This window comes from Mus caroli, unplaced genomic scaffold (assembly GCF_978045245.1).
Source record: "Mus caroli unplaced genomic scaffold, Mus_caroli_1 scaffold_2, whole genome shotgun sequence".
In the NCBI taxonomy this organism is placed as follows: Eukaryota; Metazoa; Chordata; class Mammalia; order Rodentia; family Muridae; genus Mus; species Mus caroli.
Genome location: NW_028227257.1, coordinates 91,335,749 through 91,407,837, shown reverse-complemented (window position 1 = coordinate 91,407,837; position 72,089 = coordinate 91,335,749). Strand labels below are relative to the sequence as shown.

Sequence of the window (72,089 nt, the reverse complement as noted above, 5' to 3'; positions counted from 1 at the left end):
GGGTCTTCAATTCTATTCCATTGGTCTATTTTTCTGTCACTATACCAGTACCACGCAGTTTTTATCACAATTGCTCTGTAGCAAAGCTTTAGGTCTGGCATGGTGATTCCACCAGAGGTTCTTTTATCCTTGAGAAGAGTTTTTGCTATCCTAGGTTTTTTGTTATTCCAGATGAATTTGCAGATTGCACTTTCTAATTCGTTGAAGAATTGAGTTGGAATTTTGATGGGGATTGCATTGAATCTGTAGATTGCTTTTGGCAAGATAGCCATTTTTAAAATGTTGATCCTGCCAATCCATGAGCATGGGAGATCTTTCCATCTTCTGAGATCTTATATAATTTCTTTCTTCAGAGACTTGAAGTTTTTATTATACAGATCTTTCACTTCCATAGTTAGAGTCACGCCAAGATATTTTATATTATTTGTGCCTATTGATAAGGGTATTGTTTCCCTAATTTCTTTCTCAGCCTGTTCATTCTTTGTGTAGAGAAAGGCCATTGATTTCTTTGAGTTAATTTTATATCCAGCTACTTCACAAAAGCTGTTTAATCAGGTTTAGGAGTTCTCTGGTGGAATTTTTAGGGTCACTTATATATACTATCATATCATCTACAAAAAGTGATATTTTGACTTCATCTTTTCCAATTTGTATCCCTTTGATCTCCTTTTGTTGTCGAATTGCTCTGGCTAGGACTTCAAGTACTTTGTTGAATAGGTATGGAGAAAGTGTACAGCCTTGTCTAGTCCCTGATTTTAGAGGGATTGCTTCAAGCTTCTCACCATTTACTTTGATGTTGGCTACTGGTTTGCTGTAGATTACTTTTATCATGTTTAGGTATGGGCCTTGAATTCCTAATCTTTCTAAGACTTTTATCATGAATGGGTGTTGGATCTTGTCAAATGATTTTTCCCCATCTAACGAGATGACCATGTGGTTTTTGTCTTTGAGTTTGTTTATATACTGGATTACGTTGATGGATTTCCGTATATTGAACCATCCCTGCATCCATGGGATGAAACCTACTTGGTCAGGATGGATGATTGTTTTGATGTGTTCTTGGATTCCGTTAGCAAAAACTTTATTGAGGATTTTTGCATCAATATTCATAAGGGATATTGGTCTGAAGTTTTCTATCTTTGTTGGGTCTTTTTGTGGTTTAGGTATCAGAGTAATTGTGGCTTCATAGAATGAGTTGGTTAGAGTACCTTCTGTTTCTATTTTGTGGAATAGTTTGTGAAGAACTGGGATTAGATCTTCTTTGAAGGTCTGATAGAACTCTGCACTAAACCCATATGGTCCTGGGCTTTTTTTTTTTTTTTTTTTTCGGTTGGGAAACTATTAATGACTGCTTCTATGTCTTTAGGGGATATAGGGCTGTTTAGATCATTACCCTGATCTTGATTCAACTTTGTTACCTGGTATCTGTTAGAAACTTCTCCATTTCATCCAGGTTCCCCAGTTTTGTTGAGTATAGCCTTTTGTAGAAGGATCTGATGGTGTTTTGGATTTCTTCAGGATCTGTTGTTATGTCTCCTTTTTCATTTCTGATTTTGTTAATTAGAATGCTTTCCCTGTGCCCTCTAGTGAGTCTGGCTAAGGGTTTATCTATCTTGTTGATTTTCTCAAAAAACCAGCTCCTTGATTGGTTGATTCTTTGAATAGTTCTTCTTGTTTCCGCTTGGTTGATTTGGCCCCTGAGTTTGATTATTTCCTGCTGTCTATTCCTCTTGGGTGAATTTGCTTCCTTTTGTTCTAGAGCTTTTAGGTGTGTTGTCAAGCTGCTAATGTGTGCTCTCTCAAGTTTCTTTTTGGAGGCACTCAGAGCTATGAGTTTTCCGCTTAGAAATGCTTCCATTGCGTCCCATAAGTTTGGGTATGTTGTGGCTTCATTTTCATAGAACTCTAAAAAGTCCTTAATTTCTTTCTTTGTTCCTTCCTTGACCAAGGTATCATTGAGAAGCGTGTTGTTCAGTTTCCACGTGAATGTTGGCTTTCTATTATTTATTTTATTATTGAAGATCAGCCTTAGTCCATGGTGATCTGATAGGATACATGGGACAATTTTAATATTTTTGTATCTGTTGAGTCCTGTTTTCTGACCAATTATGTGTTCAATTTTGGAGAAGGTACCATGAGGTGCTGAGAAGAAGGTATATCATTTTGTTTTAGGATAGAATGTTCTGTAGATATCTGCAAGATCCATTTGATTCATAACTTCTGTTAGTTTCACTGTGTCCCTGTTTAGTTTCTGTTTCCATGATCTGTCCATTGGTGAAAGTGGTGTGTTGAAGTCTCCCACTATTATTGTGTGAGGTGCAATGTGTGCTTTGAGCTTTACTAAAGTTTCTTTAATGAATGTGGCTGCCTTTGTATTTGGAGCATAGATATTCAGAAATGATAGTTCCACTTGGAGGATTTTACCTTTGATGAGTATGAAGTGCCCTTCCCTGTCTTTTTTGATGACTTTGGGTTGGAATTCAATCTTATCAGATATTAGAATGGCTACTCCAGCTTGTTTCTTCATACCATTTGCTTGGAAAATTGTTTTCCAGCCTTTCATTCTGAGGTAGTGTCTATCTTTTTCTCTGAGATGAGTTTCCTGTAAGCAGCAAAATGTTGGCTCTTATTTGTGTAGCCGGTTTGTTAGTCAATGTCTTTTTATTGAGGAGTTGAGTCCATTGATATTAAGAGATATTAAGGAAAAGTAATTGTTCCTTCCTGTTATTTTTGTTGTTAAAGTTGGCATTCTGTTCTTGTGGCTGTCTTCTTTTAGGTTTGTTGAGGGATTACCTTCTTGTTTTTTCTAGGGCGTGGTTCTCGTCCTTGTATTGTTTTTTTTTTTTTTCTGTTATTATCCTTTGAAGGGCTGGATTCATGGAGAGATAATGGGTGAATTTGGTTTTGTCGTGGAATACTTTGGTTTCTCCATCTATGTTAATTGAGATTTTGGCTGGGTATAGTAGCCTGGGCTGGAATTTGTGTTCTTTTAGTGTCTGTATAACATCTGTCCAGGATCTTCTGGCTTTCATAGTCTCTGGTGAAACATCTGGTGTAATTCTGATAGGCTTGCCTTTATATGTTACTTGGCCTTTTTCTCTTACTGCTTTTAGTATTCTGTCTTTATTTAGTGCATTTGTTGTTCTGATTATTATGTGTCGGGAGGTATTTCTTTTCTGGTCCAGCCTATTTGGAGTTCTGTAGGCTTCTTGTATGTTCATGGGCATCTCTTTCTTTAGATTTGGGATGTTTTCTTCTATAATTTTGTTGAAGATGTTTGCTGGTCCTTTGAGTTGAAAATCTTCATTCTCATCCACTCCTATTATCCGTAGGTTTGGTCTTCTCATTGTGTCCTGTATTTTCTGGATGTTTTGAGTTAGGATCTTTTTGCATTTTCCATTTTCTTTGATTGTTGTGCAGATGTTCTCTATGGAATCTTCTGCACCTGAGATTCTCTCTTCCATCTCTTGTATTCTGTTGCTGATGCTCGCATCTATGGTTCCAGATTTCTTTCCTAGGGTTTCTATCTCCAGTGTTGCCTCATTTTGGGTTTTCTTTATTGTGTCTACTTCCATTTTTAGATCTTGTATGGTTTTGTTCATTTCCATCACCTGTTTGAATGTGTTTTCCTGTTTTTCTTTAAGGACTTCTACCTGTTTGATTGTGTTATCCTGTTTTTCTTTAAGGACTTCTACCTGTTTGGTTGTCTTTTCCTGTTTTTCTTTAAGGACTTCTACCTGTTTGATTGTGTTATCCTGTTTTTCTTTAAGGACTTGTAACTCTTTAGCAATGTTTTCCTGTAATTCTTTAAGTGAGTTATTAACGTCCTTCTTGATGTCCTCTACCATCATCATGAGATATGCTTTTAAATCCAGGTCTAGCTTTTCAGGTGTGTTGGGGTGCCCTGGACTGGGCGAAGTGGGAGTGCTGGGTTCTGATGATGGTGAGTGGTCTTGGTTTCTGTTAGTAAGATTCTTACGTTTACCTTTCACCATCTGGTAATCTCCGGAATTGTTATAGTTGTCTCTGTTTAGAGATGGTTCTTCTGGTGATTCTGATTACTGTCTATCAGCAGACCTGGGAGACAGGCTCTCTCCTCTGTTTTTCAGTGGTTAGAGCACTCTCTGCTGGCAAACTCTCCTCTTACAGGGAAGGTGCACAGATATCTGGTGTTTGGACCTCCTCCTGGCTGAAGAAGAAGGCCCAAAACAGAACCTTTCCCAGGTGCTGTGTTGCTTTGGCAGGTCACAGAAGCTCTCAGCTTCAGTGGTACACACTCTCACCTGTGCAGACTAAGTTCCTAAGTTCAGAGGAGTCCTGGAACCAAGATGGCACTCCCTGCTCCTGAGGCAGAGGGCTCCCGTGCAGGGCGGACTTGTGTCCTCCCCAGCTGGGAGGGTGGCCGGATGTCTGGGGCCTGAAAAGGGTGCTGCCTCAGTGGCTCTGTGGCTCCCGCCTGTCCCAGAAGCTGTTTGCTTCTGTGGTGCACACTCTCACCTGTGCAGACTAAGTTCCTAAGTTCGGTGGAGTCCCGGAACCAAGATCAAGATTTTTTTTTTTAAATATAAGAATTGTGTAAATATTTTTATGGGAATTGCACTAATTCCCATAAAATAAATAAATAAGAGTTATAAAAAGTAAATAGATAAGAGTTACCAAAAACAAAGCCAAACAAACACTAAACATCCTGAGAGTAGTAATGCAGCCCAGAAAAGACAAATATGTTATGTAGGTATGTATTCTCTTAGAAGTTATCTTTAAAGCTTTCAATAAGCATTAAAATCTGTTCAAATATAGAATTTATATAGAGAGTTATATAGCAAGAGATAAGTTGGGAGGTAAGGGTAAATGATAGAATGTATAGAATGAATTTTGGGGGGCCAAGAGGGACAGGAATGGGAGGATTAAATGGACAACGTAAGGGAAGAAGGGAGTTAAGGAAAGTATATGGAGAGGAACAGCTAATACTGGGAACCATTTGAAGGGGTCATATAAATCCTATTATGGTAAAAGATTCTTTAAATATGTACATTTGGAAAAATGTAAATGGAATCTTCAAATAATGAGAGATTTAAAAGCAACCCTGTCATAATCAAGTGAAGCATCTAGTGCCAGAAATGGGCTATATATAATGAAGTGGTTGGACAAAGGGGCCCAGTGAAAACCCCCTAAACAGGGTATTTCCAAGACTATTGGTTGCTCTTTACAAAATAATGATAAAGCCCCATTCCTGGAGACCATACTTACACATCTCATTGAACACGGACAAAATGAATTGATTCCTATCAAGAGCCTTTACTCCTACTGCCTAATGTTCATGGTAGTGGAAGGGAGTCTGTACACTACCAGAGGAGAAAGTTAAGTGCTAAACTTGCTACAAATCCTTAGACTACAATTGTGACACATCTGCAATAATCACTAGCTCAACTCCTGCCTGCTTAGATTTAAGACCCTCTCTCCATGAGATGAAGCCTATACCTGATATTTCTTGATTGGCTAAGATCCTGAAATTCTATAAGACAGGAATGGGAAGAAAACTGAATACTATAAAAGAACTATAGAAATAAAATTCTGATATATACATACATAAGTGTTTCACTTAGCTATTATCAGAAAAGCATCTCCTTCAGGTGATAGTAACTAATGCAGAGACCCACAACCAGGCAATAAGTAGATGGGGAGAGACATTTGAACATTCAGACCTAAATGGGGTATCTTCATCAATCTATTCTTTCAGACCTAAGGATCTATGCACAGGAGGCAGAAAAATTATAATAGTCAGTGGCCATGGAAGACAACAGGGAAACATGGCCTTACAAACACTAATGACCGACACAGCCATTGGGTAAAAAAGTCTGTTTCTGCATATATGGGGCCTGCAGAGGTTTAAGAAAGATTATTTCTCAGTACAGGGAAGTGGAATAGACATGAGTGTCCATCTCTAATCAAGAAGATATCAACAAATAACAACTGCTAACAAATAAATAGTTTATTCCAGTGGAGTATCAAGGGATGTACAAATCACACTTAAAGACAGGCCACATACCCAGCTGTAATGGCCAAAACAAAAATGAACTAAATGATATTTTTGGAGACTTTTTAGTCTTACAAAGTTTTGTTTTATCATTTTTAACTTACTTGTCTTTTGCATACATGTTATGATTTCTGAATTTGTGTTTTCATGGTTGTTTCTCTCTCTCTCTCTGTGTGTGTGTGTGTGTGTACATACACTTTCAGAGATTTACTTTGCTTTTATTTTTGTTATTTTTTGTTTTATTGTGTTATTTTACTATTTGTTTTCTCAGGAGAGAGAGAGGAGAGGGAGAGGGAGAGGGAGAATCTGAGGGAGAGGTAGGAAACAGATTTCCCAATTTCAAGCACACATTTATTTTGCCAACCAGTTTTAGTTAAACTCTGAAAATGAAAGTATCCCAACAGCTAAACCTTTTCAAATAATTAATTGATTAAATGAGAGAATAAAATTAAACTGCCTTTATTTTTTAAGGCATTTTAATTAGATATTTTCTTTATTTACACTTCAAATGCTGTCCCCAAAGTCCCCTATGCTCCTGCCCCCGCCCTGCTCCCCAACCCACCCACTCCTGCTTCCTGGCCCTGGAATTCCCCTGTTTTGGGGCATAGGATCTTCATAATACCAAGGGCCTCTCCTCCCATTGATGGCCATCTAGGCCATCCTCTGCTATATATGCAACTAGAGACATACTGGATACTGGTTAGTTCATATTGTTGTTCCTCAAAGTTTGGTGCTGAGACAGAAGGAAAGACCATCCAGAGACTGCTCCACCCGGGGATACATCCCATATACAACCACTAAACCCAGACACTATTGCTTATGCCAGCAAGATTTTGCTGACAGGACCCTGGCAAATCTACTTTTTTAAAATATATATATCAAAGTTCAGTAGACTTCTCAGAGTGAATGTGTGAATGCAGAAACATAAATTCTCATGCCCATTATTGATGCCTTCTGTATTGAAAGATGTCATTATTGTGTAAAGAGTTATGAGTATATTTGCCCAATAAATTATTGACTGTTTTTATTCTCTTCATTGAGTTGTCAGGTGTTTTTTTGTTTTTGTTTTTTGTTGTTGTTGTTTTTGTGATTTGTTTGTTTGTTTGTTGGAGTGATTGGTTGATGGGTTGATTGATTGATTAATTGATTGATTGTGTTGTTGTGGGAGGTAAGGTAGGATGTGTGTCTGTTGGTATATGTGCCTGTTATAAAACATGTGAGTACATGTGAAAGATAAGTGATATTTCTGCCTGTTAACACTCATGCAGAACCAAACAAAGTCACACTTCTATAACTATCTATTATGTTCAACCTTATTTTCTTAGAATAAATCTCCACTGAACCTTGAACTCATTGTTCTTAAGCTGAATCCACAATGAAGTAAAACTCTCAAATTGGCAGATTCTCCTGTGTACTAGCATTGCATTAAGAATGTGTTTTTGTGCTCAGTTGCAGCATTAAAAGTAATGAAAATAAATCTCAAATCATTCTGTTTGCATAACAAGTGTCCCTTTCCCACAGAAGTAAAATATTTTAAAATTTATCAGAAACTATTAATCTCTTCCACATTTTCCTGATAGCATTCTTCATTTCCTTATTCCTAAAAGTGTAAACCATAGGATTTAGCAATGGTGTAAGGACATTGATAAATATAAGCATGTTTTTCTCAAAAGAGAATGCAGAAGTAGGTCTTGCATATATTAATAGGCATGGGACAAAGCACAAAAGCACAACAGTTATATGGGACCCACAGGTGGAGAGAGCTTTATGTCGACCATCAGAACTGTGGGCTCTCAGAGAGAACAAGATGACACCATAGGAGACAAGCAATAAGGAGAAGATTATAATGCATATAGCACCACTGTTAGCAAATATCAAAAGGACATAAATGTGTGTGTCTGTGCAGGCAAGCTTCAGTAATGGGAACAAGTCACACATGTAATGATCAATGACATTGGGTCCACAGAAGGGCAGCTGCAAAGTGAAGATGATTTGTATGATAGAATGCAAGAAGCCTCCTGCCCAGGACACCACTACCAAAATTCCACAGAGCCTCCGAGTCATGATAGAAGAATAGTGAAGTGGTTTGCAAATGGCCACATAGCGGTCATAGGCCATGGATGCCAGGACAATCACTTCTGCCCCAGTGAAGAAGTGGACTGTAAACAGTTGTGTCATACAACATTCAAAGGAGATGGTCTTCCTCTCACAGAAGCAATCTACAATTATCTTGGGGGTGACAGTAGATGAAGTGAATGCATCCAGTAAGGACAGGAATATCAAGAAGAAGTACATGGGGGAGCCCAGCAGTGCAGGGCTGTAGATGATGGTCACCACAATAATCATGTTGCCCCCAATAGTTGCAAGGTAGATCAGCAAAAATAAGACAAATAGTATTTTCTCCACATACAGGTTCTGTGAAAGTCCCAGGAGTATGAACTCAGTGACAAAGCTCTGGTTTTGCATGATTCATAAAAAGACTGTCAAAGTAAATTTTGTTAACATAAAATCTTCAAGTATGAGAAAAATTGCTGCTTATAAATTCACAATATCAACATCAACAAGATTACATACACCTATTAAAATTCCTTTGATTGAGTCTATTGCAATTGAAAATAAAATGTAAAAGGATTTTTGAAGGTAATAGTTGTGTAACCTGAAGAACTGATATAAACAAGAATGATTAAATACTTGAAAACAGACAGATTCAGAGGCAGGTGGATTTCTGAGTTCGAGGCCAGCCTGGTCTACAGAGTGAGTCCCAGGACAGCCAGGGCTATACAGAAAAACCCTGTCTCGAAAAAAAAAAATTTACAAAGATATTTAGTTGTTCAAGTGGAAATAAATACTTCATATTCTACTAATCAGCTTCTTAAAATCCTTTGTGTTTCTTCAAGAGAAATATTAAAACAATATTGAAAGTATAACCTAGGTAGGAACAAAAGACAAGAATTTATAAAGTATATCTGTCTCTTCATGGGATGAGCCATGGCTGAGTAGTCCTTATGCACAAATAGAAGAAGAGGCAAAATGTACTCTTTGGTGCACATAAAAAACCTTGGCTATTTTTACAATTTAGTTTATACTAGAAAAGCATACTTATGAATTATTCTTTCCTTCTACTTCATTTTAAAATTTGACTGGAACAATATTAGAAGTACTCTGTTTCCATCACATACACACACAATACTGAAAAATATGCCCCAAAAAATCCAAAGCAATACAGAAATAAGCAAAGAAAATATTATAGATCAGGTCTCAAGCTCTTGATATACACTGTAAGATAGAGGTTATTGTCACTTTCTTATTGTACAGTGTTTTAATCCAAGTTGCAAGACCAAATGAACAAGGAATTGATAACCATAGATTTTAAGAAATACATGTTTCAAGACTTTTGAGATCTCCAAAGGGTCAATTTTTGAACAGTGAATTATTTTTTCTTATTTAAAGCTACGTTAGTGGATATTCTTTCTATTCTCTTCACAAACAACAAGAAAACATCTTGTTATGATCTCCCCATGTCATTGTGGCATCTCGTCCAAGTGATGGAGCCAAATCTCACATACAAAAACCAGCAGCACATATCTGCATACGAGAAATCAGTCATTGAATTTGAATTAGATTCTTGAGATTAATAATCTGCTGCATAATAATGTTTTGTTTACTTGCTAAACTTAATAAACTTAATAAAATAAACTTAATAAAATGATATGACAGAGTTGGAAATTTGTATAAGGTTACTATAAAACATGTTTATAAACAATTTATATGTTCATCTTAAACAATTATGAAGAAGGTCAAGTTGAAAATGTGAAAATTATATTCATTGTCACATGACCACAAAATTCTACATTTAATTAATTCACTTGAAAACCTATCTGCCTCTTTAATCTACCTCTTTAATAGGCACTAATGTAATATTCCATCTTACATATTCATTTCCCCTCCTTGCCATGGCTACAAGGAATATCTATTCCCTTATTTGAAATATGAGACTAAAAATAATTCAACTGTATTGTGAAGAAAAGAATGTGATGATTTTAATGACTGTAATTTTAAAAAACAGAAACTATTTTACTTACTAATGTGTCTATCCTGAGGTGCTGATATATTTAATTTAAATCAAAGAACATTCTCACGAAGTTCTCAGAGCAGCTATCCACTAGAATCTGTAATCTGAAACTGAATCTATTCACAGGCTACTGCAAGACAAACTGGCATAAACTAACCCTATAATGTTATTGGCTCCGAAAAATACATATGTTCAAGAAGGACTGAGAAAATCACTATAGAATTTATTGGTTCTGATCTGGTTGTAAAGCACGATGGCCAATGAATTGGAGTAACTAAGAAGACCACAACATGGTGCCATGCATGAAAATGTCAGATTAAAAATCCTCATCCCTTATAATGATAATATTTGAATATAAAGGAAAACCTACACTAGACTCCTGATACCTGCCCCCAGGAGGCCTAAACTCTTACTGTTTTCTGAGACATAGATCAAGATATTTTATACACCTAAAATTCTACAATTCTTGGGTTTCACTTGTGCAAATAAATTTCTTTGGAAGGAATTTGAAAAGGTCTTTGTGGAAAATATATAAAAATAATGACAAAATTAGAATGTGAGAAGAAAGGTGGGGAATGCTCTGGACAAGGTGCTTACAGACAGGCAGGGTGATGAACTTCACTTCCTTTCTTCTAATTCTAATCCCTTTACCCCATCAGCAGTCCTGTAGCAGACCACCTGCTGCTGACTTCAAGTCCTTTCTGCCACCATCTGCAGCAGATCCCAAAGTTCTTCTTCAATAGCCTCCCTTATCACCCCATCACACTGTATTTGTAACCAGCTGTGACAGTCACTCCCTGGGAACCTGCTCTCCACACCGGCTAAAGGAAGCAGGTCAGCAATCTCCACTATATGTCTTCCTCCCCAAATCTAAACCCACAGGCTCATCCCAAATTCTGTTGAGCACCACCAGCATACCCTCTCCCTCTTCTCTGCAGCACTTCCACTGAATTATGCAGATCCTGGTGGCATACCTTGCATTCCTACCTCTTGTGGACCAGCTTGGCCACCTCCTTTTGCACTATACCCATTCCTAAGTGTCAACTCCCAATACCTAGAAAAGTTATACTGAGATCTTCAGTCCTCTCGCTGGACATGGATTCTGATGCATTTTTACCAGGAAACACACAAGCATTCTCCTGAGAACTAGATAAGAAACAGTTATTAGCACAAAAATTTACAATGATGCGAATCTTAGATACCTAATCCCTAATATAAAAACAAAATCAATGATTGCCAGGACAATATGTCTCCCTTTGATCCCAGCCAAACAATTACACTAGGTGATGGAAAATGCAATGTAGCTGAGGCATAAGATTAAAAACCTTAAAATTGCCTCTATGAGTATAATAGAGGTCCTTAAAGAGAGAGTAAATAAATAAGTCCCTTGAAGTAATTTATGAAAACACAGACACTTGAAGGAAATTAATAAGATAATACAATGCCTGAAAGTGTAAATTGAGCCCATAAAGAAAAATCAGAACCTTTAAACGTGGCATAACATCAAAAAGATCATCTACATGATAAAGTAAGTTTTATCCCAGAGATTCAGAGGTGGTTCAACATACTGAAAACCTGTCAATGTAATCCACCATGTAAACTAACTGAAAGAAAACCCACTTAGTTATCTCATTAAATTCTAATATACTTAGACAAAACCTAATGCCCCTTCATGATAAATGTCTTGGAGAGATATATCATGGATACAAGGGATATTTCTAAGCTTAATATAGGCAATTTACAGTAACCTGATAGCCAACATCAAATTAAATGGAGATTAAAAATTAAAGTAATTCCTCTAAAATCAGAAATAAGATAAGGCTGTCAACTCTACTTATGATATCTATTCAATATGATACTTAAAGTTACAAATTTGAATGGAAGCAGTCAAGTATTGTTTTCAAATGTTGTAATAGACTTGTATAATAAAAACTTCAAGTTTTTGAAGAAGATTGAAGATTATATCAGAAGATGGAAAGATCTCCCATGTTCATAAATCTGTATGATAAACTTAGTAAAAATGGTCATCTTATCTACAAATTTTATAAAATCCCTACTAAAATTCCAACACAATTCTTTATAGACTTCAAAAAAATATTCAACTTCATATGGAAAAAAAATCTAGGATAGCTAAAAGAAATCCTAGACAGTAAAATAACTTCTGATGGTATCACCATCTCTGATTTCAAACTATATTACAGAGTTATAGTAATAAAATCCACATAATATTGGCATAAAAATATGCAGGTTGATCAATGGATTCTAATGGAAGACCCAAACATAAATCCACACACCTTTGAACACTAGGATTTTTTGTAAAGAAATCAAACATATGCAAAAGAATAAGAGACAACCCTTGTACTTACTGTTAGGAATTGCATAGGAACACCAAGCTATGCAGCAATAAAAATTATTCAGAGTTTCTAGGTCAGACTGCTACAGGTTCTCTGAACTCCAACAACCTTCCTGAATCCCAGGTAATTAATTCTGTGAGAATGGAAATGAAAAAAGAAAACATCTGCATCCAATGTTTCTAGTCTAACTTGATATCTGCATGTAAAAAAATGAAAGTAGATGCATATTTATCACCGGGCGCAACACTCAGTTTGAAGTGGAGCAAAGACCTCTATATAAAGAAGATTCACTTAACCTGATACAAGAGAAACTGGGAATACTTCTGAATGTATTGGCACCAGATACAACTTTGTAAAATCACCACTATCACAGACACTGAGATAAGCAATTAATAAATGGAATTTCATGAAAATTAAAAGCATTATAAAACTCATTCTTACACACACAGATATGTGTAGCTCTCATCCCTCATCAAAGTTGTTTTCCTTTCCATCAGAAGGACATCCTTACAGAAAATCAAATCTGGTCAGATTATCCAGATCAACTGATCTTTCTGTGGCAAACAGATCCCTCTAAAGCTCAGATCCAGCACCTAAGGCTCAGGGGAAGTTCTGGAGAGGTACAGAAAAATTGTAATAGCCAGAAAACAAGGAACTCTTTTGTGAGACTGTCTCCCAGAGATGACACAGATGTTAAACCTATGGTATGTCTTAGCAATATGGCTGTCTAAACAAGAACAAGGATACCAATAGACATGCTAATGTGAAAAACAGAAATCCCATGGAACCCATCTCTAGACTAAGAACTATAGGCAAATAATGACTAATTGAGGGGGGAAATTTGTTCTTTCCCAGGAATGAACTGCCAGTTAAGTGTCCAATAACAAGTGATTAACCCTTATATAATTTACACACATGCAACAATAAACAAATTCATTCCACCTGAGCTATATTTTTTGTATTGTTTCACTTATATGTTACAATAATAATAGAAGCAGTCTATCAATCTGATGTTTGTTAGGAAGAAGACACAGAATGACTTTCCCAGGAATGAACTGCCCGTTAGGTGTCCAATAACAACTGATTAACCCTTATATCATTTACACACATGCATCAATAAAGAGATTCATTCTACTTGAGCTGTATATTTTGTATTGTTTCACTTATATGTTACAATAATAATAGAAGCAGTTATCAATTTCATGTTTGTTAGGAAGAAGACACAGAATGACTGGAAAGAAGGAATTTGGGAGGGGTTGGAGGGAGAACAGGAAAGTGAGATTTATGTAATTTTATTTTGTCTTGAAAAATGAATAAAAAATAAATATGGCAATAGAAAATTTATCCAAGTATAAATAGAATTCATTATTTAGATGAGACAAATATTTGCATTTTCCTTTCATCATCTTGCCAAATGAATGCTCCACAAAGTAGTGTGTTAGTATCAAAAAGAATATAGGTGAGATATGATCTGAGTCCTCTGTTTTATGTTATTTATGTTACTCTAAAAATGCACTAAATAAAATATTACGTTGAAATAGAAATATGTTTACTTACTGCTGATAGGAGGAGCTATGGTATGATCAAAATATCTTATACACATGTATGAAATTTTCAAATGAATAAAAAATTCTCTATAAATATGACTGAGAAGCAAAGGAGAACTGTGGTCTCTGTGTGTCATAAAGCAAGTGACCAGAGCTCAACACAAACTGACTTTATTCCAATGGTACTAGAAAGGATTGATGTAGACCTGTATGGTCACAAACTCATCATGTAGCCTAGAATGACTGAATTTATAATCTTCCTGCCTCTGCCTCATAGATCTGGGATTATAAACTTGTGTGACTACATTCAGTCAAATACACAGATTTTAGCATTAAAACCAAAAACTATTTATTTAAATATTAAATGCATGTTAATATTAACATTAACAATCTCTAAAAGTGCCTGCCAAAACTGAGAGGAAATATTGAATCATTTAAGGGGAAAATGTGCTTTTAAATTACATTTTAATTTGTACTTTACTTTGACCTTTATTCATGAAATACGTGTGGAATACATAGTAGTTATAGTTGAAGAACTTGAAAAATGTTTTTATTTTTGAAAGAGGACTCCACCCCCATATTTTTCCTAAAATAAATAATATGAAAAAATTTACAATGTAATATAATGCAGTGTCTATAAACTGAAAAATTAGAACAATATAAAACATTCATAATAGTTGATATAGTTAATAAGACTATTACAAATAAAGCTCTAATTATAATATCAAAAGTGATTTTTTTTAAAGTAAAGTTTTATAAATGGAAAATAAAGAGGAATATTAATTCACCATTCACAGGTTTTATAAACATAAAAGGGAGCTTAAAATTATAAACTCTATTAGTAAGAATTTTTTGTTTTCTTATAATTAAGAAACTGGAAATTAACAACAGATTAAATACACAAAAAGTAATTTCCTTTCAATTTCTGAAAACAATGTCAGATTTTCTGTCCATATTGTTTACCAAAATTGGAAGTAACAATTTAATTTAACAGGGCATCTTATGTAGACTACTTCATTATATTATAACTTTTCCATATATTGGATGTGACCCTATCACAATTCATTTCTCTTTGGTTTCCAATTCATACTCTCATTTAGGACCAACTCAATTATTTTATATTGCTATTCATAAGTATAGTAGATGGTATCTACTATATTACACGAAAATTGTCCATATTTTCTATAGCAGCCATGCATTTGAAACTCTTACTGGGGTAAACTATTTTCTCAGGGAGCACAAAGTAGGAACTGAGGTCACTGAGCTATCTCCTAAGCAGATAGGAAAATCTAAAATCCACATTGCCCAGTATTTCCTTCCCTTCCATGTAAACAGCTCAAATAATTGTATTATCAATATACCCTCAGACAGCAGAAGCTTTTCATTATTTGTGAGGCACATATAACATTTGAAATGGTCAGAGGGATGAATAGAGGGTTACTATTATGAATAGTTGCTTTTAAGTGTATTTAAAATGTCTATTTTTTATTCTTTTCTTATACATTAAATTCTGTGGGAATTTCCCCTCTCTTTTCTCCTCCCAGTCCGTTGACCTCCTCTCTTCCCCCAGGTCCACTTTTCCTCTATGTCCCTTCAAAAACAAGAGCAAGCCTCCCAGGGATATCACCCGAACATGGCATAACAAGTTCCAATAATATCAGGCACAAACCCTGACATCCAGGATCCCTGGAGTGGGACCGGGACATCAATCAGGCCATAAAACCTAAACTCTGTCCTGCCTGCAAAATGTGCTGGGGTTAAATCTGGTATAGAACTTCTGGAAGTGACCAGCCAATGACTTATCCAAATTGAGATCCCAGAGACCCAAGATAGAACTAAACATAACTATGAAAAAGAAAAAGGAAGAAGCAAAATAAGCAAACAAAAGTTCTATTGCTTTTATGCACAATGATAATATATTAAAATTATACATGAAATTATTCTATATGCTTAATTTCATGAGTCCATCCTATTTTTTAAACAAAAATTATTAGCTACCAAAGAGATTTTTTTTCACTCTTTTCGTGTCCTTCCTAATGGGTTTCTTAAGTCCTTTTGATGTCTTAGTAATTCTGCTCGTTTTAAGAGAGAGAACAAGCCAGAATCCTAGCACTAAAGAGTTTCATTCACTTTATTTTCCTAAAGGTTCAAAAGAAGAATGCTGATGCTTTGAGGAATCTAAGTGGACAAGATTAAATCAGAAGGCTTCACTTCATGACACAAGTTAAACTTTCGTAACCTGTATTCCTTTTATATTGCCTATACTAGTGTGAATTTGTGGAACTAGAACATTTTACATTTGTTTTCTATAGCTACTTAAGGTACAGAGTTGCTTTTACTTATTATTTATTTATGTTAAGATTTTTATATAACATCAAAGTATTCTGCCTTTCTATACAACTTTGTAATGCTTAGGTACTACTTCATTAATGAGCATATGTTTAAATAATCAAAGTTTTGTCAGACAGTAATAGGAAAAATATTTTTACTGGACTGGTAAATTGTTTGATTTTAAGATGAGGTTGAAATTTTGAACGTATGTTTAACTTAATTAATCCTGGAAAAATGAATGTCCTTAAAAAATGGGAAGAACTTTTTTGGAGGGATAAATAGCTGAGAGGACTTTCTGCTACAACAACAGTTATTTGAGCCCCATGGGATCTTGAACAATTATTTTTTTTTATGAAGTACTATTCTCTTATCTTCTCATATATAGTTTTATTAAATTGATAAAAATACTAATTTTGGTCATAAAATTTCTACTATGATGAATAATCTGTGCATGAGGGTTTATAGAAGTCTCTCAAGAGTAAATAATTGGGGTGAGAAAGAGGCATGATTTTCTAAATGCAGTACACAATACCCATATGTTAAATCACATTATCACAAATTAAAACTCTTTCATAAAGGTGCATACTATCTTACTTCACCTCACCTAATGTCCTTCTGTGAAAAAAAAATCTGAAGATTGTTGTCTTTTTATTCAGTGCTGTTCAAGATTCTCTGCTTGTTTCCACCTCATACTTCCACATCGAAGGAGAAACCCGAGAGTCGCTCTTGCAGTAAGGGTGGAGGATATTACCTCTGCTTCCTGGTTGCTGTATTCATCATGGCTGCTGAACAAAACATAACAAAGGATCCAAAATTGCCTCCTCATTACATCTGGAATTTAAAGAGGATTCCCTGAGACAACACTAATCTGTGAGACTAATTCTTAGCTCTCCCAGGACTTGAAAATTTTTTGGCCACATGAGATCCAAGAACCAATTTTGTGTAATGTTTCATATATTCCACAATTTACAGTGCTTTCATGGCCATCTTGTTTTTTTTTTTTTTTTTTTTTCAATTTAGAAGAGGTTTTATTTGATAATAAATTTATATACCAACATTTTCAGAAAGAGTAGACTATTTTATATTGGGTGAAATAGTGTCTCTTTGCAGAATTTAATTAAAATGCTGTCTGTCAAAGGTATCTATCAGAGAATATGTAAGGAAATATGTAAAGACTATTCACTAATTATATTTTATTCATAAATGCATATGGTACACATAATAAGTGGATCTTTTTCTCAGTACAGAGGCAAAGTGAAACCAGATTCTTGAAAGAAATACACCATAAATTTACCATAGTTCAGTTGCAGATACAGTCCTCCTCTTTCTGATAAATCTCAAAATTTCTCATATATACTAGCTAGCTCTCATAGTACTGGAAGTTGTGAGGTAAGCTATTATAGGATAAAGCTAAGCATCAGTCTCACCAAACTGCAATTCCTGAAAGGCTCGATAATTACAGACATAACAAAAGGCCAGGCTGAGCTACATACTGATATTTTCTCTTTATATAAAGAAATAGGAAGACAAACAGATCGTAAAGTCCATGATTATTTTGTCATTTTAAGGCAGTCCTATTAACATAGTTTTTTTTTTTTCAATAATGTCATTTACAAGAGAAGACTGAATTGGACAGCTCAACTTAAATGTAACAAGTAATTGAGACAAATACTTGAATGCTTTTGAAATGACATGTGGTTGCTGTGTTATTTTAATTTGAGAGCGTACATTTTTTCATGAATAGCACTGCAATTTCTCATTTTCCATTTCTATTAACTTTTGTCAAATATTTAATTTCATAAATATCCTTGTATGAGCAGATTAGAAGCATAGCAGGGGCTGCATGGACAAATAGCATCGAATAGCCACCTTTACAAAGTAAATGTTCACTGAAACAGAGTTATGGTGGCTTAGTGATGTCACTGTGTTCTGTACAAACTGAATTATTCCTAATCACATTCATGCAAGCCACATTGTCTCCTTGATGCCTTAGTGCCTGCTCCTCTAATTGTCTGCAATGTTGACCACTAGGTGTTTTGATTGGTTGTTGTCTCTTAATTTCCAGCACATACCTTTCATCTACATTACAATGTATGGAATTTAGAATTATAAATACTATTTATGAATCGAGAGTATAAAAACTTGCCATAATTGATCTGAATAAAAATACTTAATTGAATATAGTTAATGTCTGCATATGGTTTATGGTGCGTGTGCATCTGTTTGTTTTAGACCTACAAATGTTCTTCATTCTTATGTATGCAATCAAACAGCACAATGTTTCCTTGAAATTATTTTGTATACTACTTTAAAAGATGATCTAAGCTGATATACCTTCATTTTCTCCCTTTGCTTTTTTGTGAAGGATAGAGACAAGGTAGGCATTATTTATATGTAAGTAATGAACTAAGCCAATGGTGGATCACTTTGAGGTAAGGAGCTAGTTAACTATTGTCTAGCTTTTAATCTACAGTTAGCTTAGTTAAGATGACCAGAGACCTAAGAATGATAAATTATAATCTAGATGTCATATACTAATTAAAATGACAGAGGTTAGTCTATAGTCTGCTACCTAAACAGTTCTCCCAGATCCCTAATCACAACTTGGGCAGAGGCAGTCTGGCCATCAGGACCAGAAGATAAGAAGCTTTTTCTGTGAGGGAGGAGCATGGGAGAGATTGAACTCACATTGTCTAAAGCAATGTGTGGGAATCAATTATCCTGTGTCCTCTGTTTGCCCACAATTTATATCAGGTCCTGGCAGCAGGTGAAACTGTAGCAGCTATGCACAGAAGTTAGCATTCCAAGATCCAGGCAGTATCTTTTATCATTGCGCTCTTATCTTCTTAAAGACCTTGGGGGTCACTGTTAGAATTTGGTGGTCTCTGTCATAGTAAGTTTAAACATATTAAATTCCATATTCAGGACATCTCTGCCAGGTATGAGTGCTAGTACTTACTTAGCATGTCTAAGTTAAACAATCATTGTCTGTCTTTAGTTATTGAGTTAGCTAATTGTACCTTGTAAACAAAACAGGATGCAAAATAAAGTTTGGTATAATAAACTTTATTTCTTCTTAGCACAACTTAAATATATTTTTGAACATATTAAAGGATATTGTTGCTATTCTGTCTGGACTCCTCCCCCACAGTTACCTGGTAACAGCCAGGTAGGCCTGGCCCACTATAAAAGGAGCTGATTGCCCCCTACTCCTTCTCTTACTCTCTTACTTCTTCTCTTCTTTGCTTCTTGCCCCCTTGCTCTCCCTCTCTCCTCACTCCCTACTCTATCACCCTCTCTCCACGTGGTCATGGCTAGCCTCTACTTTTCTCCTCTCTCCTCTCTGCCTTTCTCTGCCTCTATTACTCTCTTAACAACCCTCCTCATGCCCTAAATAAACTCTAATCTATACTATACTATCTCATGTGGCTGGTCCCTCAGGGGGGAAAGGATGCCTTGGCATGGGCCTGCCAAGGCATCCACTTCCTTCATACCTCACCACGCCCCCATAGAACATATTCTTATGTCTTTATTTTTTTATAATCAGAACAGATATGATCACTCATAAAGTTACTGGCTATCATTATGTATTTCTCAATTACAGTATCTTTTGTGATGAAAGTCTGTCAGATTTAGGCCTTAAAAATCATGATTTTGTGTTGAAGTTCTTTTAGTATCAAAATAAAACTTTTCTATGTATAAACATACTCCATAAAGAAACTGGGAATTTTTTATTTCAAATCGAAAGTATCTTTTGGAAACCTGTTTTCCTGGTCTGCTCAGGTCACATGTTGCAGCCCTTAAGCAAGATAGTGGTGAAGCCATGACACTCCATAACAATGATGGCTGTCAGTTATGTGACTACCCTTAACCAAGATGTCAGTAAAGCTCCATCTTCTCTGGCCCTTACAAAAGATGAAAACTAACCATCTGTTGGTTATATCTCAGAGTGGTCATGTCACCTTAAATAATGTTAAAATCATTTCATAATTATCCATATTTTAAAAACATCAGAATACCTATTTTATTAGTGTCAGTGGCCAGAAAACCAAGAGGTGAATTGAGCATGTGACTAGATCAGGATTGAATTGCTTCATACAATGTGGTCATGCTAAGATGGTAAAGTCACATGGCAGGTTACAAACCATTTGGCTGATAGATATCTATGGTCTATCTGTAGATAGATGATAGGTAGATAGATAGATAGATAGATAGATAGATAGATAGATAGATAGATAGATAGATAGATTAGTGACAGACATGGCCACTAATATTTGAGTAATTTTTTCTTATTTTATCTATCTATCCATCTATCTATCTATCTATCTATCTATCTATCTATCTATCTATCTATCTATCTATTTACCATTTTTTCTTCCTTCCTTTATTTCTTTCCTTCTTTCTTTCTAGATAGATAGACAGAGATAGAGATTTTAAATGAGACTTACAACATTTATTATCATGTTACAAAGTTTGGCTGCCAACAAGGAAAATTTTTATACGTGAAAGCCTGAAGGTACAGCTTCAAGTCCTCATTAAAGAAATAATGGTTTGAATCCAATCCTTTATAAGTGTGAGTTTTAAGAAAAGAATTGCATAAAAATATTATCTCAACTTAAAAGTATCTTTAGAGATCCTTTTCCTTGGGGTTGGCTCATGCTGTATGTTGTTGTCCAGAATGGCTCCAACCCTGAGTGACAAGTTTGAGCTAATTATTTTTTTGTTACAGATGTTTTTATCCATAGCCAATAACTCATAAACCAACAATCTGTGATCTAGACTTGCAGAACATAGTAAACTTATACATTTAAAAACAGTCAGAAATAAACATGCAAGATGTGTTTAATGTAAAAAAACAGAGTAGTAAGCCCAGAGACTGAACAAAATCTTTGAAGTTGTTCCTTGGACCCCTTGGAGAAGGAAAATAGCCATCATATGGTTCTTTCACACAGTGTTTGAGCATTGATTTCTACACATTATGGACCTGGCCTCACACATTAACAAAATGGAGAATTAAGCTTCCCTATAAAAGACTAGAAATAATGCTGCACAGAAGCACCATAACTTCTGCTGTTATTGGATTCAAGATATAAGGGCTATTTTCTTTTCATTCGAATTTTATATATTTTTCCTAACACAGATGTATCACCTGATATAGGTTTTATATTCTATTCTATATCAGGTGTCATTCATGAAATAAGTCTTAGCAATTGTTACTAACAAATATTCATGTCTCTATTTCTCAGTTTTAGCTCTCCTTGGCATCTCCTACTTGACCTTTGACCTCCTTTGTACAATCAAAACCTGTTTCTACTAGAAATTAAGAGTAAAATGCCATGAGCATTAGCAAAGTTAATATGAGAAATATATTGTATGTTGGAGAATGGCTTTGTATGCTTTATACTCAAATGCTGATTATTGTACCTACAGATCTGGGTGCCATATGAATTTTGCTATTGTCATTACTATGAAGCATTTCTTTTGTGTTTTGTTGTTGTTGAAAGATATATAATGCTTTATAAAACTTAAGATTTATTTATTTTATTATCTTTAACCTTTCTTTTACAGTCTAGTAGCTATTGTCCTCCTGGTCCACCCCTGACATTCTTCATCCCATTCCTCATCCCCCATCTCCAACAGGATGTCCCCACTATCCCACCCTACCCCAATTCCATCTTGTCAGGCCTCCCCACTTCCTAGGTTCTCAAGTCTCAAGGGTACAATTTCTCTCACTGAGGCCAGACCAGACAGTTCTCTGCTGTGTATGTACCAGGGGCCTCGAACCAGCTAGTATATGCTGCCTGGTCAGTGGATCAGTGTCTGGGAGATCTCATGAGGAAGAAGTGGGTACAGATGAGTTAAAACTGCTGGTCTTACATGCTCCACTATGTTCATAGCAGCCTTATTTATAATAGCCAGAAGCTGGAAAGAACCCAGATGCCCCTCAACAGAGGAATGGATACAGAAAATGTGGTACATTTACACAATGGAGTACTACTCAGCTATTAAAAACAGTGAATTTATGAAATTCCTAGACAAATGGATGGACCTGGAAGGCATCATCCTGAGTGAGGTAATCCAATCACAAAAGAACTCACACAATATGTACTCACTGATAAGTGGATATTAGCCCAGAAACTTAGAATACCCAAGATATAAGATACAATTTGCTAAACAAATGAAACTCAAGAAGAACGAAGACCAAGGTGTGGACACAACAAAGTGTGGACACTTTGCCCCTTCATAGAATTGGGAACAAAACACCCATGGAAGGAGTTACAGAGACAAAGTTTGGAGCTGAGACGAAAAGATGGACCATCTAGAGACTGCCATATCTGGGGATCCATCCCATAATCAGCTTCAGTCATTGGTCAGGTGTAAGTATCTGTGGCTGTCCCAGTCAACTGTATGAAGCATTTCTTGACACACACACAATATCTTGTAAAAGATTGTTCTACATCACTTACTTAATCAATAAGGAGGAGACCAGACTATTAGCTGGGCAGAAGAAATAAGGCTGGTCCTCAGTGCCTTGAGGGGAAATGAAGACTCAGGTAAGAGAGGAAGTTTGCCATGAAGATTTGTCATGAGCAGGTAGTGCCATGTGGCTGTGAAGTGGCTGCAAAGTAGGCCAGAGAAGCATAGATGGAATAGAATAGCTGAAATCTCCCCAGCTTAGTGTCTGAAGCTTTTAATAAATATACTAGGTCTCAGTGTCATTTATGTAGGAGGTAAAAGGGTCAATAGAAGAGCGCTCCCCCTGTATTATTATCTACAATTTTATGCATGCATATATACTTAGTACTTGTGTGATAGATTCATATTAATAAAAGTTTATATCTTTCTTTCATACCTTCTAAATTTGGAATTTTGCAAATACAAAGGTCTAAAATTCAATTTTTTTATCTTTTATATATTTATTTTTTTACACTCAGATTTTATTACCTCTGGTCTACCCTCCCACATTCCATACCTCCTTCTTACCCACTGTCTCCATGAGAATGTCCCCACTCCCCAGCCCCCCACCCAACCAGACCTCTAAACTTCCTGCAGCTTCTAGTCTCTTGAGGGTTAGGTGTATCTTCTCTGACTAAATCCAAGACCAGCAGTCCTCTGTTGTATATATGTTGAGGGCCTCATACCAGCTGGTATATGCTGCCTGGTTGATGGTCCAGTGTTTGAGAGATCTAGGGGTTTCAGGTTAATTGAGACTGCAGGGTCGCTCTGCTCTTCAACTTCTTCCATCTTTTTCAGAATTCACCCACAAGGGACAGTAGCTTCTGTCCATTAGTTGGGTGCAAACATATGTATCTGACTATAAGATCAGCTGCTTGCTGAATCTTTTGGTGGAAATTCATGATAGGTCCCTTTTTGTGAGCACTCCATAGCCCCAGTAACAGTGTCAGATCTTGGGACCTCTCCTGAAACTGGATCCCACTTTGGGCCTATTGCTGGACCTTCTTTTCTTCAGGATCCTCTCCATTTCCATCCCTGCAGTTCTTTTAGACAGGAACAATTATAGGTCAGAGTTTTGACTGTGGGATGACAACACCCTCCCACACTTGATGCCCTATCTATCTGCTGGAGGTTCTTCTATGATTTTGTTAAAGCCATTTTCTGGTCCTATAAGCTGGGAATTTTTGTTCTCCTCTATTCTGATTATTCTTAGATTTGGTCTTTTCATGTGTTCTGAATTTCCTGGATGCTTTGGGTTAGGAGTTTCTTATGTTCTGAATTTTCTTTGACAGTTGTGTCAATCTCTTCTATGGTGTCTTCTACTCCTGATATTCTCTCTTCTATCTCTTGTATTCTGTTGGTGATACTTACATCTGTAATTCCTCACCTTTTCCTAGATTTTACATTTCCAGATTTGCCTCCATTTGTGGTTTCTTTTATTTCTACTTCCACTCTTAGGTCTTGGGCTGCATTATTCAATTCCTTCACCTGTTTGATTGTATTTTCCTCTATTTCTTTAAGGGATTGATTTGTTTCATCTTTAAGGGCTTCTACCTGTTGACCTGTGTTTTTCTATATTTCTTTTTTTTTTTTTTTTTGGTTTTTCGAGACAGGGTTTCTCTGTATCAGTGAGTTATTTATATCCTCCTTAAAGGACTCTATTATCTTCATGAAATAGGATTTTCGGTCTGTTTCCTGATTTTCAGGTGTGTTGGTGTATTCAGGGCTTGCTGTGTTGGGAGAACTGGTGCTTGCCTCCACCATTTGGTTATCCCTGGTGTTGATGGTCTAGGTGACTCTGTCTGTAGTCTGCCTCTTTTGTCCCTGGGCTGCTTCAGGTCTCCTGGTAGGCCTGTGGCCCTGACTCTAGTAGACCACCTGTGGGGCCTTCCAACTGGGGACTCTTCAGAGGGGGAAAGAAGCTGCCGATCTGTTTTCCTGGTTGCAGTAAATCTCCTGGGAGGCATTTAGACTGTTGAGTCTTCAGAGGAGCCGTCAGGCTGTTGTACTTGAAGCTGTTTTGGGGGTGGGGGTTATGGACTGTGTTTTCTATTTCTCTGTGTGCAGCAGAACTCCTGGGAGGCTTTCAATCTGTTGGGTTAGTTGCCCTGCATGCCACGGAGCCCCCTGGAGGTCTTCAGACTGTGGTGTCTGTGGCCCAGTTGCCCTATGTACAGAGGAGCTCCTGGGATGCCTTCAAGCTGTGATGTCTTCAGGGGTTCAGACAAGCTGGTGATCAGTTGTTCAGTTGCCCTGTGTGTAGCCTGTTGGATACCTCTATCTGTGGTATCAGTTGCATGAATGCTCTGACTGCAGTGGATCTTCTGGGATGGCTGAGGATATGGTATCTTCAGGCGAGCAAACTGGCTAGCTATCTTCTCTAGCAGAAAGGACAGGCAGAAGGGAAATGGTTTTGGTGGGTGATGAGTCCTGAATGCACTGGTCCCCCAGAGATAGCTCTGGGACATTGGGGGGGGGAAGGTAGCAGCAGGGGCAGTACTTACCAGTTGCTCTGAGTGCAACAGATCCTCTTAGATGGTCAGGATATAGTGTCTTCAGGGGAGAAGATCAGCTAGCAGTCTTCAAATATCGTTTTTATAGCTTTCAATCAGGAGATTCCCCCCCTCAAGTTGTGATGGATGACTTTGAGTATGAAAACCTAATGGTTTCAAATTGATCATGCCTTTCCATATTGCAGCAGCTTTCTTTAATTTCCATTATCAAAAAGCACAAGTACATGCACACCTCTCACTTTCATATCATTTAATCCATTCTTTCTTAATCTTATTTATTAGATATCATCTTTATTTACATTTCAAATGTTATCCCCTCTCCTAGTTTCTCTAGTTTTCCCTCTGAAAACACCTTATCCCTTATCCCCTCACCCTGCTCACCAACACACCCACTCATCCTTCCTGGCCCTGGCATTCCCCTATACTGAGACATAGAACCTTTACAGGACCAAGGGCCTCTCCTCCCATTGATGACCGACTAGGCCATCCTCTGCTACATATGCAGATAGAGCCATGGGTCCCTCCATGTGTTTTCTTTGAGTGGTGGTTTAGTCCCAGGGAGCTCTGGGGTTACTGGTTAGTTCATATTGTTGTTCCTCCCATGAGGCTGCAAACCCCTTCAGCTCCTTGGGAACTTTCTCTAGCTTAAAGATTCTGAGCTTTGATTTTTCTTTTTATCATGCACTCTAATAAATATTTATTTGTGTATATGTATGTGTGATGTATTCAGGAGTTTGTATGTGCATATTAGTATACATACATAGATAAGAGGTTACCAATGAGACCTTTTTCTTCTTTCTCTTCACAATATTTTGGAAATAAAGAGTTTTTTTCTGAACCAGAAACCCAACTCTTCAGCTAGGCTCACTGGCCAGTGAACTTTGGGGATACTCATGCTCCCATCTCCCTAACAATAGGATTATAGGCATACCAACCTTTACTACTTTTTTACTTCGAAGCTAGGTATGTGTACTCAGATTCTCACTCTTTGTTGGAAGCACTTTATCACATGAAACATTTCCCACTTCTAAAATGTTATTTTGTTTATTTACTAAAGTTATTTGTGCTATCATTTTTTATTATTTTTCTGTTTGCTGGTAGTAGATAAGGAGGGAAAAACACAATTAATAGTATTTTAACCAAGAAACAAATATGGAAGTAATGTTGCAGTGTAAGAGAGACTACTAGGGGTGGTGATGGTTCAAGGCAGAGAGTAATGGTAATACTCTGGTAGATAACTACCAAAGGTTTTGACTAAAGAATTGCTTTTATCTAATTTATGTTTTAAAAATGTATATTTTGAAACACTTTATTCTTTTACGTTTTTATATTTATTTACTTATTTATATCCAAAGCACTGCCAACTTCCTGGTCCCTTCTCACAGTGTCCCTCCCCAATCCCCCCTGCCTTTTGTCCTCTAAGAGGGTCAGCCCCCTGGATATTCTACTTCCTTGGTATATCAAGTCACTGCAGGATCATGTACATCCTTTCCCACTGAGGCCAGACAAAGCAGTCCTATTAGGGAATGGATTCCACAATCAGGCTGCAGCTTTAGAAACAGCCGCATTCCCGTTCTTGGGGGACTCAAATGAACACTGAGCTGCAATTCTGATACACACACACACACACACACACACACACACACACACACACACACACACACATATATATGTATGTATATGCACCTGGGGCCTTGTTTCAAGTTCTGTATACTTTTTGATTGGTAACTCAGTTTCTGAAAGATCCCAGGGGTCCAGGTTAGTTGTCACTGCTGGTCTTCCAGTAGAGTTTTTATCCTCTTTGAGGCCTTCAATCCTTCCAGCAACTCTTCAATAAAAGTCCCCAAACTCCATCCAATGTTTGGTTGTATGTATCTGCTTCTGTTTCAGTCATCTGCAGGGTAGGGCCTTTCAGAGGTCAATTATGTTTGGCTCCTATCTGCAGTCATAAGAGGATACTTCTGAACATGAGAGGCCTACAGAGAAGTGGTGAAGACTAATTTGTACTCTCGCACAATGGATAAATGTCTGTTAAGATATTATTAGCTTTTCCTATAGTGGCTAGATTTCATTCCTTCATTCATTCTTAAAAATATATAATAAAATAGATAAACCGTCACTTTCCAGTTGGACAACAACTAATAAAAGCAAATCAACAGAAGAAAAAGAGCCCAGTACAGGGTACAAGATTCAGATATTATTTATTAATACACTCAGGAATCCCATGTAAAACTAAACTGGAAGTCATAATAACATCACACATGGCCTGATGCAGGCCCTATGCATGCTGCCTTGCTCTCTGTGAGTTCCTATGAGGTTACTAGTTTTCGAGGGCCTTGTTTTCTTGCTGACTCCCATCCTCTCTGCTTCTTACACTCTTTCCTCCTCCTTTTCTGCAAAATTCCTGGAGCACTGAGGAGGATTTGAAGAGAACACCCCAGTGAGCATTTTGTGTTCCAAGGACTCTCACATCCCATTTAGTGCTGTGTATTTCAAAAGTCTCTCTCTCTCTGTCTCTCTCTGTCTCTCTCTGTTCCACTCTGTCTCTCTCTGTCTCTCTCTGTCTCTCTGACTCTCTCTCTCTCTCTCTCTCTCTCTCTCTCTCTCTCTCTCTCTCTCTCTCTCATCTACCTGTGGCTCTCTACATTTGCTCCCATCTGCTACAGAAGGAAGCTTCTCAGATGATGACTGAATAAGACCACTGACCTATTAGTTGAGCATAATATCATTAAGAGTGATTTTATTCCTGTTTTTATATTTATTTATTGAAAACAGTGGCACTTGTTTTTACCATAGGTTAAAATATGTTGCCTCTGTATTATTTTCCCTCTGAAATGGTAGGAGACATATGCTGGAGATGTCACTTTCTCATGCATGGTATTGATGAAAAATAATACCCAAATTCCTCTTTGTTTTTGAGCAGGAGCTGCTATGGGTAACACAGGACATTAAATTAGATGATTCAAGAACACCAAGAGGTGAAGTTCTGTTTTTGCTCCTCTTTCTGCATATTAAGGTTCTAAGATCTGACAAACCATTTATCTCTTAGAAATATTTCTCTTTTTCTTCTCATAATTACAAATGTACTTTATTTTGTAAGTCAACTTTTTAAATGAAAATACTGAGAATGTGTAGAATTTTCCTAGTTCCAAAAGGAAGAATCAGAATGTCAAAAATTCTACTAGTTTTAAAAGGAAGAGTCTCTTTAATTCAGGGATTTTTAAGATGAGCTGGCTTTAATTATCACATAACAATATTGAATAGCAAAGTCAGAATAAAAGCTTTAACAGAGAAAAACAGTTTTCTCATCTCAAAATTATTGTCCACCATAGAAAATGATGTCTTCATAATGAGTTAATAAATGCCATACCCGCACAAATCAGTATTGATGCTTTTATGCTTTGCTTTTAGTTTTCTGAGTGTAAGTTTTTTATGCATGTCAATGTATGTATGCCTATCTATTATGTGGTATGAGACATAAATATCTATATATATGAGGGATAGACAGTACTTCTTCCGATACACATGAACTTAGAGCCAAAAGAAGGTACTTATTATGACTATCTATGACACCAAATGCCATTCCTTTGTGCCAAAGTCTCCACTAATCCTTGAACTCACTGTTGTTGACTAGCAGTCTAGTGAGCCCGTTGAATTCATTAGTCTTAATTTCATAATTGGGTTAAACATGGAATGTTATGGCTTGCTTCTTACAAGGGTTCTGAGAATCCCAACTCATATCATAATTAGCAACTGCTCTGACCCATTGACCAATCTCCTCGGCACTATAAGTATAATATTTTAATAGTTATCAGAAACCACTTTAGATCTTCTGCACATTTTCTTGATGGCATTCTTCATTTCCTTATTCCTGAAAGTGTAAACCATAGGATTGAGCAGTGGTGTTACGACATTGACAAATATGACCACATACTTCTCATATGGGAATGGTGATGTAGTTCGTGCATATATTAATATGCATGGAACAAAGAACAAAACAACAACTGTAATATGGGATCCACAGGTAGAAAGAGCTTTAAGTCGTCCTTCAGTACTATGGCCTCTCAGAGAGAACAAGATGACACAATAGGAGACAAGCAGTAAGGAGAAAATAATGATGCAGATAGAGCCACTATTTGCAAAGACCAAAAAGACAAAAATGTGTGTATCAGTGCAAGCAAGCTTGAGTAATGGGAATAAGTCACAGATATAATTATCAATAACATTGGGTCCACAGAACGGTAACTGCAAAGTAAAGATAATTTGTATAATAGAATGTAAGAATCCCCCTGTCCAGGCTACCCCCACCAAAACACCACAGAGTCTCCAGGTCATGATGGAGGAGTAATGAAGGGGTTTGCAAATGGCCACATAGCGGTCATAGGCCATGGCTGCCAGGACAATGACCTCTGCACCAGTGAAGAAGTGAAAAGCAAACAGTTGTGTCATGCAGCCTTCAAAGGAGATGGTCTTCCTCTCATAGAAGAAATCTAAAATAAGCTTGGGTGTGACAACAGTAGAAGTGCAAGTATCTAGTAAGGACAGGAATATCAAGAAGAAGTACATGGGAGAACCCAGCAATGCAGGGCTGTAGATGATGGTTGCTATAATCATCATGTTGCCTCCAATTGTTGCTAGGTATACCAACAGAAATACCACAAACAGTATCTTCTCAATTTTGGGATTCTGAGAAAGCCCCAAGAGTATGAACTCATTGACAATGCTCTGGTTTCCCATGATTTTCAAAAATAAGGTGGAAGCAAAATATGTTCATGTAAAAATCTGTAATAATGATAAAAATATCATATAACTTTATTATGTCAATAATCAAAATGACATTCATATGAATTGATTGATTTTGTTATAATTTTAAACAAAATTTTAAAAATTAAAGAGTATATTTCTTTGATATAAAATTGAGACATAAAATTATTAATTACTTAAAATCAATTACACTTTTATTTTAAGGATTAAAAAATCTAAAAGTATCTCCTCTAACTCGGGTTAGAGGACAGAGATAGTTTACTCGTGAAGTGCCCATTTTTATAATTTTTTATTGATGTGAAACATCAGAAGATAACTTGAAACTACATTGTACATATGAACAAAATACTATAACATTAATTGTATCAGACATTCAAATCAGATGATGCAGTTGTGTGGAGACTGCAATGACTGATTGAAGCATTGCCTAATTAGCCAATAGAAAATAAAAGGCAAACTAATATAAGGTGCTCCTAACATTATTTTTATATTTTAAATCTCTTTAAAAGTACAAAATAGATTGTAACTTCAGATAAATTAATTAATTCTTTGTAATAATGAATTAGCAGTGCTGTGGGTCAGCATTACAAATCAAATGAACATATGTTAAATGAGGTAAAATGCCCCTCTTAATTCATCATTTAAAAACATGATCAAAAGTTGGTAAAACTTATGCTGCTGTCATGGAATCACAGTGAGATTGTTGAAAAAATAAATGACTTCTGCTCAAGACTCAACCTCATAGGCAGTGTAAGAAGAAGGGTAGTTGCTATTTATTTCTGTACAAGTTACAATAAAATTTAAGGCACAGAAAAATCTTATTAATTCAGGAATATAAGAGACAGAGGCCTCCATACTAACAGGTCTTCATAGAATCAGAAAATATGAAGGGTTTTTTTTTCTTTCCTAGTGAGGATTTTATGTCACTGTTGTTCTATATAGTCTCCCCTCTATAAACATTAAAGAATCTTTTTATGCTTTCTGTGTTTGAATGAAGTATACTCATAACATAAAAAGAGTAAATGCTTATTCCGAAGATGATAGACTAGTCACATATGGAAATTGTTGAAACACATAGCTGAAGAGAAATATCTTGTTGATTATAATTTAGACCCTTCAGATTCAATTAATTGGCATTTACTTATACAAAGTTAACTTGTTTAAGAAAATATTATTCTATAAGGCATAATACAGGGCATGATTTAATTTTATATTAAATTACCATAAAGCATATTCATAAATAGCATACATGCTCATCTCTAAGTGTTATGTGGAGGGGCAAATGAAAAATGTTAAAATGTCATTCATTGTAACATTTACTTACTATAATAAGGACAGTGTACTCATTTGAAAACTCAGCTACCTTACCTGTAGACAGCAGTTCCATAAACACTACAAAAGTAGTATAGCTCACTATCATCTGTAATATGAAATCTATATCCATCTGCAAGCTAAAGCCAAGGAAAGAGCTGTATAAAACTATTCTGAGTTATTAGATCAGACAGTGTTCAAAAATAATTTACAAGGAGGTTAATTTACATGTTATCATTCAGTGACAAAGCAGAAAAAGCAGACTTGCAATGAATAAGACAAAGACAGGGCATGTTACACATGCTTGAAAACATCATAAAGAAACATGACATTTCTTAAAATGATGATACTTGGAAATAGAAAAGGAAACTGCTCTAGACTCCTGAGATTTATATTCAGATACACATCTTTGCTATTTTCTGTAGCATAGATCAGGTTATGTTATGGCCCTAAAAATGTATAAGCTTTAGGATTCAGTTATAAAAGTTGATTTCAGTAATAATGTTGGGTTTGGTGTCTGCAGGCGGGATGAATACCTAGGTGGAGTGGTTTCTGGATGGTGGGTCCTTCAGTCTCTGCTCCATCCAAGAAGAACTTGCAGACAGGAGCCTAGTATAGCTGTTTCCTGAGAGGTTCTGCCAGCCCTCGACCAGTGCAGATGCAGATACTCACAGCCAACTATCGGACTGAGCCCAGGGACCATAATGAAAGAGTTAGGGGAAGAACTGAAGGAGCTGAAGGGGATTGCAACCCCATAGGAAGAACAACAATATCAACTAACCTGAACAGCCAGAACTCCCAGGAACTAAACCACCAACCAAAGAATACACATGGAGGGGCCCATGGCTCCAGCTACATATGTAGCAGAAGATTGTCTTATCTGGCCTCAATGGGAGAGGAGGCCCTTGGTCCTGTGGAGGTATAATACTCCAACGTCAGGGGAAGCTACAGTGGAGAGGCAGGAATGGGGGTAGGGTAGAGGAGCAAGGCAAAGGGAAAAGGGGAGGGGATAGGAGGTTTGCAGAGGGGAAACTTGGAAGAGGGACAACATTTGAAATGTAAATCGACAAAATAACTAATAAAAATGTTGATTTAATGGGAAGCTCTTTTGTGAAAATCATGTAAAAAATAATGATGACGCTTCATGATGGTGGAGCATGCCTTTAATCCAAGCACTTAGAAGGCAGAGGAACATGTGAGTTTGAGAGCAGCCTGTTTTACAGAGCAAATTCTAGGACAGCCAATGGTACATAGTGAAATCATGTCTCAATCCATTTCCCCTAAATGATGAAATAAGAAGTGCATGAAGAGAAATTACATATTAAAAAGAAGATTCCTCACAAAATGACACAGGGCTTAGAAGGTAATTATAGTGTTAAGTCTTGCACTTGTATAGCAAAATCTCATGAGTGATTTTCTTCATTTTTATTCACGAAGTAAACTCTTATTTCATTGATTGCAGTAGGATAAGACAACTTCAATGCATAATAGATTCTAACTTTCTTAATCCATATTGCATTGTGTTTGCCCCCATATCCACTCAAAGGCATTTCTGTTACAAAGAGGTTTGTAAATACCTATTTTTTAGTGGTTGCTTCTAATGTATGAAGAGAAGCAAATATGACTACTATAAATTATGTCTATGAAAAAATTAACTTTTGTGTTCTATTCAATATGCTCAGTAGTTCTTAACTAATTATCATTTCTGTATTAAAGTGTTTCTAAAATATAAGTTATTTAGAACTATATTAAATATCAGCTATCCTGGCATCCAGAATGGAAAGTACAGTGTAATCAGATTTATGATCACAAAGTGTATGATATTATCATTTAGAAGTTAATTGGCTTAAAAATAAGTAGTCTGAATTGAGTTACACAACTTATAAAGGGATAATAATTGAAATTCAGTCTAAACATAAGTAAAACTTCCTGTGTAGTTGAGGTAGTTGTATACCTATATTGTTAAACACATTCATGGCAAAACATTATACTCATACCTAATGAAACTGAGGGAGTAATATTCTAGAGCCATCTATACATTTTTGTCTGTGCTATTCAAAATTAGACTACATAAAACTGTTAAAAAGAAGTTTTTAAATATCTACTTTCTCTGTAGGTGCTTCTAAGAGAAGTAAATATGATTACCACAAATTGTATTCATGTGTGAAATTGTCTAAAAATGAGCAAAAAAATACTTTAAAGTAGGTATTCAACAATTTGGCATGTAATAGTCGTGTGCAATTGAATCTGCTATGACACCTCAAAGAGTTTGGGCAAAGAATTACACATGAGAGTTCTATATTTTAGAAAAATTGACAAAGTCAGATGTAGCACAATCTGGAAACTAATCCATCATGTAGCTTTTGATGACACTGAACTACTGATCATTATGGTTCACCTTTAAGTACTAAGATTACAAGCCCCTGCTGCCTCATACAGACCAATCAAAAATATTTGTAAGCATATTTTATCAAAAGGAACATGTGCCTGTTTATGTCAGCATTATTTTAATCAGTGCCTGCATATCTAAAGTGTGGTGGAATATTAATCCATCAAAATAAAAAGTCTTCTTATAATCACATCTTAAAATGTATTCAATTACTGTGACACCACTTCATTCATGTAGACATTTAGAACACATATTACAATAATTGCAGACCCCATAAGCATGTTTTCATTTTGAACCAGGCCTCTATACCCAAAATTGAATTCTAAAAATTAGATGAGAAAATTTTACAATAGAATCTAATATGGATTCTAAATTACTGAAAAATAAAAGAAGCCAAGCATTCATAAGAATTAAGATATGCAAATAAGACTCTTACAAATTACTATCACATGGCTGTATAACTAAAACTAATTATATGACAGTAAAGAAAACATATTTTAAAAGTTTAAGAGGAAAAGTAAACTGAAGATGAAATGTTCACTTATAAATGCATTAAATATATTCTATAAGATATATCTAAGGTAACATAAATTGGTAGCTTTTATTTGTAGTAAATATTTTAATCAAAATACTTAAAATTGAACACTAAGATTACACCCACAAAAGTAAACTACAATTTGAAGCTTGAAGATAACTCACAAGATTAACCAAAAGTGGACCAAATGAGCTAACATAACAGGCCATTTTATAGTAACCTTTCCATGAATGACTACAGATTCATACTTTCCCACTACAATACTCTTTGATATAAAATTCACATTGTCATGTAGAAACCAATTTGTTTTCTCCATAGTTCTGATATACTTTATTATTTTATTTCCTCTAAGAGTCATGCACTTCAGGTTTCTCATCTATTTCTGATCTGGCTCAGAGGTCCTTCACTGCAGAAGTGTGGCCACCAAGCCATTTCCTGAGCAGTGACCAAGGGGAGTACAACCCCCTGATTCTACCATTCATGTCATGTACTGTTTCCTTTCCATTCAAAGTTATAAATCCAACTTACCCAATATAGTAGAATATCTTTGCTATCTATGTAGTGTATTTTTCATATAAAATCATCAGAGGGATGAATAGAATGATTATCATTATAAAATATTGGTTTAAAATGTATGCCAACCAAATACTGTTATTATGAATGATGGAATACTATTCAAATTGTCCCATATCTTTACCTCTGTGAACACATTTCAATTCTTATCTGAGAATGTTATCTTTCAGTAAATGACACAGTTCTTGTATGTGTGTTCTTGTATTGTATGTTTGTGTCTAAGCAAGTTTCTTTCTATTACCCTAGGAAATCTGCTCTCTTCACATTCTCTTCACAATTCTTTTGGTTTCTACTCAATGTTGCTCTTTAATTTCCCAAAATGTATAAACTTTACTCTCTTACTAGTTCCTAAGTAATTTGTTGTTTCTTTCCATATTTGTCCTAATGAATTTCTGAAGCTCCTCTTTGATGTCTTGGTGATGCATTTTGTTTTAAGAGCAAGATGAAATCACATCTACCAGCACTGAAGCAGTTCAGAACTTTAGCTGTTTAGATTTCCTGATCAGTTCTAAGGTTAAGCCTCATGCTTATGAGAAATTAAGTGGAAATGGTTTAACAGAAGACTTTACTTTGTGACATTTCCTGGACCATGTTGGGGTATTTGTGGTAGGAGACACTTTGGATTTACTATCAGCACATCTGTAAGGCAGTGGAAGAACTTCAGTTTTTCACACCCTTGTGAAACACATTCATCACACATGCTCAAAGCTTTCAATCTAACAATCAAAATGCAATTAAATGTTGTTTCCTCTAAAACAAGCAGTTATGAAGCAAATAGACCCTGACTGTATTAAGCACAGCTTACTGCCCCCAATACCTAACTATTAAATCACTATATCACAAATTAAAAATCATTTCTAAAAATGTATAATATGCTTGCTATACCTTACCAAGAGTCACTTCTTTGAAAAATCTGAGGATATCCATCCTTTCCAGTCAGTACTGACAAAGATTCTCTGCCTGTTTCAGTCCGTTCCTTGAACATCTGAGGGAAATAGGAGGGCAGCTCTGACAGTGAGGGTGGAGGATGTTGTCTCTGCTTCTCAAGTGCTCAGTTTATCACCGTCGTTGAATGAAACATAAAGTCCTCCCTCACTGCATCTGAAATTTGAAGTTTTCCTGTGATATCCTGAACCTATGAGATGAAGTTTTAGTCTCCTGGGATTTGAAATCCCACCTCCCACGTTAAATACCAAGACACAGTTCTATACATTTTTTTAAACTTTCTTACATCTATGTCTATAGAGAGCAAATCAAGCCCTGAGTTAGTGAAATTTTGAAAGAATGTATATTTTTGACATAGGTACCACCATAAAGAGGACTCTAAAGTATTCTATCAATGGGACCTTGGTAAAGCCTTCTCATACAAGTTCAGAAAGGCAAAAACATGCTCTTTCCAAGTACACGTGTTTATCAGTGTATACAAAATCTAGGAACTACAGTGTTAATCTCCCTGATTTTTACAGCTTAAGACTGCTCATCTACAGAGACCTCCTACGGAGATTAGCTAAGACCACTCTACCTTGCACTGTATATAACAAACTCTCTAAGTTTCAAGTTTTGGTGGTGGTAGTAAGTTCAGCTTCATCAGAGCATACATCCCACCTGGCCCTAGCTTTTCTGTATGCATATGTATGTCTGTCTTTTCTTCATTCCTTTGTTGCCCTTAGACAGGGTTCTAGGACTCAAGCCACATGCAATATGTGCATCAGAAATTACATTTTTATGAGAATTTTTTTATTTGTTAGTATGTTCTCATATTATTAGTTTGAAAAATAGTACACTATTTTATATTGCATGGAATACATTTTTTCTGTGTAGAATTGGGACAAACAACTTTTGTCAGAAATAATATACCAGTTAATCTATAAGGAAATATACATCATTTTCTGAAACACTACCAAAAGACTATTTATTAAAGAAGTATGTTGTATATAAATATTTGTGGTATATATTAATAGGATTGTCAATTATTCCTTGTAAGAATATTTTTTACATTTTACTTAATTTTATAATTATATACATTCATATTATGTATTATAATGACACTATCTACCCATAATCTTTTCTTCTTCTTCTTGCAATCTTCAGGATCTTAGTATTATTAGCACTTGTGTTTCTACTATATGCTTATATTTTTATTGACTACTGGACTTAAAGGCAGTTTCTTGCATAAGGACAGAAAAAGAGGCTTTTTACTGGACTATAGGCAAATTACCTTTACCCAGACTTATCTCTAGTAGGTAATGACTCAAAAAGGAAAAAATTAGTTTTCTTCAATGGAGTTTCATTAGTATACAAACCACAATTAAGTTAGGACCCTTTCCCAGCAGGTTATGTCCAACACAAATGAACAGAGAGTATTTTTGAAGGTTTTCTATTTATAGGATTTCTGTATACAAATATGTGTAGGTAGCTGTATGTATGTGTGTGTGTGTGTGTGTGTGTGTGTGTGTGTGTGTGTAGTGTGTGTGTGTAGAGTGTGTGTGTGTGTTTGTGTGTGTATGTGTGTGTGTGTGTGTGTGGTGTCCATCTGTGTACCTGTGTGTGTATCAGTGTCTGTATGAGTTTCTTGTGACTTTTCTTTGACTCTTTTTATCTCTTTGCTTATTTGCTTTGTCCTATTTTGTTTTGGTTTTATAATATTATTTTCTTATTTCATTAATTTTTAGAATCTTTAAAAATGAGAGAGAGAAAATGGTAGGGAATTGGGTAAGTAGAAAGGTGAAAAGGGTCTTAAAGAAGTTAGGGTAGAGAAAAGAAGGATCAGTAGATATTGATAAGAAAGTCTATTTTCAATATAAAAATGAGCGGAAGCAATAACTGTTAGAAGATATTAGCAAATTCTAATCTTTAAACTAGGAGGAATGGAAATAGGCAGAAAGTTCTCAGTGTTATTATGTGTCTAAAATTTGTATTTAATTTCTCCTGGCATATTCTTACCAGAGTCCACAATTGGATACTAGATACAAATTGAATAATCAAGATAATATTTGAAATTGACATATGAGAAATATATTTTGCATATAATATTATGATTAGATTATGATTCATATTTTCAATTAAAATCACAAAATACCATAAAACAATTGAACAACCAGGAACATATGTGTATCCATTCTTCTGTTGAGGGACATCTGGGTTCTTTCCAGCTTCTGGCTATTATAAACACAAGAAAAACAAGAAAAGGGCAGACCAATGGGTGGATACTTCATTCCTCCTTAGAACAGGGAACAAAATACCCATGAAAGGAGTTACAGAGGCAAAGTTTGGAGTTAAGACGAAAGGATGGTCTATCCAGAAACTACCCCACCCAGGGATCCATCCCATAATCAGCCACCAAACCCAGACACTATTGCATATGTCAGAAAGATTTTGCTGAAGGGACCCTGTTATAGCTGTCTCGTATGAGGCTATGCCAGTGCCCAGCAAATACAGAAGTGGATGCTCACAGTCAGCTATAAGATGGAACACAGGGCCCCCAATGGAGAAGCTAGAGAAAACATCCAAGGAGCTGAAGGGGTCTGCAACCCTATAAGTGGAACAACAATATGAACTAACTAGTACCCCCAGAGCTCATATCTCTAGCTGCATATTTATCAGAAGATGGCCTAGTTGGCCATCACTGGGAAGAGAGGCCCCTTGGTATTACAAACTTTATATGCCCCAGTACAGGGGAATGCCAGGGCCAAGAAGCAGGAGTGGGTGGGTAGGGGATAAGGGTGGAGGGAGGGTATAGGAAACTTTCGGGATAGCATTTGAAATGTATATAAAGAAAATATCTAATAAAATAAATTTAATAAAAGAATCTCTAAGTGTATAGTGAGGATATTAAGAAGTCATATCTGACAAGAGTCAAACACATGACAGTCATAGAGATTAGGTGGGCAAATCACCCTAACACATGCAGGATTTTGTTGCACATTTGTTCTTATCAACACACTTTATTCAGATACTGTTCTACCAATATCTTAATACTTTACTCACCAAAGAAAATCAATACAATATTGCACATCCTCTACAGGATCCTATATTTTGGCTCTGGTAAATAAAAGGAAACAGACACAGAATTTTGAATTATTTTGCCCATAAAATTCAATTGGCCTGTTAGTACTCTCAGTTATAAAGGAAAATATGTAATTAAATTAGTTTTCTGAACATTCAACTTGATATCTTGGCTTTGTAAAACCAAAGCCAATAAGTGACCTAACATGTGTTAATTTTAGTGATTTCTATTGATAATTACTTGAATGTAATGATTTTCATATGTATACATAAAGTAAGGATCCCAAAATTATCAAACAAATTCATTTTGTTATTCTTTTTAATACTAATTTTAAACCTAGGTCTTCTGGGGCTGGTTAAATGACTCAGCAGATAAGAGACTGCTCTTCTGGAGTTCCTGAGTTCAAATCCCAGCAACCACATGGTGGCTCATAACCATCCATAATAAGAAACAAATTTTAAAAAAAAGTCTATGATCCAGAGAGAATGGAGCGGAGCAAGCTGTGGGCCAGAGCAAGCAGGGCCTGAGCAAGGATGGAGGTGTGGCTCTCTCTCTCTCTCTCTCTCTCTCTCTCTCTCTCTCTCTCTCTCTCTCTCTCTCTCTCTCTCTCTCTCTCTTTTTTAATGAGAAATTTTGCTCCAAGCTTATTGGTGTGGGTATTCTTTATAATCTTTCTTTCTTTCTTTCTTTCTCTTTCATTCTTTCTCTTTCTTTCTTTCTTTCTTTCTTTCTTTCTCTTTCATTCTTTCTCTTTCTTTCTTTCTTTCTTTCTTTCTTTCTTTCTTTCTTTCTTTCTTTCTTTCCTTCTTTCTTTCTTTCTTTCTTTAATATTTTTTATTACGTATTTTCGTCAATTACATTTCCAATGACTCTAGCTGCATATGTATCAAAAGATGGCCTAGTCGGCCATCACTGGAAAGAGAGGCCCATTGGATTTGCAAATTTTATATGCCCCAGTACAGGGGAATGCCAGGGCCAAAAAGTGGGAGTGGGTGGGTAGGGGAGTGGGGGGGAGGGTATGGGGACTTTCGGGATAGCATTGGAAATGTAATTGATGAAAATACATAATAAAAATATTAAAATAAATAAATGAATAAAGAAAAATTATAAAGAATACCCAGACCAATAAACTTAGAGCAAAATTTTATTCCTTCTCTAAATAGTGGAGGAAATGTGCTCATTACGTGAGGATGCTAGTCTTAGTCCTGACAGTATGTGGAGCCTAATATATGCCTTTGTTTGATCTAGAAGACAGGGTGCCTTGCAGATATTTCTATTTGAAATGAGATGATTGAATTTATTGGAATAGGACAGAAACAGCACTGAAGAGAAAAAAAGTACTTATACTTTCTACTAGATATGAAAGTACCAACCTTAAAAATCAAGTCAAATGATTTCAGAAAACCTAAATTTATGGCTGTTTTTGTTGTGTTCTCTGCATTTCAAGGTTGAGTTCTCACAGTATCTCTCAGAAAACAATTTCCTCTTGGGACAGTTTTGTGTGTTTCTTTCCTAGTTTCAGGTACACAAATATTTTATTTTTTAACCATTTTTATATAAAATATAGCTATAATGACACAGATTATAATTGTTAATTTTCTTCAAATATCCCCTTACATTTAAGGCAAGATGAAATAGAACTGGTTTTATTTTTTATAGAACATTACTAAGTAGTCAATTCACAGTTAACATGTCATCTCTGAAAGAAATTTCTCTACTCCAGTATTGATGCACTTCCTATTGAATGATGGCATACATAAATCATGAGGTGCTTGTGTAAGTAAATACAGAGGACTTTATTCTTTACATTAACTGTTCTAAGTTTAGTTACATTATTTTTGTCTCTTTACACACAGAGGTTGTTGGGTTTATATATATACATGATTTTACACATGATTCGGCAATGGGTTTGTGCCTATGCAGATGAATGTAGAGATCCAAAAGAACATTATATATGTCCATCTGTGGGGCAATGGGCTATGCACAGACAGTCTGGTCTTTGGTCAAGCTGAGGTGTGGAACCCTGGTACCTGGTGGTGGTAATTCCCACCTACATGGGACAGTAGAAGTTCCCTCATGTCTCCTGGATCCCTGGCTCCTGTCAAAGTTACCGCCCCCACAGCCCCCACAGGAGAAAGTGTGGCTAGTAGTCACAGACTATGTCCCAAGCTTCTGACCTTCAGGCTAGACTCCTCCCAGTTACCTAGCAACAACAAGATAACAGCCCACCATAAGAGGGGCTGCTTGGCCCCTCCTCTCTCTCTCTCTCTCTCTCTCTCTCTCTCTCTCTCTCTCTCTCTCTCTCTCTCTCTTTCTCTCTCTCTCTCCTCTCTTAAGCTTTTACTTTCCTTACTCTCCCTCTTACTCTAGCCTTTCTTCTCTCTCTCTCCTTTCCCACTTCTCTTCTCTTGGCCATGGCTGATCTCTCTCTCTCTCTCTCTCTCTCTCTCTCTCTTTCTACTTTTTCTCTTTCCCCCTGCCTTTCTACAATAATGCTCTAAAACCATAGACTGTCTCTGTTCATCAAGGCCCTCTGTGCTTTCCTCTAATGAGCCGTTTCTAATCACCCGTCAGAAGGCCTTCCTGTACTCCAGCCACAGACCAGACTAGGACTCTCACCTGCATGGGAACCTTTCTCCCTCTGCCCTCTCTCCTGTAACTCCGGAGCCTAGGGTGTCATCCCGGGGACCCCTGGTATTGAGGGCTGCCCCTTGTCCACCCCCTGTAGAGTGGCTTCACACAGTCAGATGCCCACCCAGGGCAGAGTGGAAAGCATCCGGCAGTTTTCCCACATCCACGTGCCAAGAGCATAGGAGGAACTCTGACTGGATGTAGGCTCTCTCCCTACCCTCTTTCCCCTACCCCTCACAGGCTCACATCCATCCACTGTTCTCTATTTTTTTTTTTTTGAGTCAAATACTAGACTGAGCATTGAACTTGCAGTTTGTCAAGCCTATTGGATTGACTTATCTCCACGTCAACACTGTTGGTTTAAACATGTGTTACTATGTCCAACATTTTGCATGTGTACTTTCACTGAGCCCAGGTCCTCTTGGCTGTACACCAAACATACTTACTAATTCATCTCTTCAGTACTGTAAAAGTATTCTTTAATATTTATCAGAAACCACTACCAATCTCTTCCACATTTTCCTTATGGCACTTTTCATTTCCTTATTCCTGAATGTATAAACCATAGGATTGAGCAATGGTGTCAGGACATTGGCAAATATAAGTGTGTTTTTTTCAAAGGAAAATGGAGATGAAGGTCGTGCATATATTAATATGCACGGAACAAAGAATAAAACAACAACTGTAATGTGGGATCCACAGGTGGAGAGAGCTTTATGTCTCCCTTCAGAACTGTGGGCTCTCAGAGAGAACAAGATGACACCATAGGAGACAAGAAGCAAGGAGAAGATAATGATGCAGATAGAACCACTATTGGCAAACACCAAAATAACAAAAATGCGTGTGTCAGTGCAGGCAAGCTTCAGTAATGGGAACAAGTCACACATATAATGGTCAATAACATTGGGTCCACAGAATGGTAACTGCAAAGTAAACACAATTTGTATGATAGAATGCAAGAATCCCCCAGCCCATGCTATGCCTACCAAAACACCACAGACCTTCCTGCTCATAATGGACGAATAGTGCAAGGGTTTGCAAATAGCCACATAACGGTCATAAGCCATAGCTGACAGTACAATCACCTCTACTGCAGTAAAGAAGTGTATGGCAAACAATTGGGTCATGCAGCCTTCAAAAGAGATGATCTTCCTTTCATAGAAGAAGCCTATGATCATCTTGGGTGTTACAACAGTAGAAGTGCATGCATCCAGTAAGGACAGGAATACCAAGAAGAAGTACATGGGGGAGCCCAGCAGGGCAGGGCTGTAAATGATAGTTGCCACAATTATCATATTGCCACCAATAGTTGCAAGGTAGATTAACAAAAATAGAAGAAACAATATTTTCTCAACTTTTGTGTTCTGAGAAAGACCCAGGAGTATGAACTCATTGACAAGGCTTTGATTTTGCATGATTCTCAAGAAGATGGAAACAAAATATGTTCAAATAAATCTACAATAATAAGAGGAAAAGGCTTCATGTTATTTATAACATCACCATCAAGTTGGTTCACCCTTATGCTAAATTACAATAATTGACTTTGCTACTATTGAGAATAAGATATTATAAATGTTTTGATTAGTACAATTGTATGGAATGTAGAATGGAAAAATGGGGCAAATTATGGAATTTTTTAAATACCCACATTTTATCTTTTAAGGGTCAGCTTTTATCAACCTTTAGAGGATTTTTGAAGTAAAATATTAGCACATCTTTTGACATTAAACCTAGATATGGGCAAAATAGCAGAATTGAAGCATGGATGTGGTCAGCAAAGAGTGGGACAGGGCTAAGGAGACTGCAGTGGGTGGCTGGCAGTGACCCTGACTTATCTACTGATTACAAGAAGAGGAAAAGTCCTATAGAGACATGTAAAAACCACAGCTACATCTTCAATGTGTTTACAAGCATATCTATAAACCTCAAATAAATTAATCTTTTTCTTAAATAGGAAATTCAGTGGAGGAAGTGTTTAGCTCTGTACAAGTTATGTTCCTTAAGTGTTAAAATTGCACTTTTAAATGATCAGTTGAAAACCTTAGCAGAAATTTACTAAAACCATGCAGTTATCAAGTAACAAAGCACAATAATTCCTAAAAAGCAACTTCACAGCCCCCAAGGGTCAACTCTTTAGCACATTGTATGGGTTATCCTTGATATTTTAATATAAATGAAAGGAGCATAACCTGAGTTCCCCAAGATATAAACAGCACAAATAGTGGGAAATTTTTATATTAAAACTTTAGCATAGAGGCTATTTTTCTGTGTCCTGCTTTTCAACATCAAAGCATCCTACGTTGTTACTGCTTCAGTGAAATTTCTTGAAAAAGGCAAGGAAGTAAAAGGATAAAGATTCAGAGGCTATGGACCAATCAGCTATGCATTTGGTGGGAATGGGAAACAAAAACGTGAAACAACTCACTGAATAAAGATCACAATCTTGACACTTCATTCTTTGCTACTTACTATACAATGTTAATTTATACAATGCTAAAAGAAAAATAATTCCACAAAGATGTATTATTTGAAATTTACATTAATTAATAAAACTATAATAATATATTTGTAGAGTTTATCCAATGATCTACAAGAATTTTAGGATAGTCCATTTGAAAATATCCAAATGTTATTAGTGTTGAGGTAACCTTTAAAAAACTCTAGAGGTAAGTCATTCACTTGTAAATGGAACTTGCTCAAAGGGACTTCTGATTTAGAAACATTTCTTTCTAAAAGAAAACCAAACAGAGGGACAAGTTCCAAGGGAAACAAGGCTCAATGTCAATTTTAAAATCTTACCTTTATCTTTTATATGCTTTTGATGCTTAGTAATGCCAAAAAAAATCTAGCACTGTCATATTTCCATTAAAACATTATCTAATATTTTGTTTAGATATTAACAATGGGGAATAGGGTATTTGTGGTTTATGATTACAGGGGTGATGGTTTTATATTATTTGAAAGATGTCTGATCCAAACACAAAGTATAGTCTAAATTGGGTCCTACATCATAAAAAAGCACCGGTTGAAATTTAGATTAACTATAAGTAAACATCGTTATTTAGATAAGGCAAAGGTATACATGTTTTCTGAATAATCTTGATACATGGATGCACAATAAAACATTTTGACAGTATCAAGTAAACCCCTTATTGTGGTTTTCTGGAGTGTTCTGTTCTAAAAAATTTATATTAATCTAAAATTATAGTCCAAGGTGCTGAGAATAAGACAGCAAACTCACCATTTATCCTAGGAAAAATCTAAAGTCCAGATATCGTTTCCTCCACCTCCAATCTGTGCCACTATACTTGGTCAAATCTAAAATGTATATCAAGATATGCTGCAGAATATAAAATGAAATATATATATATATATATATATATATATATTAATGTCAGTACTATTTTAAGCAGTATCTACACATATGTTACATAAAAATGAATTAGTCAAAAAATGCTTTAAAGTCATATAAAAATGATACCTTTTTTAGTTGTTTTATTAAAAGTGCACTAGAAAATAACCCCCCAACACAAGCATGTTTAAATTCTTATACTAATGAACCCAGACTTCAGATTCTATTCTAAAAATAAAACAAAACTTTATATTAGAATCTTGTGCAGTTGAAAGTATTGAAGAAAGATGTAAGACATTCATATTATGTATGATATGTAAATAAGACCATAAAAATTACAATCACATGATACTATAAGTTAAGCACTAATAGGAAGACTTGAACCATGGTGAAGTTTTCCAGTATGTTAAGTAACAAAATGATATGAAAGCTAAAGCATCATTTATTAATATCATATCTATTACAATATAAAAGACAAGATATAGCACATACACAAGAAGTTAGAATTAGCTGAATAGAGTTGCACATGCCTTTAATCCCAACACTCAGCAGGCAGAAGTAAGTAGATCTATTTGAGTTTGAGGCCAGCCTGGACTATGTAGTGAGTTCCAGGACAACCAAAGTTACATGCACAGATATATAATGATACTCTGTCTAAAAATGTAGTATTTGTTTGCAGTATGTGTTGTAACTATTATTAACTAATATTTAAATTTAAACATCAAAATAAAACCCACAAAATAAGATTTACTTTAAAGTTCTGAAAAAGGTTGTGAAACTATAGATTATTCATCAGAACAGTAAATGACAACAGCACAATATCTCACTTTAACATTCTTGCACTAAAAGCTATGTAGTTGAATATTAAAGATCTGACCCTCATTTTGACCATGGCCACTGTGTCGTCTCATTGAGGTGTGATCTTGGGAAGTATGATTTTATGTGCCCAACTGTCCATATTTCCCATTATTTTTTATTAATCTTAGCAACAAAAGTAATTATAGCAATGTATAAACCGTGTATAACATTTAAAACCATCAGGCAAGAACAGAGAGCTTGACATTCTAATCAATTAATTTTAAATTCATTTCAAATAAGTATTTAAATAGTATTACAATGATAAGCATAAATTGAAATCATTTTGAAACTGTCTTTATGTTAAATTTCATACATATATTTTTTATTTAAGATTATTAACTACCAATGAAATATTATTAGGTAGCTATAAAATTTCCTTTCCATATCTCTCTAAGAAATGCATTCCCCTCAGATTACTAATCCTTTGTCTTTGTGTGTGTTGTTCTGTTGAGTTCCCCTAATATCTCAAATTTACTCATCTTATTATTTTGAAATGCGTGGAAAAGGACTTTTCTATATCCTCTTGTCTAGTCCTCTTCTCATGTCTTGTTGATTCAGCCCATTTTAAGAAAGAGATAAGCCAAGATTTAAAATTACCTGAATTGAAGTAGTTCAAAGCTTCAGTTTAGTTTTTCCTGAAGGTTCAGAAGCAGAAAGCTAATGCTTAGGAGAATGTAGATGAATATAAATTAGAACAATTCACTTTGTAAATTAAGTCCCTCAGAAAATAAAGTTTTTCCTCTCTGTACTGTGAGTTAGTATGGGAATAGAACATTTTATAGTCGTTATTACTATTAAAGAGAGTTTGGCAACATTTTAATCTACTGTGACCCTATATCAGCATCCTTTATACAACCTCAAAAGGTTATATAAACATAAGAATAGTTAGAACAGAAACTGGAGTGGCCATTACTTCGTGAAGGTGCCAGCCATGGCGCTGAAAAGTCCATGAGTCTTCTTTGGCAGCAAACTCTTGTTTTTGTTGTTGTTGTTGCTTTGTTTTGTTTTTTGAGACAGGGTTTCTCTGTATAGTCTTGGTTGTCCTGGAACTCACTTTGTAGACCAGGCTGGCCTTGAACTCAGAAATCTGCCTGCTGCTGCCTCCTGACTGCTGGGATTAAAGGCATGAGCCATCATACTCGGCTTGGCAGCAAACTCTTGAACGGGGTTTAATACAAGGCTCACTCTCATCAGAGAGAACTGCTTGTCAGTGGAACCATGATTGAACACCATGAGACATCCCTAATGTAAATTAAGATGTATTAGAAAACAAAACCAAAACAAAATGAGAAATAATAGAAGAAAAAAGTTGATGGCTTTCTTAATTACTTATTTTAAATATGAAGTTGAAAAATATGTTTAATTTAATTTAATTAAACAAAATATAACAAATGCTCACAAGGAAGAAAGGAAATTAAAGAAAGAGATCAATAAAAAGAAGGAAGGAAGGAAAGAAGGAAGAAAGAAGAAAGAGAGGAAGGAAAGAGAAAGGGGAAGCATTTAGGTTGCAACAATTGTTATTCACTGAACTGCTCTTGAACAGTTCTTACTTATGGGTTCTACTTTTTGGGCTCCTTGAGTATCATTTTGTTCACTGCTATATGCCTGGCTTTGGACATAAAAATCCCCATTAAAAGCACTGAAGTTTAAATAACAGAATACAGCAGTAAGATGAAAAATTAATATTTGTATCAAATGCAATAAAATGACCACAAACCCAAATTTAAAGTGTTTCATCACAATGTAAAATCATCTGTGAAAGTAAAGTGTATGACATAGGAGTCTCACCTTGTGTCAGTGTGTTGAAAATCTGAAAAAAATCCCTTTCCTATTTTCTAAAGAGCCGTCCATTCAATGCTGTCCAAAATCCTATGGCTTTAGTCAATTCTTCATTCTACACTTCAAAGAGGAACGTCTGTGGCAGTCAAAAAGTAGGATTTAAAAATACTAAGTGGTAAAGTGTTTCTCCTGTTCTGTCTTCAGTGTGGTTTAAGAATAAAGGAAAAATAAAGGAGCCAATATTCTTTTGTAATCACAAGTGGAATTTAATATAGGTTAGGCCATCTACCTGTGAGACTGACTCTAGCTCCCCAAAGGTTCAGAAAATTTCTGGCCCCAGGAGTTTCAAAGACATAAGTCTGTGTGCTTTTGCAATTGCCGGAGTGTTTCTAACACTTCCTCCAGAAGTTAATTCTCAAAATGGGAAGTAGAAACTAGAAACTTCCTTGTAGCTACTTCCCTAAAGAAAATGATATCTCTTTCAAGTAAACTTTATTGTTGTCAAACACTCTTTAATGAAACGTAGGTACTCATTTGTGTTTACACTATCCATGAAGCAATGTTGAAAGGACAAATTTTGAATCATTAAGCAGTTATCTAATGCTGACATTTGTTTGTAATTAAAATGGCTTTTTCAGAGTCAGAAGATAGCACTTCAAATCATTCCTTCCCATACTCCAACTCCTGTCTTCTTTCTGCCCTCTCTTTCACAGTATTCCCTTGATCTAGGAGAGAGAAATATAGCTGTTCCATTTAGAAACAAACATTTAACAGTGATTTATATTCAGAACGGAAGATCTGTGAACCTGTGCATTGAGCCCCCACCACTGCAAAAAGAAGCTACTTTAACAATATCTAAGAAGTACACTAGAAGATGGGTGTACACAAATGATTAGTCAAAATATTCTTTTAGAAAAACAACAGTAGGTGCTCTTGTAGGAATTGCAATCTTTTCCATCGGCCTATGACCAAGATATTGGTACCAGCCATGTGATACCTTTTGTAAAAGAAGTCTTAAACCTATTCTGAAACAATTTGGTTAACCTCAAAATATCCATTTTACCGTTGTACCAGTGGGTATATCTTCCATTATGGGTCAGTAGTCCAGTACGTTATATGCACAGCTGGTAAGACCATTAATTTTTCTTTGAAAACAAATTGTATAACCTGTTCTAGAACTGTAAAAAATAGCCAGGAAGGCAGAATGTTCTTAAGAAGTTCTTAATTGTGAGTGAATTCACACAGAATTATAATCAAGTTATCTATTTCCTACATATAATCTCATGAAGTAAACATTTCCATTCCAAAAGAAAGGAATGGATACCTAAGTAATGACAAAACAAAAGCAAGAACAACAGGTCCAGTTCCACAATTCTTCAACTCCCAACAATGTGGTCATTTGAGACTTAGAATCATTAGAGAGATAAAGGCATAAGAAAGCTCTTCCACTCCAGTTCCTCTGCCTATCATACAAGCATCTTCTCTTTTCAGTTATTTCCACTCTTGCTTAGAAACTACTTCTGTCTATATCCCATGATCTGGCATCATCAGCTCCCTGGTGTCTCCATTGCAGCTTAGGTTTCACATTTATAGGGTTACTCAGTGGCCTTTCAGAAGCTGCTTGCAGGATTTCCAAGCCCTCTAAACATGAAAAGCCTTCAATATCTTTATGAAACAATTGAACAAGATGACATGACTCCACAATTCTTACATTTTCCATGCCTACAAGGTCAGTTTCTTTGGTAGTCATTTCAAGAGCATTGGACATCTACACCTCCATTCTGATATCAAGCTTTCTACTTTCAATGTATTTACTTTTCCATAGGTTGGAAACCAATGATGAATGATGCCTTGTTAAGTACCATGTTTCCTATTACTCCAGTACATGGCAAGAGGAATGTCTTTATAGCTTAAAGCCTTTTTTTTTCAGATACATGTAATCTGTCAGTGTTAATTAGTTTGAATTATTTATTTCCTGACAAATCCCACATTTTAAAATATATTGGTCTATCATTCACCTTTTTTTTTTTTGCAGAATTGAGTATGTGCTAGACAATAAATGTTCTTCCTGCTTAAAATGTATCTACCAACTAAACTACCCTATTATTTTTAAACTCACTTCACCAAAGTACTCAGAATAAAGCCAGACACTTGGCCAAAAACTACACAAATGGTCCCTATTCCAGTTTCTGATAGAGTCTTTGAATCACCTTGAGACCTACCTAGTTTGGTCTCTACTGTTTATATTCCAGTATCTTGTCATCCAAACTTCCAACAGAATGGCCTTGGAAGCTCTGTGTTCTTCAGTGTTCTTCATACTAGAGTTTTTATAGTTCCCTGGAACAAATTTGTATTCATTGCTGACACAAAACAGTTTAAAACCTAAAAACATAAGTAGTCATTTTATAAGAGAAGCAATTCATTATCAACAGCAATGTAAAATGTCAGGGTTTTAGTTTTTCATACAAGTTGATGATGCAGTATATTATGGTGTAGTGGTTTGAATATGCTTGTAACAGGGTGTGGCATTATTAGGAGGTATGGCCTTGTTGGAGGAAGTGTGTCACAGTAGGGATGGGATTGGAGACCCTCCTCCTAACTGCCTGAATACAGTCTGCTCCTGGCTTCCTTTTGAGGAAGATATAGAACTATCAGCTATATGCTCCTCCTGAGATGATAAAGGAATGGACCTCTGAACCTGTAAGCCAGTCAAACTAAATGTTGCCCCTTATTAGAGTTGACTTGGCCATGGTGTCTCTTTTCAACAATTGATACACTGAGACATATGATGAAGAAATTAAACCCACAATAGATTGAGTATAACTTTCACAAGGCATCAACTGGTAAAAAGCAGTCATAACCATATGTGCTCATGTAGCATTTTTATGATACCCGAGAGATCATGTGGGAGATATTTAATGCAGAAGGATACAGTCATGAGACTAGGTCTGGAGCAAAATCTTTGAAGTTGATCTTTCGACCATTCTGCAAAAGGAAATCACCTAATGTTTTGTTGTATGATAAAATTTAAAACATTCATTTCTATTCATTTTATAACTTATGAATTACGATTTCCAGAAATGCCATGACTTTTAAAGTTAATAAATTCAAGATACAAGAATAATGTTTATTATATATTAAAATTTATTTTTCATGCTAACACAGGAAAGTCCCCTGACATGAACTATGCCTCTTGTCAGCTATTTGTTAAATAGTTGTCACTGTTTGATCCTCATAATACCTCTGTTCCTAACCCTCAGTTTCAAGTATTCTGAGTATATTTATATTCCTTGCTCTGCTTTGCTTAATTTTATATTAATTCTAGCTATAACATTACAGAGTGGAATAACATTTAATTGATACTAGAAAATGCATAATGACAGATATGAGGAATATGTTTATATTTTATGAATGAACTTTTATTAAAAATAATGTATTCATACAGTATATTCTAATCATAATTTCTTTCCCCTGTCTCCTACCAGTCCTTCCCAACTACCCACCTACCTAACTCCATCATATCTTCCTTCTTTCTCTCTTTAGAAAACAAACAAGCAAACAAAAATGCAAACAAACCATAATTTAAAACTAGCAAATGTACATACACACACACAAGTGCAATCCATAAAATACAATATATAAACAAAAGAACAGTAATGCTGAAGTTTAGTTTGTTGCTATGTTTTGTATGCTAAGTGCATGCCCCCAAGGCCTGATTGCCCCAGAGATGAGAGAGATTGGTAGACTCAAGTGAAGTTATATGACCTTGAGGTTATTTCTGATTGTTGAATAAAGATGCTTGGCAGAATTGAGATAGGCAGGGCTTGGTGATTTCCAGCTTAGATTTGAAGAACACCATGTGTGGATAGAGAAGAAGATGGAGAGAGGAGAGAGATACCATGAGTTAGGAGTCAATAAAACATAGCTACGAGGGCTGGCCAATTGGAGTTAAGAGCAGCCTAGATAAAGCATAGTAAGTAGTTATTTGGGGTTATGAATAGGAAATAGATTTTAGCAGCATAAAGGGTAGATATCTGTCCATCTCTAGTGCTTTTTGTAAATAATAAAGTTGTGTGTCTTGAAAGGTCAAAAGCATGGTAGAAACCCTGGATTGGGATTAAATAGTTTCTAAAATACAGTAAAACAAAAATTACCCAACATAGCAATATATGACAAGTATTCTACAAAAATTCCCTTGAGTTCCTTTTGTATTGGCCAGCTACTACTGGGCAAAGGACATGGTTAATATACCCTGCAAGAGTCCATTGGAAAATCGAATTATTTTCTTTGCAAGCAGATGTTAGTAGGAGGTAGAATCTTGGTTAAGAATGGGAACTGATGTCCATCTGTTCCTCTCAACTGTAGGACCCTATATGGCTTGAAGCTGCACAAACTCTGTCCTTTTTAACATGGTCTTTGTATGTTCATATACGTGCCAGTTCTATGGTGTCTGTAAGATACAGTTTTCATCATGTCCATTCATCTCTTCTGGCTCACACACCTTCGAAAAATTTTCCCAAGTAAAAATTCTAAATTTCAAATAGAATGTTGTCTCAATAATCTTCAGCCAAGAGGAATCCTTCTTTCCAAGATTTCTTGGATGGCTTGTTGTCTGGGTTACTAATGGTTTACCATTAAACACCTGTGTATTTCAGTACCCTTTTTCAGATTTCCATTAAAACTTGATTTACTTTTTCTCATTTTATGCACATTCACACATCTCTCATTTTTCTCTCGTAATCTAATATTTATATTAAATTGCTTGATTGTGCATATTAATGAGGTATCCTTATAGTAAATGTGTGTGTGTGTGTGAGTGTACATGATCATGCAGATAGAGGCAAGTGGTCAACACTGGCATGTCTTGCTTTTGCAGGGTTTTTACTAAGCATGGTACTCAACTTTTTGTGTGACTCACTGGCCAGTGAAGTCCATTCATTCTTGAATGCCACCTCCCCAAAAGTAGGATATGGGGTGTGCTGGACTATTCTTATCCTTTTAATGTGTTATGCTTCTAAACTCGGATTTTCAAACATTACAAAAACTGAGCTACAAAATCTTAGTTCGCTTTTTATATTTATTAAAGTTGGTGCTATAACTTCTATAATTTTTATATTTACTGAAGTTATAAGATGAAAAGGAAAAGAAAACCATGGCTTTGTAACCAAGAAACAGATGAAAGAATAGTTGGAGGATGATGGAGGTTATGAAGCTTTGAGGATAACTTAAGACATGCAATTAAAATATGAATCTTTTCTGGAAAATACTAATAAAAGATTTTGGGCAAATCAGTTCTTCATCTCATTTATAATTTTAGAAATATTTTTGGAATAATATCAATCTTTTAGTCAAAAAATAGTAGTCTATTAGCTGCTTCCAGATATCAACACACAGTTTCTTTATCTCTTTTAATACTAACAATATATTTATAAAAGTTATTCAAAAATGGCCAGTTTTGGTGAGGTACAATTTCAGTTTCTGTACTACAGAGGCCAAGGTTGGCAGATATCAATGAGTTGGAGGCCAACTAGAGCTGCACAGTCAGACCCTCCCTCAAAATAATAAACAACAACAAAAAGTAACAAAAACAAATAAATAGGATTTTTAAAAAAATCACTACGATGCTAAAATAAGTGAAAAATGTATTTATATAATTTATAGTGCCTCAAAACTAAAATATTTTAATGACAATAAACAAAATCAACACAGAAAATAGAACAGAAAGCTGAGCAAGAGCTGTTAGGAAAATCTCAGCAAATCCTTATAGTATAGTTAGTGTGAAGAACAGCAAGCGAGTATCTTCGTTTCCTGCTGGAAAACTGAATTTTATTTTCTTGCTGTTATATCATCTTTAGAGATCAGAATTAGACACTGAGTATTAAAGTACTAAAAATAATATTTGAATTCAGTGTAATGGAACACAAATTAAGTCTGTTTGGGGCTATTACATTTTTATCAGAATGACATTTTATTAAATGGCTTCTTTTCAATCATTGGATTCACAGTTTCATAAAGCTATTGAGAAGCATATGTTAGAGCTTCGTATTTTAAGTTAATTCCTAGGAGCAAACGAACAACTCAGCATCAGAAACTTCTGTGTGTAGGGAAGAGTCATCAACAAGTCATGACAAATACAGAGAGTTGGACAAATCTCCTTAGCACATCTATGCTTTAGATAGGTTGTCAGGAAACTGTTTTACAACAGTACTAATTCTTATTAACTAGTACTAATTCGTTATTAACTTTCCAATGTGAAATCATGCAACCTCGGGTATCTTTTGCAGGCTCTTGTACATTTGCTCTGTCATCTAAAATTAGGGAGAAACAAACATAGTTATGCTTGCATACAGGAACCTAGCATAACTGTCCACTGAAGGTTCCACCTAGCAACTAACTGAAACAGATGCAGAGACTCACAGCCAAACATTGGATGGAGCTCAGAGAGTCCTGTGTTAATATTATCAGTAGGACAATCCTATCAGCATGTGCTTGACACATGTCATTGGTTATGCTGCATCAGAAGGTGCTTATGAGTATTGTCCTACCGAACTGGGTCACAGAGCTCATTAGATTGGGGTAGTCATCCCCCCCCCAAATACTAGCTCATCTAGTAATACTTTGTCATTAAATTCAAGAACTAACTCAAAACTTCTCCCAGAAATGAGTGAACCCATATTAAAGATAAAGTCAAATGAAAGAGGCATAAATTTTGGGTTCCATTTGTCAACATCCTTCTGCCTTTGTAGGTTTTAATGTCTTACAGTGTCCCTTAGAAATCTTTTATTCTTTACATTATTTCAGTAGTTTTCTAATGTAAAGTGTACATTTATAATTGTCAGCCATTTAAAAACTATGTATGGCTGTTTTACTTGCATATGTTTGTGTACCACATGGGCGACTGCTGCCTTAGGAAGCCAGAAGAAAATTGTAGATTCCCTCAAACTGGAGTACAAATGGTTGAAACCCACCATGTGGGTGCTGAAAATTGAATCCAGGTCCTATGGGATAACAGCAAGTACTCTTAATTTCATAGCCCTCTCTCCCATCCCTTGAACCATTTTAAAAGTAAAACACAGTGTTAAGGGACTGTCATTTTAATACTTGAATTTCTTCTAATATATCATTAGATTTACATGAACATAAAAATGTACAGGCTTTAATTTTCATGTGACAATATTTATTAGTAAATTGATGAATTTTTTATTAATTGATATCATTCTTATTTGTATAATGAGTAATCAGAGTTTATTTAACTAAATTGTGGCTTCTTAATTTTTTTACATTATTTTTCTAGTGTACTTTACTATTTGTTTGTGTTTGTGTCTCTATGTCTATGAGTGAAAATAATAAACATGTTTACCTACATCTTAGATAGAAGGTTTTATGCCTGTGCATGTGAATATAGAGAAAGAATAGGGCTTATATTAATCTGTAGCCCTATACCTAATTTCTTTGAGACAAATTATCACTGAACCTTGAACACTGTTTCTCTACTAGATGAGCCATCCTATGAGCTTTTGAAATCCACCTATTTCATCTTCATTAGCACTAGATTAAAGGTTCCCTGCTGGACCTGGTTTCACATATGGTTTCAGACATGGGTGCTGGCATACAGGACCTCCTGTTTGTATAGTAAGTAATCTTCCCAATGCCTGGCTTCTGAAATGGGTTCTGGTACAAAGGACTAATGGTTGTATAGAGTTCTCTTCCACACTGATACATCTTCCCAGCATGATAAGTAATATTTTAAAAGTGATCAGAATCTACTAACAATTTCCTACACATTTTCCTGATGGCATTCTTCATTTCTTTATTTCTGAACGTGTAAACCATAGGATTGAACAACGGTGTCAGGACAGAGGCAAATATAAGTGTGTTTTTCTCAAAGGAAAAGGCAGATGAAGGCCGTGCATATATTAGCATGCATGGGACAAAGAATAATATCATAACAGTAATATGGGATCCACAGGTTGAGAGAGCTTTCCTTCTTCCTTCGGAGCTGTGACCTCTTAGAGAGAAGAGGATGACACCATAGGAAACAATCAACAAGGAGAAAATAATGATGCAGAAAGACCCACTGTTAGCAAACACCAAAATGACAAAAATGTGTGTGTCAGTGCAGGCAAGCTGCAGTAATGGGAACAAGTCACATATGAAATGATCAATAAAATTGGGCCCACAGAAGGGTAGCTGCAACGTGAAGATAACTTGTGTGACAGAATGTAAGAATCCTCCTGTCCAGGCCACCATTACGAGAGTGCCACAGAGCCTCCTGGTCATGATGGAAGAGTAGTGAAGAGGCTTGCAGATGGCCACATAGCGGTCATAGGCCATAGATGTCAAGATAATCACCTCAACTCCTGCAAAGAAGTGGCTAGTAAACAGTTGTGTCATGCAACATTCAAAGGAGATGGTCTTCCTCTCATAGAAGAAGTCTACAATCATCTTAGGGGTGACAGTAGAGGAAGTGCAAGCATCCAGGAAAGACAGAAATATCAAGAAGAAGTACATGGGGGAACTCAACAGTGCAGGGCTATAGATGATGGTCACCACAATTATCATGTTTCCCCCAATAGTTGCAATATAGACCAATAAAAATACAACAAACAGTATTTTCTCAACTTTTGGGTTCTGGGAAAGCCCCAAGAGTATGAACTCAGTAACAAAACTCTGGTTTTGCATGGTTCTCAAGAAGAAGGTAAGTGTAAACTATGTTCATGAAAATCTGCAGTAATGAGAAAAAAGGCTCTTGATTACAAGTGAAAACAGAATATTACAAATTCTGTAATATGTAGAATTATGTTAAAGATAAAAATGTTATTTAAACAGCTACATTTTGAATATTGGTGATTTAAACAACTCCCTATATATAGAAGAAAACTGTTTTTCTTTGAGTAATCAGCTTTTATAAATCTATACAGAATTTTTGAACTGAAATATCAAAAGGCATTTTGAAACCATATTCTAGATATTAGGAAAAAGTCAAGATTACTAGTCATATTTGCCAACTTCATTAAAGTCGTTTGTGATAACTAATTGGCACACTACCTCTATCTAAAGAGACAAAATGTATTTTGGGTGCATTTGAAAATCCTGGGTACATGATAAAATTCTTTACGTGTTCAAATCATAATAACAGTAAAAATGAACTAATCTATACATCCTGGAGCAGAGAACTCTACGAGAAACTCAGCATTTTTCATGACATGTCAGTTGAAATTATTGGAAAATTCACATTTAATTCAGCAATTTTAAATGTGAGCAGATTTTTTTTAAATTATGTTTCCATGACAAATAAATAAAATTAGTGCAAAAATCAGCAACAAAACCAAAAATAACTACTATTAGGAATCAGCTTCCTAGTCAATAGTATGAGGCAAAGTCATTGATTTTATTTCATTATATAAAAGTTATAACTAAACAGGTTGAGGTTTTTAAAAAAGAAAAAAGACAATTAACCTTGTGTTTTTAGGAGATACTGGCTTGAATACACATGTTATCTCCAGGGAAGGTCTCAACAGCATGGGGTTGGAGATTTATTTTTCTCAGTGAGAACTTCAGTATAGTTGCTACTTCCACAAAGTTTAAAGAATCATATCATATGATTCATATATTAATGAGGAATCGTGATAAAGGTAAGAGAGAAAATGATCAAGAATCAGTGATGAGAAAACTAGTAACAACACATAGCTGATGAAGAAAAAATACTCGTTGAATATAATTTAGGCCCCTGAGACTCAATTATTTGCCAATTATTTGTACAATACAGCCTTTCTCAAAAAACATAATTTTTTGAAATGTATGGTTTGTAATTTACGTAAACTTTCTATAAAACATTTTTTTATAAACAGCTTACCTGCCAATTCTCCAATAAGCTTAAACTTGAACGTACCAAAATATTATTCATGATAATTGTCAGTACAAATCTTGATTCATTTTTAATGCCAGATGTTTTACCCACAGAAACTTCCATGAGCCATCTGGGTAAATAATCCAGCTCTTGAATTAATTTTCTCCAGGTAACATCACCTTCACAGTATATCTATGGTTTTCTGCAAAAGTCTTTGTCTATTTGCAGGGAGACATTTCTTTGATGAGGTTATAAACCTATACTTATCTATGGATATAAGGACAAATAATAAGAACGGTGTTAGAAGATTGCTGGTTGTAGATTCTCCTCCAAGATCCTTTACTTTACTAACCCTAAATAGTTGTCTTGGTCTGGTACCTGGCATGATTTCTCTCTTGTTGAGTAGGCCTAAGGGGCCAAAAGATTTTAAGAATCTAAAGAAGTAGAAATTTTCTGTCAAATTTATATCCAAATAATATCGTAGACGCTGTATCCAAGATATCTCATCAACATGGCTGCCAGAACAAGACTTGAACAAGGATGACACTAAAATAAAAACATGCTAACAAAGAAGGAAAAATAATGTGGGCTTCAACCCTAGACAAAAACTATAACCAATATAAACAAATAAGCCATACCAAGAATGGGAAAAAATAATCATCCCCAGGGAAGGAGCCTCCAATTGTTTTTCTAATACCAAGTGGTCAAGCATGAAATCATATACATACAAATAACATTATGTAGGCTAATCAAGTTGTATTTATATATTTAGGAATGTGTGTGTGTGTGTGTGTGTTTGCATTTTTAAGATAAAAATTTAATGGAGACAATGAATTTAAGAAAGCACAAAGGTCTATATGGAAAGAACTGAAATAAGAACAGGGAAAGGATAAGTTATTTAACTATATTTATATTAAAAAATAATTTAAAAGGTATCTGTTCTCTCATGTATTAACAGCACAAAAGCTTAATAAAATTTTTATGTGTAAGTATTTACATATATACCCTTATGCACTCATACACACATACATTCATACACACATATATGCATATATTTATACACATTCACGTGTGTACATGTACATATGCATATAGGCATTCATGCAGGTATGTATGTATGCATGTATGCATATACGTAACAGTTGCTAAGAGAGAAGTGACATTTTCTTTAGTGGTGTAACACTGCTAAGGTGCTCATGCTCCTGTAGACAAGCCTGATGAAACTCACTGGGTTGGGGCTGGGACTGGAGCTCAGTCGGTAGCGACCATCTGACTAGCATACATTTGATGCTATATACATATATACATGTGTATATGTATCCAGCAATGAATATATACATATATTGTTATATTATATGTACAAATATATGTACATGAATATATGTAACAGTATATATATTGTTATATTTTATAACTGATTTGTTATAAATTATTATTTATTTCTATTAGTATAAATGCATAATTAAAATAATGTATTCATACTGAAAAGTAAATTATGATTTTTTAAATGACTGTCATGTAATAATAATAAAAAATTTTGACTTGTTAACAAATCTTTTTTTATGACATCACATATATTTAGTTTAAAACAAATATTTTCATGACAGTCTCAGGGAACTTTCTCATTAACATCTAATATATGAAGTCTTCATCTTCTTACAAGCTAAACCCTAGGAAGAATTAGTAAAACAAACAGTATAGGCAACTAGATCAGGCAGAAACCGTTTAAGAGAGACTAAGACGGTAACTACATAATTTACCAGCTGTCATTCAAAACCAAATGAAGATGGATGAAGAAATGAAGTGAATAAGCGGATCACAGGTCTTGGTCCATGAATGAAACGTCAGAATGAAACCCAGCATTTCTTTCATTGCTGAAAATAGAAAACAGAGGAAAAACTACTTCCAAATCTTGAGATTGCACTCAGATCTAAACCCTCATAGCTTCCAATAGCAAACCCAAGCTATGGTTCCTAAAAATTCTGTAAGCCTTGGGTTTCATTTGTGCAGATGACACATTGGGAAGGATTTTCAAAGTCTTTTGTTAAAAATAATATAAAAATTATGATGGAAACTGAAATGTAGGAAATGTCAAAAATTAAAGTTTGTCTCAGAGAATGACACAGCACAGAAAAGTTAATATTAGATTTTATCCCTACTTTTATGTAACTATAATTGCTAAGTGCATTTTAAAAATTTTTTATTATATATTTTCTTTATTTATATTTCAAATGTTTTCTCCTTTCCTAGTTTCCTCTCAGAAAATCCCCTATCCCTTTCCCCCTTCCCCTGCTCCCCAACCTACCCACTCCTGCTTCCTGGCCCTGGCATTCCCATAACTGGGGCATAGAACCTTCATAAGACCAAGGGCCTCTCCTCCCATTGATGACCAACTAGGTACCCAATGAAGGAGCTAGAGAAAGTACCCAAGGAGCTGAAGGAGTTTGCAGCCCTATAGGAGGAACAACAATATGAACTAACCAGTACCCCCAGAGCTCACTGGGACTAAACTGCCAATCAAAGAAGACACATGGTGGGTCTCTTGTCTCTAGCTGTATATGTAGCTAAGTGCTTTTCTTTACCCTCATTTACACAATAAAACCCTTTGTTTTATAGCCTATAATAAGTCATGATTTCTTCAGTGCACAGTTCTTCTTAATGTTCTTAATAATCTGCTAGTGTAAGGCCTTCAAACCACTAGTTGTTCTATTTCAGATATCCTCGTTGACTGTTGAACACCAACATGAGTGGGGGATTCCAAGGAAAACAAGACCCTATGTAAAGTAAATATTAACATTTTCTATGTTCTAGTTCTATTGCTCAGAAACACCAAACAAAACATTACAAGCAATTTTACAGTAAGGCAAATTCCAAAATATGTGTTGAAATATCCACAATGGAGACTACATTTTAATCATTAATGATCAGAAGGGTTAATGTAGAAGATAACCAACACAGATACAAGGTGTAGCCTAAATTGAATTATTTACACTAAGACACTATTGGAAAATTAACCTAAGTATTTTGAAATTAAAATCATATATATAATAAATGTCTCCAAATGTTCCTCATTATCTTGTCAAATGCATGCTCAATGAATCAGTGTGGAATTATCAAGTCAATCTATTCCAGTGATATTCTGGAACATCATATTCCATTTTTTTTTAATTTAATTGTAGAGTAAATAAGTATTAAATAGAAAATGTTTTCTTATTTTATTTTCTGTTGCAGATAGTGTAAAAGAAGATGAAAATGTGGACATGATAATAAAACCATTTTTATTTATTTTTGAGTATGTATTACATACTCAAAAATAAATAAAAATGGTTTTACAGTAAGTAACAAAACAGCTTTATTACAATACTGATTTTATTAACTAAATGGACTAACATTCCACAGACCTTATGGTCCATGAAAAGCAAGTGTTTGGTTCTTATTTTTGTGTGGATTGACAAGATTTAATATAGCCCAGGTTGGTCTCAAACTCACCTTGTAAGTTAGCATGATATTGAACTCCCGACATTCCTGCCTTCACCTCCAAATTCTGGAATTATAAACTTATGCTAGTACATTCAGCCAAATCCATAGTTTTTATCATCATATTCTGCAAACAATATTTCAAAAGGAACTTGTGAATAGTATGGTCCATGTTACTTAAACAATGTCTGCACATCTAAACTGAGATAATGAGTAGAATCAGTCAAAAATATCTTTTTATGATCGCATTTTAAAATATATTCAACTAAAATAACAGTTCTTCTGTAATACAATTCTTTCAGAGCACAATTATTTAGACAATAATGTCAGAACCCTCAGCATGTTAAATGTACTGAGGTAGCACTCTAGCTCCAAAACTTATTCAGAAAATAAAATAAGATGAGAGAAATTTACAACAGAATATAATGTAGCATCTAAAATATTGGAAAATAAGAAATATCTAAATCATCTCTAAAGGGTATGGCATATAAACAAGACCATTACAATTTCCTCTCATATAATACTATAAATGAAGCTAATAATATGAACATACCAGCAATGAAATATTTTAACTTTCTGTTAAACAGAAGACATTTATGTTTTTAATGTAGTCTATAACATAGAAATTAACATCAAATTACAGACCTGTAATTGATATGTTATTTTTAGCAAATTACTTAAAATTAAACACCAAGATTAAAACCCACAGAATCAAATTCCTTGTGAATACAGCCTGTGGCTTGCAGACCATTCACCGGGTTACCAAAAAGAGAAAGCAATGAGCTCACTTAACAATACACCTCATGCTGACTATTTTGATAAGTTATCATCTTTTCATGAATGATATTATGATAAAGTCAACACTTTCCTACTTCCAATGCACTTTGATTTCAAATTTGTTTTCTCAGATAGGAACCAACTCATTGTCTCTTTTTCTCCTTAAATATTTGAAGACCTTCTTTGATCAGGCACCCATGCATTTAAAAATGATAAATCTATTCCTGATCTGGCTCAGGGTGTTTTCACAAGAGAAACTGTGACCACTGAAACATCTCCTGATCAGTGAAGCAGTGATTCCTTCCCATTCGTTTTACCAGAAAAGTTATTTATAGCAAAAATTGGCCTACAGATAGGAAGTCTTTGTTAACTGTGACATAACACTCAAAGTTGTCAGAGGGCAGAGGAGCATGGTATCAATATAAGCAATTGCTTTAAAATATATTGCATATAAATAAATAATGTCTTACAAATAACAGTAAATTATAATCTTATTTAAAATTGTATATATTAAACTCCATAAAGCCATCATATTTTTAATCTAAGACTATTATTTTCTGTATTTATTTCTAAGAAAATGCCTTTTCATGATCCTGTGGGAAATATGTACTCTTAAGATTAGTTTCTTTTTTTTTCCTCTCCCAATTTTTGCTCTCCAGATTTCCCTAAATGTCTCAATTTGGCTTGTCATAGAGTTTCTGAAATGAAAACAAAAGGTCTCTTCACTTTTTCTCAAGTCCTGTATATCAGATGATGTCTTGATGATTCAGTTTACATTCAAAGAGAAATATACTAGCACTAAAACATTTCAGAGTTTCAAACACTTAATTGAAACCTATTTGAGTTGGATACTAAAATTAGGAGAAATAAAGTAGACAAGATTAAATCAGAAGAATTCACTCAGTGATTGAAGTCACACTTTTTGAGCATCAGTGTCTTCTCCTGTGTTGTGCTAAGTTTGTACTTGTGAAAACAGCCTGTTTATTTGCTATCAATAACTATGAAGCATGTAAGAGCATTTTAATTACCATGTTTCAATATATGCATTCTTTAAACAACTTCAAATCATACCAGCTTTAAATGCCAATGTTATATTTATGAATCTATGAACTCAATTTAACATGTATTCAGAAAAAGAAAGATTTTTGAAGAGATAAAAGTCTTGTATCATATTTCTGAGTTGTTTGGTTCCCATTTTAAGATGAAACATTTAAACTATGTTTAATATTGTAAAACTTGAGAAATAAAATAGGTATGAAATAGAACTTCCTTGGACAGAAGAAAGTAATAAAGAATAGACTAAGAGAAGAAGGAGGAGAGGAAGGAAGTGAGTTTGTATTATAATAACATTTATTTAAGCCCTGTGACCACTTGAGCAATTATTCACTGTGGAGCGCTTTTCTGTGGTCTCATTTTATTCACTTCAGAACCACTGACACTGATCACACAATCTCTGTAATGGAAGCAATGAGCACCAGGATTATTGCTACTCTCAAGAACAGTTATACAATGAACAGATCATGATTATATTAAATGTTACACTTTATAACAATTTAAGCATCATCTCTGAAAGTGAAATAATGTGCTCCTTAAGTCTCACCATGTGTTAATTGTGGGAAAAATTTGAAGACCGACATCCTTTATAATCTGTGGTCAATTGTCCACTCAGTAGTGGTCAAGATTATCAGTTTGTGTCCTTCCACATCTAAGGGAAGCAGGAGAGCACCTCTGGCACTGAGTGTGAAGGATGTTATCTCTGCTTCTCGAGTGCTCTACTCATCGTGGTTGCAAAACAAATAAAACTGAAGAATCCAAAATTCCTTACAGAGTGCATCTGGAATTTAAAGAGGTTTCTACCAGACAGTATGAGTCTGTGAAACTAATTCTTAGATCCCCCGGGATTTGTAAAATTTTTGGTCCCATGAGAATCCAGTATACCATTTGTATATCTTCTCTCTTAATTGTGTATGTATAGTGCTTCATTGTCTGTTCAAAATCATGCTGTGTTTTTATTTAATTAGGAAAGCATTCTATAAGATAAATGCATTCATATGCCACCATCTTAATAAAAATGTACACTATTTTACAATATATGGAATGCAGTATCTGTGCAGAATTTAGGCAAAATGTTCCCATCAATGAGATCTATTTATGAATATATAAGAAAAATATACAGTTTTGAGAAACATTATCAACATTTCTTCACTAAGAAAAGCATTCTATGAATAAATAGCTGACATAAGTACATTCATAGGAACATTGTTTATTTTATCTAAGAATATTTTATCTTTTACTTAGTTTTGACAATTTCATATATGTATACAGTATACTATAGTCATACTGACTATTCATAATGATTTTTCTCCTTTTCCTAATTTTTCAGATCCTGTTATTATCAACCACTCCCTTCCTTATACTTATGTCTTTTTGTTTAGCTGATGAATGTAATTTGAGTTTTCTATATGAGCTCAGATATGTGGCTATTTACTAAACACAGAAGAACTCATCTACACTTACATAACTAAAGAAATACTACCTCTCTACCTTTAACTGTCAATAGCTCCTTAGTCAAAAGTGGGGTTTCATGATACAATGTTGAAGGTCCTGAGCAAATGCTAGGTTTTTGTGTTTTGTTTTTTGTTTCAGATATCCACATTTGGTGTTTTTCTTTTTTTTTTCTTGGCTTAATGACCAATACATATCCACCAGACAATGTATCATGACACACTTCTGTATCCTTCATGTTTTACATTATATTCTATCTTCTTTTTTGAGATAGTTCCTGGTATTGGGAGGGGCTATTGTATCTGTCCCATTTAGAGATGGGCAACAGTCATCATTACTTATTCTCAGTATTTACAAGAGCTAAAAGTTTCTACATTAACCTCTGCCCATTTCTAAAAGAAGCTGAAAGAGTAAATATTTTATTGAGAAAAAAATGATTATTTAAGAGGCAATTAGACATCTTGTCGATTTAGCAATAAAAACAAAAAACAAAACAAACAAATAAAAAAAAGGAAAAGAATCCAGCCAACCAAACAAAAAGTTCTCCCTAAAGTCTGTAACCTCTCTAGCCACAGAATTTTACCAGTGGTTATAATATCAGGTATGTGTATTTGAGACTGCTTCTAATCAGATCTGAAAGTGACTGGTTATCTCACAAATTGCTATGTCACTATTGTATCAGCAAGCAAATTGTATCTGACAGCTCCATATTTTAGCACTAAATGAACTGAGATAAGTATAACATTCGATTATTTTCTCCTCCAGAAGCAAATATGCCACTGTCGGGACTATGGGCAGTATGAACAGCCAGCAGAAAGGAATGCTCAAAGGAATAGTACTTTGAGAGTCTATAAAATTAAGATGCACTTACAAAATTCATACACACAGAGGCACAGAGTAAATATTCCAATTCTACAAGGATTCTTTGATGTCAAACATAGAAATGACAGCACTAAAGACTAGTGAGAGCTAAGCAGAGCAAAGCAAGGGTTCTAGCATCTGGAGCATGTGGTGTATCACCTCTGCCCCCAACTCTTCACATCTGTTGCCAACAACAAACAACTTCTCCTATTAGTTTGGCTCCAGTCTCTGAAGGCAGATAACTAAAGAATGTATTATGACTTTGGTATTTACAGTACCCCTAGGTCTCTACTACATCTTGACATTCCCTTCACAGCTTCAAGTAGTCACTTTCTGTGAATCCTTATAGGAACTCAAGCCATGACATACATGATTTAACTTCAGCTTCTCTGCAAAATAATGCAACAGCTCTATGACTCTCTCTCACAATCTTTTATCTTTCATTCCTACAAAACCAACCCCACAAATACAATGCTGCCTGCTCTTCCTCCAGCTGGAGATGACAGTGTAGTCTGACATTCTTTATAGTCTTGTCCTCTGTGTAATAATCACAGGAAAGCCATTTTTGAGCAATTACTTCCAAGGAGATAAACTTCTGCTTTTCCTTTTGCTTCACTCTCAGTTAATATTTTTATCTTTTGGATAACATCGCATCTCACAGGTTGGATTCTTTGATTGGTTGGGTCTTGCCCAATAATTGCTACTATTACAATGCAGCATGAAGTATTTCTTGTTTGGTTGTTGTTGTTTTGATAATCATACAAGTTTTTATTTTTGTTTTGTTTAGTTCTTACTTTTGTTGTTGGTTAGTTTTTCTATTTTTGTTTTTTATTGTTATTATTTTTTATTTATTTACAATCCAGCCATTTCCCCATCTCCCAGTCACATCTCCCACAGTTCCTCATCTCATTTCTCCTCCCTCCTGTTTCAGAGAAGTTGCTTCCTCCCATCCCACCAAACCTCAACAATACCTGGATCCTCAACTCTCTACAGGATTAGCCAGCCCCAGGTCGTTTCCCACTAAATATAGCCTATACAGTCCTCAGAGTCTCTCACCTCCAAGGTCTCTGGTACTTTCTAGAAGGATCCCTCAACCCCTGAGGCTGCACATTTTAGTTCCTGCTGCTGGCCCTCTGGGCTTCTCTCCTGCCTGCCCCCTTACCTGGTTCTGTTCCCTGTTTTCTCTCCCACTACCCACTCTTATCCAGATTCTTCCCTCCCTCTCTTTCCAGTGATTATTTTCTTCCCACTTCTAAGTGGGATTGAAGCATTCTCACTTGGGTCTTTTTGCTTGTTAAACTTCTTAATTTCTGTGGAATGTATCCTAGATATTGAGTACTTTTTGGCTAACATCCACTTACTAGTGAGTATATACCATGGATGGTCGTTTGAATCTGTGTTGTCTCACTCAGGATATTTTCTAGTTCCATCCATTTGCCTACAAAATCCATGATGTTTTCATTCTTAATAGTATCCCATTGTGTAAATGAACCACATTTTCTGTATCCATTCTTCCATTGTAGGACTTCTGGGTTGTTTCCTGCTTCATGTAATTATAAATAGGGCTACTGTGAACATAATGGAATATGTGCTCCTGTGGCATAATGGAGCATCTTTTGGGTATATACCCAAGAATGGTATACCTGGGTCTTTGGATAGACCTATTTCCAATTTTCTGAGGAACTACCAGATTAATTTCCAGAGGGTTTGTGCCAATTTGCAATCCCCCCAGCTATGGAGGACTGTTCCTCTTTTTCCCCATCCTCACCAGCATCTGCTGTCCCTTGAGTTTTTGATCTTAGCCATTTAGATTGATGTGAGGTAGAATTTTAAGGTCGTTTTGATTTGCATTTCCCTGATGACTAAGGACGTTGAACATTTCTTTAAGGGCTTCTCAGCCATTAAAAATTCTTTTTTAATGACATTTCTATATTCTGAAAGCTTATTTCTTAGTTTTGTAACTGAAACTTAACACTCCACCATAAAAACATTTTCAATTGGGTTGTTTGGCATCTTGGAGGTTATCTTCTTTAGATATATGTATATATATATATATATATATATATATATATATATATATATATATATATATGGGGATATAAGCCCTCTATCTGATGTGGAGTTAGTTTAAAATTTTTTCCAAACTGTAGAGTGATAATTTGTACAAATAAATGTGTCTTTTCCTTACAGAAGCTTTTCAGTTTCATGAGGTTTCATTTATCAATTATTTATCTTAGAACCTGAGTCATGGCAGTTCTGTTTAGGGAAGTTTCCCACTGTGCTATTGAGTTTGAGGCTCTTTCCCACTTTCCCTTGGTATATCTGGTTTTATTTGAGGTCCTTGATCTACTTAGACTTAAGCTTGTGTAAAGTGATATGGATCAATTTATATTTTTCTCTATACAGACTGCTAATTAGACCAACACCATTTTTTGGAGATGCTTTCTTTTTTTCCATTGTATATTGTTGCGGCCCGCCCGCGGTCCACAACACGAACGGTTCACTGAGAATGGCAGTTCCCTGCAAAGAGAGGAATCTAGACGGGGCAGAAGAAACAAGACAAGACTCTGATCAAGACTCAATTTAATATTTCCAGACACTCAGTTTATAAAGGAAGGGGGAGGGAACCCAATTTCCCGCCAAGTAACTCAGGGTCCAGTAGCAGGACGAACACGTGTGTGCCTCCAGACGGCAAAGGCAGGTTCCAGCAGTAGGTAGGCGTGGCAGGACGAATGAGCCGGTAGCTCCACCCTTGAGCAGGCAGGTTCCAGGCTGGGGGGAAGAGAGGCCACAGTATATCTTTATTTCTTTGTCAAAGATCAAGTATCCATAAGTGTGTGGGTTTATTGCTGTGTTTTCAATTCTATTCCATTGATAGACATGTCTGTCTCTGTACTGCTATCACACAGTTCTTATCATTATGAATCTGTAGTGCAGATTAAGGTCAGAGATGGTGAATCTTCCAGAAGTTCTTCTACTGTTAACAATTGTTTTCGATATCCTGGTATTTTTGTTTTTCTGTATGAAATTGATATTTGCTCTTTCCATGTCTTAGAAGAGTTATGTTGAAATTTTGATGGGGATTGCTTTGAATCTAGTGCTTTTGGTAGGATGGCCATTTTTACTATGTTAATCCTACAAATCCATGATCATGTGAAATCTCTCAATTTTCTGAGGTCTTCTTCAATTTCTTTCTTTTTTTTATTATATTGGTTCTCATTAAATTTCTTTTTTATCTTTTTTATTAGATATTTTCTTCATTTACATTTCAAATGCTATCCTCAAAGCCCCCTATACCCTCTCCCAACCCTGCTCCCCAACCCACCCACTCCTGCTTCCTTCAATTTCTTTCTTGAGAGACTTGAAGTTCTTGTCATAACTAATGTTCACTTCTTTGCTTAGAGTTACCCCAAGATATTTGATATTATTTGTGACAATTATGAAGGATGTTGTTTCCCAATATTCTTTATCGTTTGTATAAAGGAAGGCTACTGATGTCTGATGTGTTTGAGTTAATTTTATATCCAGTCACTTTGCTGTAGTTGTTTATCAGCTGTAGAAGTTCTTTGGTAGAGTTTTTTGGGTTGCTTATATGTACTCTCTTATTATCCAGGAATAGTGATGCCTTTACTTTTTTTTTTAATTTCTTTTTTTATTAGATATTTTCTTTATTTACATTTCAAATGGAATGCACTTTCCTAGTCCCTCCTCCCCCTGCTCACCAACCCACCCACTCCCACTTCCTACCCCTGGCAGTACCCTATACTGGGGGTACTTTGACTTCTATTTTTCCAATTTGTGCCCCTTTATCTCCTATTGTTGTCTTCTTGCTCTAGCTATAACTTAGAGTATTAAATTGAATAGATCTGGAGAGATTGGTCAGCCTTGTCCCTGATTTTAGTGAAAATTGCTTCAAGTATTTAATTTGGTACTGACTGATGTTTTTCTGTATATTGCTTTTATTATGTTAGGTCCTGATCTCTGTAATAACATGAATGGGTGTGTTATTTTTGTCAAATGCTTTTTCAGCATCTAATGAGATAATCATGTGGTTTTTTTCTTTGAGTTTGTTTAAATAGTGAATTACATTAATTGATTTTCATATATTGAACCATCCCTGCATCTCTGGGATGAAGCCTACTTGATCATTGTGAATGATTATTTTGATTTATTCTTGGATTCAGCTTGCTAGAATTTTGATTATTTTTGCATCAGTCTTCATAAGCAAAATAAGTCTGAAGTTCTTTTTCTTTGGTAGGTCTTTGTGTGGTTTGGGCATCAAAGTAATTGTGGTGTCATAGAATGAATTACTTAAGTGTTCCTTCAGTTTCGATTGTATGGAATACTTTGAGAAGCGTTGATATTAGCTCTTCTTTGAAGGTCTGGATGAATTCTGCACTAAAGCCATCTGGCCTTGGGCATTTTTTGTTTGGAAGATTTTTAATGACCTCTTCTTTTTCCCTTACGGTATATCGAACTGTTTATATATGTTACCTGCCCGGCTTGGTATATGGTATCTGTCTAAAAAGTCAGTCATTTCATCTATATTTTCCATTTTTATTGAGTATAGGCTTTTGTTATAAAATCTGGTGATTTTTTAAATTTCCTCAGTTTCTGTTTTTATGTGTCCTTTTGCATTTCTGTCTTTGTTAATTTGGATACTGGCTCTGTGTTCTTTAGTTAGTTCGGCTAAGGGTTTATCTATCTTATTGATTTTCTCAAAGAACCAGCTTTTGGTTTTGTTGATTCCTTGTATCATTCTCTTTGTCTCTAATATTTTGATTTCTATCTGGAACTATTTCCTGCCCTCTACTCCTCTTGGGTGTGTTTCCTTCTTTTTGTCCTAGGGCTTTCAGGTACACAATTAAGTTGCTAATGTAGGATCTCTCCAATTTCTTTACATGGGCACTTTGTCATACTGAGAAAGATGGGAGACAAGGAGGACTGGGAGTGTGGGGGAAAGGGGAGGATAATGAGATTCTGAGTTTCCTCCCAGTTTTCCTCTTTTCCCAAAGAGCCTGTCCTTGTTTTCATGGACTTGCTTCTTCTTAACATTATGTTTTCCTCTTAGCATTAATTTCATTCTGTTCTGTAAGTTTTGGTATGCAGTGTCTTCATTTTCATTGAAATCTAGGAAGTCTATTTTTTTTCTTCCCTGACCAAGTTATCATTGAGTAGAGAGTTGTTCAGTTTCCATGGGTACCTATGTGGACTTTCTGTTGTTTTTATTATTATGGAAGCCTAGCTTTGGTCTGTGGTGATTTGATAGGATGCATGGGATTATTGTAATCTTCTTGTATTAGTTGGGGCTTGTTTTGTGGCTGATTACATAATCAATTTTGGAGAAGATACCATGAGATGCTGAAACAAAGGTATATATTTTTTGTTTTATGGTGAATGTTCTGTATATATCTGTTAAATCCATTTGGTTCATACTTCTGTTAGTTTCACTGTGACTCTGATTAGTTTCTATTTCCATGACCTGTCCATCGGTGAGAGCAGGTGTTGAAGTTCCCACTATTATTTTGTGAGATTCAATGTGTGTTTTGAGCTTTAGTAAAGTTTCTGTTATAAGTTTGAGTGTCCTTGCATTTGGGGCATTGATGTTCAGAACTGAATCTTCCTCTTGGTGGATTTTTCCTTTGATGAATATGAAGTGTCTTTCCACATCTTGTTTGATAACTTATGGTTGAAAATCTATTTCTTTACATTAGAACCGTAATTTCCACTTGTTTCTTCAGATTTGCTTGGTAAACTTTTTTTCCAGCATTTTACTCTGAGATAGTGTCTGTTTTTGTCATTGAGGTGTGATACTGTATGCAGCAAAGTCTGGATCCTGCTTGTCTGTCCAGTCTCTTAGCTTATGTCTTTTTATTGGAGAATTAGATCCATTGATGTTGAGAAATATTAAAAACAGATGAATATTATTTCATGTTATGTTTGTTGTTGGAGATGTTATTATATGTGTGTAATTCCTGTTGAGTTTGTTGTGAGATGTTTAATTTCTTATGTTTTCTTCTCTGTAGTTATATTCCTTGTATTGGCAATTTCATTCCAGTGTCCTCTGTAAGATGCTGTTTAAATTTGGTTTTGTCATGGAATATCTTGGTTTCTCCATGTATGGTGACTTAGAGAATTGCTGGGTATAGTATCCTGGGCTGGCATTTGTGTTCTATTTGGGTCTGGATGACATCTGTCCAGGGTCTTCAGGCTTTTTGAGTCTCTGTTTAAAAGTCTGATGTAATCCTGATAGGTCTGCCTTCATATACCACTTGGCCTTTTTTTTTATAGCTTTTAATATTCATTTTTTTATACTGTGCATTTAGTGTTCTGATTATCATGTAACAGAAGTATTTTCTTTTCTGTTCCAATCTATTTGGTGTTCCCTTGGCTTCTTACATTTATAGTCATCTTTTTCTTTAGGTTAGGGAAGTTTTCTATAATTTTGTTGAAGATGTTTTCTGGCTTTTTGAGCTGGGATACTTCACTCTCCTCTATTGCTATTATTCTTAGGTTTGATCTGTTGATTGTGTCTTAAATTTCCTGGATATTTGTGGTTAGGATATTTTACACTTTGTATTTTCTTTGATACATGAGTCAGTATTTTCTATGTTATCTTCTATGCCTGCGATTCTCTCTTCTATCTTTTGTATTGTGTTGGTTATGCTTACATTTGTAGCTCCTGTTATCTTTCCTAAGTTGTCCATCTCTGGTGTTGCCTCCTTTTGTATTTTCTTGTTTCTATTCACATTTTTGTTCTTGAACCACTTTGTTCAATTCTTTCACCTGCTTGATTGTGTTTTCCTGTATTTCTTTAAGGGATTTATTTGCTTCCTTTTTAAGGGCTTCTGTTTACCTGTAGTCCTGTTTTTCTTTAAGGGAGTTCTTTATAGCCTCCTAAAAGACATCTATCATTTTCTTGAGATGCAATTTTAGGTCATCATCTTGCTTTTCACGCATGTTAGAGTATCCAGAGATTACTGTGGTAAGAAAACTGGGTTGTGGTGGTGTCAAATTGCATTTGGTTCTGTCATTTATGATCTTGTGCTTGCCTTTAGCCATCTGGTTATCTCTGGTGTTAACTGGCTGGGGTATCTTTGTTAGAACTGGCCTC

At 35.4% G+C, this 72,089-nt stretch overlaps 4 protein-coding genes across 4 annotated transcripts; all 4 read right to left on the bottom strand.

The window, feature by feature from the left end:
* Positions 1–7,567: 7,567 nt before the first annotated feature.
* LOC110289582 (olfactory receptor 4C15-like) lies at positions 7,568–8,500 on the bottom strand. Its single transcript, XM_021155860.1, has one exon. It carries the CDS (start codon positions 8,498–8,500, stop codon positions 7,568–7,570), a length of 933 nt encoding a protein of 310 aa, XP_021011519.1.
* A 20,608-nt stretch (positions 8,501–29,108) lies between these two features.
* LOC110289569 (olfactory receptor 4C15-like) lies at positions 29,109–30,044 on the bottom strand. Its single transcript, XM_021155843.2, has one exon. It carries the CDS (start codon positions 30,042–30,044, stop codon positions 29,109–29,111), a length of 936 nt encoding a protein of 311 aa, XP_021011502.1.
* Positions 30,045–41,995: 11,951 nt separating this feature from the next.
* LOC110289596 (olfactory receptor 4C15-like) lies at positions 41,996–42,931 on the bottom strand. The gene has a single exon (XM_021155880.2). The coding sequence runs from the start codon at positions 42,929–42,931 to the stop codon at positions 41,996–41,998; it is 936 nt and encodes a 311-aa protein (XP_021011539.1).
* A 12,320-nt stretch (positions 42,932–55,251) lies between these two features.
* Positions 55,252–57,455, bottom strand: LOC110289610 (olfactory receptor 4C15-like). Its single transcript, XM_021155892.2, has 2 exons — positions 57,362–57,455; positions 55,252–56,230 (listed from the first exon to the last, which is right to left on the bottom strand). The coding sequence occupies exon 2, from the start codon at positions 56,185–56,187 to the stop codon at positions 55,252–55,254; it is 936 nt and encodes a 311-aa protein (XP_021011551.1). The 5' UTR covers positions 56,188–56,230; positions 57,362–57,455.
* Positions 57,456–72,089: the final 14,634 nt, after the last annotated feature.

Coding starts and splice junctions, on each gene's coding strand:
- LOC110289582 (XM_021155860.1), bottom strand. CDS start 8,500: ATGCAAAACCAGAGCTTTGTCACTGAGTTCATACTCCTGGGACTTTCA.
- LOC110289569 (XM_021155843.2), bottom strand. CDS start 30,044: ATGGGAAACCAGAGCATTGTCAATGAGTTCATACTCTTGGGGCTTTCT.
- LOC110289596 (XM_021155880.2), bottom strand. CDS start 42,931: ATGCAAAATCAAAGCCTTGTCAATGAGTTCATACTCCTGGGTCTTTCT.
- LOC110289610 (XM_021155892.2), bottom strand. CDS start 56,187: ATGCAAAACCAGAGTTTTGTTACTGAGTTCATACTCTTGGGGCTTTCC.